The sequence below is a fragment of the Cydia pomonella genome, chromosome 10 (assembly GCF_033807575.1).
Source record: "Cydia pomonella isolate Wapato2018A chromosome 10, ilCydPomo1, whole genome shotgun sequence".
In the NCBI taxonomy this organism is placed as follows: domain Eukaryota; kingdom Metazoa; phylum Arthropoda; class Insecta; order Lepidoptera; family Tortricidae; genus Cydia; species Cydia pomonella.
Window position 1 is genome coordinate 2350490 of NC_084712.1, and position 60948 is coordinate 2411437.

The 60948-nt window shown below is 37.4% G+C and overlaps 2 protein-coding genes across 2 annotated transcripts; one reads left to right on the plus strand and one right to left on the minus strand.

Annotated features, from left to right (window-relative positions):
• Positions 1-7677: 7677 nt before the first annotated feature.
• Positions 7678-10012, minus strand: LOC133521821 (cytochrome P450 6B2-like). Its single transcript, XM_061856902.1, has 2 exons — positions 8404-10012; positions 7678-7921 (listed from the first exon to the last, which is right to left on the minus strand). The coding sequence occupies exons 1-2, from the start codon at positions 9743-9745 to the stop codon at positions 7758-7760; spliced, it is 1506 nt and encodes a 501-aa protein (XP_061712886.1). The 5' UTR covers positions 9746-10012; the 3' UTR covers positions 7678-7757.
• Positions 10013-22718: 12706 nt separating this feature from the next.
• On the plus strand, positions 22719-60609 carry LOC133521731 (uncharacterized). The gene is made up of 21 exons (XM_061856798.1): positions 22719-22855; positions 26224-26425; positions 27493-27656; positions 30191-30328; positions 38306-38505; positions 39190-39325; positions 40270-40365; positions 40814-41035; positions 41335-41435; positions 43189-43357; positions 44431-44602; positions 49369-49647; positions 50824-50984; positions 51684-51821; positions 52120-52319; positions 52897-53032; positions 54018-54113; positions 56243-56461; positions 57411-57511; positions 57852-58020; positions 60340-60609. The coding sequence occupies exons 2-21, from the start codon at positions 26226-26228 to the stop codon at positions 60537-60539; spliced, it is 3297 nt and encodes a 1098-aa protein (XP_061712782.1). The 5' UTR covers positions 22719-22855; positions 26224-26225; the 3' UTR covers positions 60540-60609.
• Positions 60610-60948: the final 339 nt, after the last annotated feature.

Below are 60948 nucleotides of genomic sequence, written 5' to 3' on the forward strand. Positions count from 1 at the left end.
TAATGTCGGCGGTAATGCTAAGTGCAGTCTAATTCCGATCGTCACCTTCATGAACATAATTATAATATAGTCGTAGTACCCATAACCAAGACCTTAAAGAGATTACTGCATTAGACAGATGTGTGTAATATTATGCTATAACATACTGTTAATTTATTTATCCACATATGAACATAACACCCAACCGCAATGGCAGCTAAAAAGAAAAAAATCATTTAAGCATAAATTTTAAATCCGCCAAAGCCCGCCCTAACGAGGGAAACCGCAAAAAATAAACCAGATCCCGCGGTTTAGGGTTCCGTCGCGTAATCCTTGAGTGATGGCTGTTTCAGTGGTTAGGGTTGGATTAAGTAGACAAGAATAAATTAAGCTTGGTCTATGACTAATACAACATACACATTTTGGAAAAAGGTCACTTCTGTGGAATTAAATTTAACGTCTCTGGTGTTCTTATACATACTTATATTCCGTTTTTCTTATTTGAGTCTCAAGTACCAAGTACTGAAATAGTAAATTACGATGTAAGTACGAAAAGTAGGAAATTCGCAACAAAATTATATATATATATATATATTTCCTTTATTTCTCTTACTTCTTAGACTGAGGTTTTTTACAATATGGATATAAAAGTAAAATATAAAAATACATAAAAAAAAATACAAAACACATATAAACACATTGTAAAAAACCTAACCTAGGGTGCCGCCAGCAGCGGGGCAGGGCCCAAGCTGCCGGTGGTCAGGGCTGCAAAGAGAGGAACCGGCGGACTATCCGCGCCGTGTCCAAGATCACCGCCTTCTGCATCTGACCCTTGATCCAACCACGTAACGAGAGTCTCTCAAGGTGCTGGTCGAGACTCTTCGCTATGAGATCGTTCTCTGAAACGACTATTCAAAAATCAAATCAAAAGCATTTATTTCGTTAAATAGTACTACTATTGGGACAATAATCGTCGAATCAACATCCCACATGGCGGTTATCTCGTGAGCAAAGTCTAGGTACTTACTGGACTTGTCCTTCTCGGCTTTCACGAGATTCTCATCATGGGGGATGGTGATGTCGACGAGCACGGCCCGGCGTTGCCATCGATCTATTATCACAATGTCAGGCTTATTGGCTATAATAGTCCTGTCAATGATAAAAGATCGATCCCAATAGAGCGTGGCACGACCATTTTCGAATATATATATTATTATTATTTATTCTACGGAACCCTTGGTAACTTATTCCATATTTTTTGCAGCCATGGGCAACTCTTGCCTGTTTTCGGAGCTTTTAAGAACGTACAAATTGACGTTCACAAATTATACGCAAACACACTTTGTGCTCGTGTTTATGTCCATCAACATTATTTCGGGAAATGATGTTGATAATTCGGCACATCGGTAAAGTATTAAAACATTTGAAGTATGCAAAAATATATTTTAAACCTGTACCCCTAGTGTAACTTTGATCGACATCATAACGTGACGAACGCGTTTGCGTTAAGTCTCATTTTGTATAGGATTTTGAGTTTCCAAAACGTCCCGCTTGGCGCGCTCTTTCAAAATCCAATACAAAATGAGACTAAGCGCAAACGCGTACGTCACGTTTGGAAATCGAATTTATTTACACTAGGGGTACTGGTTTGAGTTATTTCGAACAAAAATACCTACTTATTTGCATACAACATTTTTAGGTCTAAATAAAATCATAAAAACATCAATCTTTTTGAAATGCCCTTTTGATCTGACAAGCTTTTAGTTTGTATTCTTATTCTTATTTATCGTAATATAAATTAATAAAGGACATAGAATTAGGACATAGTTTATTACGAAATAAACTTGACTTAAAAACCCTTTCCTTAGTCTGCTAAATTCGAATACAGACTGTTATAAAATAATTTGATTTGTTCCGAACAATACGTTACTTTTTTTAAATATCTACTATGTTTTGTATGTATAAATACAAAACAATGTAGACTTTTCGTATAAAACAGTAGATGTTATATTGTATTACCAACATGTATAATTTAATCATAATTAGTTTGATCAGATCTGTTTCAACTATCCAACTACAGAGAAAACTAATTATTGAACAAACAAAATAATTGCAAAAGTAACAACATCTAAGTAACTTTTTTCACTAAGAGTTTCACAAAACGATTACTAGTCTTGACGCTTAAGAATAACATCTTAGAATAATAATGCCTAGAGAATAGTCTTAGGGCCATACCACGAAAAACAAAAAAAGTACTTTTTCTCTGCCTCTCTATCGCTCGAATGTACAAGTACGATGCAGACAACGAAATTCCGAATTTCGTTTTTGGCGGTAACCCCCTTTCTTCTTCCTCGCGATGTCCCGGCATTTGCCACGGCTCATGGGAGCCTGGGGTCCGCTTGACAACTAATCCCAAGATTTGGCGTAGGCACTAGTTTTTACGAAAGCGACTGACATCAGACCTTCCAACCCAGAGGATAAACTAGGCCTTGTTGGGATTAGTCCGGTTTCCTCACGATGTTTTCCTTCACCGAAAAGCGACTGGTAAATATCAAATGATATTTCGTACATAAGTTCCGAAAAACTCATTGGTACGAGCCGGGGTTTGAACCCGCGACCTCCGGATTGCAAGTCGCACGCTCTTACCGCTAGGCCACCAGCGCTTTTTTTTTTTTTTTGGCGGTAACCCCCTTTCGTGGTCCACAAACTGGTTCCGTTTCGCATTTGACTATCTTACGCTCCTTAATAGCACTACAGTGTGTAATTTGAGTCGACAAATAGAATTCGCATCGAATGTTTACAAACAAACGCCTGTTTGTTTTGTATTGGAAATCCAATCAATGACATCATATAACTACAGATAGGATCGTACGGCAAGCAACATTTGCGCCTGATGTCAGCAGTTGACCACGAACACGACACTCTGCAAAGAGTACAACGACAAAGAAGAGTTTTTCTCATACATAAGAAGCACAAAAAATGCTTCCATATTTATATTTATACCTACGAGAAATCTGGTATTTCTTACTAATTTTCGCATTCCATCCATCTTTGTTTTATACTTGTTATTAAACATGAGCACTGCGCCAAATTTAAAACACGTTTTAACATTCCTGACAACATACCAAAAACGACCTACGTAATTTGGTCGGGTTATTTATTGCCCACCATTAGCCATACTAAATTTACGGTGGGGAATAAAAAAAATGAAACTGTGACAAGGACAAACAATCCTAGCGCTTTCCCTGCTACTCCTACTGAAAGTTCCATAAAAGCACCTGAGGGCCTACCGCAAACCACGTTCGACGCGTTGCCTCTCTGTCGCACTTGTAAATTCGTGCGTAAGTGTGACAGGGAGGCAACACGTCGAACGTGGTTCGCGGTAGGCCTTGTGATTCGGTTACCTGCCGGCGCTACCATTTCATCTCTGTACTTATTGTACCACTAAGGCAACTTGTACTATTTGTCACAAAGTAAGCGCTTCAATTTTGGAACGCCTATAACCTATCTTGAGTTATAATAAATCATTGAATCCAATGAGTAACGTTATCTCAGTGAAGATAAAGGTGTTATTTCAAATGGTTTTTCATGATAACGGTGTTTATTAAGGCTTCGTTATTAAATGAAATGAACTTGTAGGTTTTATTTCATTTCACCCACAAATATGAAATAATTTATTTGGTACAACGAAACACAAAAGTGTATAAAAAGTTGAAAAAATACTTTTTTGAAGTATTTATTTACAATAACAATATACATAATGAATATATTTTATATAAAAAAAATACTTAAGTTAAAAACTTATAACATGAGTTATTGTTATTAAGGTCAGTTGTCCTACGTTGAAACAAACGGACAAAGTGAAATTTTGCGATATTTATTTATTTATTATTTTTATTTTTTTTATTATTCAGTTAGTTACACAGCATTACAATATTACTACTAAGGCGCTGCGAACTACAAAACATATATATACAAGGTGCCCGTGAGCATTGCGAGAGATTTTAACGGTGCATTCCTGGTAATATTTAGAAACTAAAATGTTTTATAAAAATTTCTGGTTTAGGCCTAGTTTCAGAGATAATTAAAGTTTTTCGAAATCATTCTTTCGACATAAGTCGGTACAAAACATATTTTACAGTACATATGGTGCTACTTTACCGCACTAGTGCGAAAATTAGCATATTACGTTACTGTGTCAAACATTTAAAGGGCCATATGTACTGTAAAACGTTGTACGATATCGGTGCGAATAGGTAATTCGCAACTCGTGTCGATTTAAAACACTCCCTTCGGTCATGTTTTAATTTATCGCCACTCGTTTTGAATTTCCTATTTTTCGCACTTGTATCGTAATGTACTATTTGACTGCGGTATTGCCTCTTTGAGGTCTAGTCTGGACATACCTATTGATTGACATCGAAAAATTAAAAAAATGTATTCGAGAGGCTATAAAATAAAAAAACTTTTTAGTTAATTTTAGGTTATGTATTTGTCAATAAAAATTACGTTTTAGGTACAGGAGTGTTCAAAAAAAGGGGAAAAAAAAAAACAAATAGAAATATTTTTTTGTCGAATTTCACAAAAAGTCATATAAGTAACATTTTTTGTTTCTGTTGCCATCAGGAATGCACCGTTAAAATCTCTCGCAATTCTCACGGGCACCTTGTATACTCGTATATATAAAAAAAGAAGCAATGTGTTTTCAGCTAATGCCGGTTATCAAGCAAGGTTAAGGACCCCCCGCGCCTCTCCTCCCGCGAAGCGCTGCTGGCCTAGCGGTAAGAGTGTGCGACTTGTAATCCGGAGGTCGCGGGTTCAAACCCCGGGAGGGAACCCCTAGTGTCCATGGGCGGCGGTAATCGCTTACCATCAGGTGATCCGTCTGCTCGTTTGCCTCCTCTACCATAAAAAAGACGCCTCTTCTTCTTTCTCGCGTTGTCCCGGCATTTTGCCAAGGCTCATCGGGGTCCGCTTGACAACTAATCCCAAGATCTGGCGTAGGCACTAGTTTTTATGAAAGCGATTGCCATCTGACCTTCCAAACCAGTGGGTAAACTAGGCCCTGTTGATTAGTCCGGTTTCCTCACGATGTTTTCCTTCACCGAAAAGCGACTGGTAAAAATATCAAATGATATTTCGTACATAAGTTCCGAAAAACTCATTGGTACGAGCCGGCGTTTGAACCCGCGACCTCCGGATTGCAAGTCGCACGTTCTTACCGCTAGGCCACCAGCGCTATATTTCACATTATTAGAAGACGCCTCTTAATACCTACATTTACTCAACCTAGGCGGAGAGTATTATCTCATCTCGTTAGTTGCCGACAGACGTGCGGACAAGTCAGAGTTCGAAAGCCGCGCCATAGAGTACAACAGCCTAGCCTAGTGGACTGAAAACTGTGGTAATGTAGTATCAATTCAATTCAATTCAAAAATTTACTTCAGACTAATGCCCATAAATAATGACAAAAAATAATAACAATTTCAAATAAAAATAAAAAATCATGTCAACGACTAAAAATAAAAATAAAGAAAAAATACAATACAATAAAATTACACACTATGTCAAAAGCAAGAAAATTAAAAAGAAATACATAAAATAATAGATTAAAATTATTTACAATACATAAAATTAAAATTACAATTACTATTTCTGAATAAACGAAAACACACTTTACATAATATTGTACACTGTGCCTCTAGAACTCATATGTACGTCATTCCAGTGCCTTCAAAATGTACCTGACGGATTTCCAGGGAGGAGCTGAAGCAGGCTGTTGGATCTGTCACATACCTGGCGCATGAGGGAGGCGGTACGTTTGCGGATTATCGCACTGAACGCGTCGGTTCAACAGCTATCACGGTTCATGAGATACAAACTGGTGACCCGGACAGACAGACAGACGGACGGAAAGCGGAGTCTTAGTAATAGGGTCCCATGTTACTCTATACACAAAAAATATACCAGCGTTTATTGAGCATTGTAAAACATCTTCAGCACATAGCGTTGTGTTCCAGATTACTCGTCGTCTAATCTGTAGTCGACAGAGTGTGGCGGTTATCTGTCGCCGACACGTAATAGAGCCACGCGTACCAACTGTAAACAAGTATGCGAACTTTTGAATATTTTGAAATAGGAAGCAACCTATCGAATAGTTTCATGATAAGCTATTAACGTCTCTCACGGACACCTGCATCAGGAGTTACAAGAGTGTTGCCGGTCGTTTTCTCGCCTAGATGTAAACAGAAATAACGTGTCGTGTGCATTAAATACACACACACACATACACATTTTTTTTCTTGGCGAATTTGGCCAAAATTCTTACAACATTTTTGTCCGTTTTGACCTTAGCTATTAACGTCTCTCATGGACACCTGCATTAATATCGGAGGAGTTACAAGAGTGTTGCCGGTCTTTGAGATAACGGTACGTTCTTTTCTTGTATATTTGATGATCGTGCCGGACCGGAAACACCGCAGCTGATTCTACAGAAAGTTTCTGGATTGGCAGTAATCAAAATATCTAAGAAAGAACATTATCATCGTTTGTTGAGCATTGTATATCTTCAGCACATAGCGTTATGTCCCAGATTACTCGTCGTCTAATCTGGAGTCGACAGAGTGTAGCGGTTATCTGTCTTTGACACCTAATAGATCCATGCGTGTAGCTACTGTAAACTAGGAGCTCGATTCAAATTATCATTGCGGATTTGAACAGCGGCGGTATCATGGTTTCATTTTTATCACTTGTACACTTGTCACTATGCCCATCACTTTCGCGCTTACATACTTGTTAGAACGTGACAGGCATGGTGACAAATGATAAAGAGCCGACCATCTTAGCCCTACTGCTTTTGATATGATCTACAAACCCCCTACCCACCCTACCGCAAACCCGACAGATTTTAAAGGTATATTCTTAAGCGCGTCTAGAGATATAATGTCGTATACATGACGACAATTGTTGTGAAAATTTGTTTCTGTCATAACTCAGAGAAAATATCCTTTTTGGCTGCGACGTTGCCGCTATGTGACTTGGTTTAGACATACATACTGACACACTTTTGTTTTACTACTTCTAGTACAATAGAAAAAAAAAATATATGTTGAATTCATAAAACAAGACATGCATTTTTACAAGCTAATCTTAAATTAAAGTTTTTTTGAAGAAGAATGTGTTTGTAGATGGCAAAGCAACTCAAGGCAGATTTCTAGTAGAAAAATGTTATCTTGTTTTTTTTTAGTATATTTGTAAGTAAAAATTCATACAAACTCTTCCGTTAAACGTCATTTCGCTAATTTGTTGTTTTTAAATCTTCTTATCCATAACATTTGGAAGTATTAAATATTCTTGGACTTATCTGAACTTTTTCAAAATTAGTTATCAAACACTAAAATATGTATCAAACAAAAATGTACCTAAATACATACCTAAGTAATTATAACTATATTGAAGGTATCGAAAATGCTGCCGAATGAGATTGAAGCCGAGTATGCCAAAAATTTTCTGAATTCAGTTTTCGAGGTATTTCACATAACACCCAAAAATATGAAAAGCGATACTTTTAGACATAAGTGCGGGTTGTGATTGTGGGTTATGCATAAGTATTTTTTAATTGTGTCTTCTTAGAAATTACGCCTGTCCATTTAAAAAAGGCAAACACGTTAAACAGGAAATTCAATACAATAAACAATGTAGGCAATGGATACATTTTTATTTTTTATAAAATGAATAGATAATAATTAAATAGTTTTACAAATTCATTCACACAGGTGCTACCGTGGGTAAACATTCACGTAGATGGTCTTGTTAGGAGCGATCACGATCCGATAAGGATTATTGGAAAAAGAGCGAACGGTGTTCTTGCCGGCTTCAAGGCGGAACTTTGAGAGCAATCTGATAATGCACACCCAGGACTGCACGCGAGCAAAGCGCATTCCTGAAATAGGTAGAAATGGTTGAAACAGATACTAATTAATCAAAAAAATATTGTAATAATCTTGCTAAATATGTATTTAGTATCCCATTAGACTATTTTTGAGTGTCAAGAAACATTGCAATGACTTTAAACCTTCTATGTGGTGACACTGGTGACACTTCAGAACATAAATAACCATTGTTTTTGTATGCATTGATGTTTTCTTCGCCACTTTGTATTTTTAGAAAAAAAAACAGGCTAACTTAACCATGTAAAGTTTCTCCATATCTCGATAAAGTAATTTGAAATATACAAAGGAATAATTACGTTCGAAAAATACTAAATACTTATAAAATTATCTGTATCTTGAAATTGATTTATGTACAGGTAAATAAAAATTTATAACTACAAATTAACAATGTGATTGAAAACCATTTGTTTAAAAAATTATTGTTTTCTCCGTGTTTGTTTAAGTAAGTTACATAATCATTTTGTTTACTTACCAATGCAATGTCGCGGTCCAAGGCCAAAGGGCAAATACGCAAAGGAATGCCTGTCAGCTACGTTTTCTGGAGAAAATCTATCGGGATCAAACTTCTCCGGTTCTGGGTAGTACTTCTCATCGTGGTGAATACCCGAAACAGATGCGATCACAACTTGATCTTTGGCTACTTTGACGTTCATTCCCGGTAATTCATAATCGTTTCCAGCCTTCCGTTGTAAAGAGTCCACTATCGGGTATATCCTGAGAGTTTCACTAAAAACTTGATCTAAATATTGTAACTCATTTAAAGTATCCAGTTCTATTCTGTCGCTATGTCTCTCAAGGTATTCATCTATCTCATTTCTTAATCTGTCCTGTATTTTAATGTCCAATGCTAGGCGGTACAACATGAAACCCATGGTTGAAGCTGTGGTCTCATAACCAGCAGCGTAAAATACAAAGGCTTGTGCTTCTATTACACTATTGGTTATCTCAATCGTATAGGCCTCTTCATCACTGTGTTTTTTGGCTACTTCAAGTTGTTTTTTATTCTTCATTTCTAATATCAAATCCATGAAGTCTTTTCTATTCGACGGCTTTCCATTCCTTTGAGTAGTTACAGTTTCAACAAGCTCTTTAAAAAATTTCGATATGTACGCTGGGAATGCGGACATGTTTAATTTTTTAAGGGCACCAGGGAACAGCATGTCAAACTCGAGAGCAAGATGAGGGGTAAATATTTCCTTATCGACTCTTTTTAAAGTTTGAATATCTCCTCGAAAGGTGTCTATATCCAGACCGAAGGCACACGCAGTTATCGTTGACATTGTGTACTTCTGCACCAAACCATGGATATCGTGCTCAGGTGTCGTCGCTATAATCTCACTTACGTATTCAACGAACTTGTCAGCTCGATCATTGAGCAAATACATCATATTCTTAAGCTTTGAATTTGTAAATATGGGTGAAAACCGACTTCTTAGTCCTCGCCATGTCTCCCCGTCGGAGTGAAACAGGTTTTGTCCTAGCCCTGTTTTGCTGAACTCCACGCCTCGATCCGCAAAAATGTCAAAATCTTTTACCAAGATATGCTTCAAAATCTCGAGGTCTCGTACCAGTAGCGTTGGAGTAGTCATCCTGAATATTCCCACCACTTTCTCTTTTGGGAAGCTTTCGTATATGTTTTTAAAAACATCACCCACTGTGACGTAGCGCAAAGTGGATTTGTACATGTTTCCGAAAAACGGTACAGGTTTTGGTCCGGTAACATTTCTGTTCTTCCAATAAGAAAACGTTCTTGTGAAGTAATAATACAGTACACTTACAGCGACTGCCAATGTCACTAGTGTAAAAGACACCATCTTAATAAAAAAATTGTTTAATCTTGCTTCTAGTAATGGCTACTCTGGTCTGTTGAATCTCGTTATGTTCAATTCCTTTATATACGTTGATATTTATAAACGCGCAGTGTAGTGATTAGATAAAAACATGTTATTACATTAATAGCACAATTACTAAGCAAACATTTTCGGGCGTTCGCTTATCGTTCGTAAACCAGCTTATTGACGGACGTTACGCCTTACTTAATTCACCACGGCTAGTTTAAAACTACAAAAATCTAACCAAACGGCTCAGTAATATTCTTGTACGACACAGGTTAGTGTACAAATAAGGATCTCATTGAGGGGAGGCCATGCCATATAATTGTTACAGAGTAAATATGTCGTATAAAAATACAATTATCTTTAAATCTACTTTAAAAAATACAAAAACCTTAACCTAAATTAAAAACGAATAAACACAAAACCTATACTTTTTTGACGTTTGAAATTTATCAAACTCAAATATACCAATCGTATTAAAATATACAGAATAATTTAATTGTATTTAAATACAAAAAAACTTATAAACATTTCCCGATTGTGATATTACCACGCCCGTTCTGTAAACTGAATAATTACCTTCATATTAAATTTAAAAAAAAATCCCTTATGCTCGCACTGTCAAAAAGTTATCAGATCTCTTGTAGAATCAAGCTTCTAACACTACAAGCCCTAACTTCACAAACTTACTTCGTGAAAAGATTTGAGGTCGTATCAAAATCAGTCAGTTCAAAACAATAACAAGTTGCTAAATCTGAATCGAGCCATAGAGAAAATAGTAAGCATTTGTTACCAAAACGCTTATTATTTTCATAGTCGACATCTAGTGCCAAGTAGAGGATTTATCACGCTACTTGCCACTAGATGTCATGGGTTTTTGCTGACGAAAAGAGTATTGCTCAACAATTTAGAACTAATATTACAAGTAGGAGTTGAAAATAGAGGTCCGGTTATTCTGGTTAAAATATTAGCTGAAAATTGTTGAATATTACTTTTCGTTCGTCGCGAAATCTATTGTCAAGAAGCAGTACTGATAAATCCGCAACTCGACGCTAGATATCGACTACGAAAATAATAAGCGTTTTGGTAACAAATGCTTACTATGGTAACAAATGCTTACTAATTTCTCTATGGCTCGATTCAGATTTAGCAACTTGTTATTGTTTTGAACTGACTGGTTTTGATACGACCGTGTATCAAATAATTTCACGAAGTAAGTTTGTGAAGTTAGGGCTTGTAGTGTTAGAAGCTTGATTCTACAAGAGATCTGATAACTTTTTGACAGTGCGAGCATAAGGGTTTTTTTTTTTAATTTAATATGAAGGTAATTATTCAGTTTACAGAACGAGCGTGGTAATATCACAATCGGGAAATGTTTATAAGTTTTTTTGTATTTAAATACAATTAAATTATTCTGTATATTTTAATACGATTGGTATATTTGAGTTTGATAAATTTTAAACGTCAAAAAAGTATAGGTTTTGTGTTTATTCGTTTTTAATTTAGGTTAAGGTTTTTGTATTTTTTTAAAGTAGATTTAAAGATAATTGTATTTTATACGACATATTTACTCAGTAAAAATTATAGGGCATGGTCCCCTCCCATTCCTTATTTGACATACGACACAGACTCACCCACACATATAGATAGCTACACTCAACTACATAATAATATAATACAAAAATAATAACCGGTCCAAATGGTTATCGAGTAAAATGTCAAGTCACTAAGAAATAATAACATTGGCTTTATCATGGCTAAGAGCATGTCGTGATTTACTGAAGGGTTCCATTCGGCAACGGAATATTATTTAGATGAAGTTTTATTGTACTTTTTGATTTCGAAAAACGTTCCATAATGACTGAGACTTATCTGACACATACCTTCTCCATAAATATGGCGCCCGCACCCGCAACTTTGAGTATTCCCCAGTACCGATTACTCACTATTTAAAAAAATGTGATTAGTCACTATAAGTCCTGATTGGCTAAATGATTCTGTCAAGTTATGTTCTAATGTATAGGGAAGACAAACAAATTATATCCAGCTTGACACGAAAACCCTTCCCCCCCCCCTTTTAGCATGAAATATGTTTCGGTTGACTTTTTTTTTTCATTTTTGAGAAAAGTATTTGAGTTTCGAATTTCCTATTTTTCGCACTTGTATCGTAATGTACTATTATGTAACTCTATATGATTAGGCATTAAAACACTCGTGTGGTCCTTTTGAGAAACGCACATTATTCGTTTCTTAAAGTCACACTCGCATTTTAATGCTTTTCATTATGTAGCAGTCACATAAACTACTATTTTAGTAATGTTAACCTCAATGCCGTGTGATAAGATGCAAGTAAACAATAAACGTGGGATACAAATATTGTATTTCACGATGACTTTATAATTTTGCTATCATAGAATTCCGTAAATTACGCAGAAAACCTTCTTGTACATTATATCCTCCTCCTTCCTAGCGTTGTCCCGGCATATTGCCACGGCTCATGGGAGCCTGGGGTCCGCTTGACAACTAATCTCAAGATTTGGCGTAGGCACTAGTTTTTACGAAAGCGACTGCCGTCTGACCTTCCAACCCAGAGGGTAAAACTAGGCCTTGTGGGGATTAGTCCGGTTTCCTCACGATGTTTTCCTTCACCGAAAAGCGACTGGTTAAAATCAAATGATATTTCGTACATAAATTCCGAAAAACTCATTGGTACGAGCCGGGGTTTGAACACGCGACCTCCGGACCTCCTTTTTCTTCTTGTACATTATATATATTTTAATTTTTATCAGTGTAGGGGGATTATCTGATATTATTGTTATTTAGTGTAAAACGCCTTTTTGATGGCAATGACATTATGAGGCGTAGTCTAAATATCCTTATTGATAGATGTCAAAAAGTGACAGGTAACTTTTGCAAAAACTACGTTTTACAAAAAAAATATCGTTACAATTCATTTTTAGTGCCAGTTTTACCATGATATTAACTTTTATGTAGATATTGCAGTTTATTTAGTAACCAAAAAATAGCATACCATCTGATTCACAGCGCAGGCTTTGTCACATTTTGTCACAAGCTCAAAAATGACCCCACTTAACTGAGGGCCTACCGCGAACTACTTTCGACGTGTTGCCTCCCTGTCACGCTTATGTACGAATTTACTAGTGAGACAGAGAGGAAACATGTCGAATGTGGTTTGCGGTAGGCCCTCTCTAACTGCACCTCGACCACGTCAAATATCCTGATGCTGCGAAGGATGTTTGACATATAGAATTTTATTTTTGATTCGGTCAAATTATGTTTTTTGAAAAACAAATTATATCCAAATTAAAACTAATACAGTATACATTTGCGTAAAAGCGCTGGTGGCCTAGCGGTAAGAGCGTGCGACTTGCAATCCGGAGGTCGCGGGTTCAAACCCTGGCTCGTACCAATGAGTTTTTCGGAACTTACGTACGAAATATCATTTGATATTTACCAGTCGCTTTTCGGTGAAGGAAAACATCGTGAGGAAACCGGACTAATCCCAACAAGGCCTAGTTTACCCCTCTGGGTTGGAAGGTCAGATGGCAGTCGCTTTCGTAAAAACTAGTGCCTACGCCAAATCTTGGGATTAGTTGTCAAGCGGACCCCAGGCTCCCATGAGCCGTGGCAAAATGCCGGGACAACGCGAGGAAGAAGAGACAGTATACATTTGCGTATGGTGCTTTAGGCACACTTACGACCCCTTTCCTCCCCCCGACGCCCCCTTTTAGAATAAAAAGTATGTATTTTAGGAATAAAGAGTCAATAAAAGAAATAATCCGTATCAAAATCTAAACAAAAAAGGTAGTATATATTTTTTGATATGGTACACCATTTTCATATTATAACTACATGAACATCGATATTTAGCCGTTGAACAAGCTGGTTCTTCTTATACGATTTAATTCGGTACTATGTTACATTGAACTATAATAAGATTAATAAGGCCATCATCATTCGCTTGCTCTTATCCCATTCATTTGGGGTCGGCGCAGCATGTCTTTTTCTTCCATATCTTTCTGTCACCCGTCATCTCATTATTCACTCGCGTTCGTTTCATGTCATCTCTCACACAATCCATCCACCTTTTCCTAGGTTTTCCTCTCCCGTTCCATCCCTCCACATTCATTCGTAATACCTTTCCCGTCACATGACTTTCATCCCTCCGCATCACATGCCCATACCACGCTAGGCGATTCGCTCTTACTTTATCTATTATGGGTGCAACTTTAAGGCTTCCTCTTATATACTCATTCCTTATCCTATCCATTCTTGTACGATTAATAAGGTAATACATGAATATGGTGAATCTTGCCAAAAAATTGCAAATAACTTTTTTTTTAGAATTTAGTCAGGATTATTTCTTACGTAGACACTTTTTTTCTAACTAAAATAAGAAGAAGAATTGGCCACCACATCTATAGCAGATGATTGTTGCAGCGTCGGGTAAAATCAGGTGTTGCGGGGAGGTTGATTGCAACGTCTGCGATGACTGAAGAGTCCAATACCAGAGCGGCATCTTCTGCCACAGCAATCACAAACATGACGAGAGTCCAAGGGAGGAGGTCTAGCAGCGCGGAGTCTTTTCTGCCTAAGGTTCTCTAACCAGTCCTTGTCATGCTTGTCTACACCCGCTTTGAGATCTCGACGCCACTCTGGCCTCATTTCAGCCTGAGATTCCCAATTGTGAGGATGAATATCGAAGCAGATCAACACACTACTTCTCGCACTAGTGCTATAAAGTAGCCCCATATGTACTGTAAACTATTTTACAGTACATATGGTGCTACTTTACCGCACTAGTGCGAAAATTAGCATATTACGTTACTATGTCGAACATTTAAAGGGCCATATGTACTGTAAAACGTTGTACGATACATGTGCGAATAGGTAATTCGCAACTCGTGTCGATTTAAAACACTCCCTTCGGTCGTACTTTAATAATAATAATAATAATAATAATAAAATACTTTATTGTGCACTACAAAGAAACATACATGTTACAAACAAAAAAAAAAGGACATAAGTAAGTAGGTAACAACAGGCGGACTTATCGCTAAAAAGCGATCTCTTCCAGACAACCTTCAGATAGCGATTCAGTGGCTAGAAATAAAGTTATTGGGCAGTGCAAAACCACATAAGTGTAAAGTTTATAAAATAAGTAAATAGAAACTACAAACAATGAGAAATAAACTACATAAACTACATATATTATATAGGCAACAATAATACACTACATATACCTACACAAAATACATAAATACATAATGAGTAATCAAGCAAGAGAAAAATAATGACCAGGTAAGAAAAAGATATGAGTGTAAGGAGCATGACTAAGAGAGAGATAAATAGTGTTCTTTTAGACGTGTTTTAAAAATGGGTAGGGATTGAGCACGTCTTATGTCAATGGGCAAAGCATTCCACATCCTTACAGACTGGAAAGTAAAGGATTTGAGGTAGAATTTAGTAGACGAACGAGGAGGAGCAAGAAGGAGATTCTGAGAACACCTGACAGACGTAAGAAAACTAAACCGCTTTTTAAGGTATTCAGGAGTATTGGGAATAAATAGAGTGCTATAGAGTAGAGACAGAATATGAGTATTACGTCGGAAACGGATCGGTAACCACCTGAGCTGTGACCGGAATGTGGAGACATGATCAAATTTCCGTAGCCCAAAAATGAAGCGAATGCACACATTTTGAAGCCGTTCGACCTTATTCAATTGCTCTTCGGAGAGATCGAGATAAGAGATGTCGGCATAGTCTAAAATAGGAAGAAGAAGCGATTGAGCCAACGCAGTTTTAGTTGAAAGTGGTAGAAAGTTGCGGAGACGCCTAAGAGATCCCACAGCGGCAAAAATTTTACGACCAACTTCATTAAGTTGCGGACCCCAAGAAAGAGTACGATCCATAATCACGCCCAAATTCTTTACTTGGGACGAGTACGGGATATGAACCCCATCGAATAATATAGGGGGCAGACTCTCAAAGTTCACCTTAGCTATGTTCTTAGGGCTACCAATAATAATAGTTTGGGTCTTCGTAGGATTAACTCTAATTCCATAGCAAGAACTCCAGTATAAAATGCGTTCTAAATCAGAATTGGTGGTAAGGATCAGAGAAGGTAGATCGGCAATTGGGCACTGAGAATAAATTTGGAGATCGTCGGCATACAAATGATAAGAAGAAAGGAGGTTAAGAGAAATGGAATTAATAAAAATAGAAAAGAGCAGGGGAGACAACACGCCACCCTGCGGGACGCCAGCTAGCGTGTTGCACCACGTTGAACGAACGTCATCTATTTTAATACGTTGCCGACGACCTTCCAAGTAACTGCGAAACCACCCACACGCCGCAGGAGATATATTGAGAGTACTTAGCACCCCTAATAGTATATCGAAGTCTACAGTATTAAATGCGTTGGTGAAATCAAGCAATGTCAGTATCGTTAGCTTCCCGTTATCCATTCCTGAACGGATGTCGTCAGTAATTTTAACTAGAGCGGAGACCGTACTGCAACCAGATCTGAAACCAGACTGAAATGGATTAAGGAGAGAGTTTCTATTTAAAAACGAAGTAAGTTGATAGTGCACTAGACGCTCTAAGACTTTGGAAAGAAATGGCAAGATAGAAATAGGCCTAAAGTCAGGGAAAGAAGACGGATTAGATTTTTTAGGAATGGGAATTACATCAGCATCTTTCCAAATGTTAGGGAAAGAAGAAGAAGAAATGGAAGAGTTAAAGATGCTGGTAATTATAGGGACAAGAAGGTCAAGAAGCGGAATGATCATGTTACGGCCCACACAGTCGACACCAACGGCATTCGAGGAGATGTTCCGGATATTCTTCTCGACATCGCTATCAGTGACCGGCGTAAAAGAAAAGGGAGGAAATCCTGGTGTTGGAGAAGAAGAAAGACGAGTAAGAGTTTCAGCCTTAACTGGACCGCTAAAGAGAGCAGGCGAAGAAAAGTGCAAATTTAGGAGGTCGATATCAAAATCATTAGGAACTGAAGTACTGCTAGATTTACCAACTCCATAGGACTTGAGAAATTTCCAGATTTTAGCTGGCTCACCCTTTACCACTGACTCATGAATATGGTGCCGCTGTGCGTCACGGCACACCGTACTACAGCGATTACGTAAACCGTGGTATTTGGCTTTGTTCCTGTCCGTGGGTTTCAATTTAAACTTACACTTAGCTAAATTCTTCTTTGCGATTAAAGCCCTAATTTCATCGGACAGCCAGGGAGCTGGCAGATGTTTAATTTTTACAGGTCGAATTGGAGCATGAGTATCGTAAAGTTGAATGAGGAGGGAATTAAAAATCGCCACTTTGTCATCTACAGAGCTAGCATCAGCGATCACGCCCCAATCAATTTCACAGGCATCTTCACGAAGCTTAACGGTATCAAGCCGACTAAAATTGCGCTGGAGGACAATTTTTGGTTTGGGTTTTGGGGGACGAATTTTGTAGGAAAGGAAAAGTAGGTCGTGATAAGAAAAGGCTAAAGCAGAGTGTTGACTGTACTTCGCAACAAGAGAAGGAGACGAGACAAGAGTAAGGTCAAGAAGTGAAGAAGTACAGTTTGGAAAGTGGTGTGTGGCATTGGACGGTAAAATAGCAAGGTTACAAGCTTCCACGAGAGATTTCAATGACCTTGAACGGAAATCATTTTTTAAAAGACAAGTGTTAAAATCTCCCATGATAACATGATGATCATAAGACGGAATGAGATCTTCGAGTACCTTTTCAAAAGAAGAGAAATAATCAACATGTAGAGAGGGTGAGTAAAAAACTCCAAGAAGGATTTTAGCGTGAGAAATATTTAATTCGATGAAAAGGAATTCAGAGGCGTTTATGCAAGAGGTTGAGGCGGTGATGATAGAATACGGAATATGAGACCGAAGGTAGATGGCAACGCCACCACCACCTTTACCAATGCGATCATTACGAATTAAATGAAATCCCGGCAAAGAATAGGAGGTTGAAGGCAAACAAGGTTTAAACCAGGATTCCGAGACAAGGATAGCATGAATTCCGGAGAGATCGAAGGTAGTTAAAAAGTCGTTATAATGACCGGGAATGCTTTGCGCATTAATATGTATGATATTCAAATTTTTAGGGACATCTGTTAATTGGTTATTAAGAACGTCTCGGAGAGGGGGTGGGAGACTATAAAAACTACTATCGTCATTATCTGATGAGAAAGATGTAAAGTGGTCCGAAGATAAATCGCTTTCGCTTACCGATGTCATAAAATATAATATAAAAAATACCTAAATTATAAGGAAGATAAAATTATAAATATGTACTATACACTAAAATAAATAAATTATAGCTGGCACAAACCAATGAGGTTACGCCAGACCCGCTATCCACCAGCAGTTCACGCACTTAAAATAACAAGAAATACAAAATTAAAAGGAAAACATTACAGATAAGACAGATTAAAACTTAAGTAGCATTAAGACAGTGGAAACATAGCTTAGCAATTAGTAAATTTACACAACGTGAAACGGACCGCGAGAACAGAACGGTAACTTAGAGAAAAAAAAAAAAAAAAATAATATTAGACAGCTGTCAATGTCAAGTCGCTCCGCTAACGCCAGGAACCACAAACTCATAATATACAAATAAACGAATGACCCTCATTAAAAATAACAATACGTGAACAAAACAATAATTACTAAGTGGGTAGAAAAACAATTGATGGCGAGAGATAATCCTACCGAAACAAGAGGTTAAACTGTTAGCACTTAGCAGTTACTTTAATTTATCGCCACTCGATTCGAATTTCCTATTTTTCGCAATTGTATCGTAATGTACTATTGTATATATCGGGGGCCGATTTCCGCATAGTTTGATACAAACTAACATGCGTGATTTGTCAAATTTGTATGCAATTGGAAATATCAATTTAAATATTTCGAATAAAACGTCATTTCGACTGATATTAGAATACATATAACCTCTATTCTAAAAAAAATTAAACTTAATTTTAAGTATGTCTATCTATTATGACCAGAGATCGGACAAATTAGCGTCATTGCTCGCAATAATGTGGACATAACTCCAAAATTGATTAAAAAAATAATCTTTTTTTTTTCAATTCGAACTGTTTTATGTTTATTTCTGTACAATTAATGGATGTATTTATTAATCAAGTAACATAGTATATAACTAAAAAAACGAACAAAATAAATAAACTAATTATTAACATAAAAACTAAAATAAAATAGAACTTAAAATAAACTTATAAATAAAAATGCTCCCCAGGTCACCTTCACGCATTATGGTACCCAGAAGGCTGGCAGCGTTTATTTAATTTCATACCTAAGATTTAATTTTGATTCTTTCTTTTCTAGTCAATAAATAATACAATGATTTCTTATAATGTAGATTTATAAAAGAAAATAATCAGTAATTTTTCTAAATTTTCTGATAATTAAATGATTAATTTTTTAATCACTTTTGAGTCATATCCACATTCTTGCGAGCAATGACGCTAATTTGTCCGATCTCTGATTATGACGAAAGCGGGAAACTACAGAACCTTACACTGAGACGGCCCGACCTGCTCTTGTCCGGTCTTTTAGGGTTCCGTACTCAAAGGGAACAACGGGACCCTATTACTAAGATTCCGCTGTCCGTCCATCCGTCCGTCTGTCATGAACCGTGATAGTTAATAGACAGTTGAAGTTTTCACAGATGTATTTATGTTTCCGCTATAACAACAAATACTGAAAAGTACGGAATCCTCAGTGGGCGAGTCTGACTCATATTTGTCCTGATTTTTTATCCTCATCAAGACCCTCGTACAATATTTTCCTATTTTTAATTTGAAATAAAATACAATTGTTTGAGAAAGCAATGAATCAAAAGAAATACTACTTTATTTGGTTCATCAAAGGTTCTAATTTGATTGAAACGGAGCGCAGACTATTTATTATACTGTACATTGTATTGCACATTGGGCTTTACGAGGTTATACTAAAGGCAAAGGAATTCCATTGACCATGATATGACGACCAGTTTGGCCTAGTGGGTCACTACGAAGCCAATGGTCCCGGGTTCAAATCCTGGTAAGGGCATTTATTCGTGTGATGAGCATGGATATTTGTTCCTGAGTCATGGGTGTTTTCCTATGTATTTAAGTATTTATAAATATTTATATATAATTTATATTTTATTTTTATTTTATGAAGCGGAAGTGGAAGCGGTGGTGGCCGAGTGGATATGACGTCCGACTTTCAATCCGGAGGTCGCGGGTTCAAATCCTGGCTTGTACCAATGAGTTTTTCGGAACTTATGTACGAAATATCATATGATATTTACCACTAGCTTTCCGGTGAAGGAAAAAATCGTGAGGAAACCTGCATGCATCTGCGAAGAAATTCAAAGGTGTATGTGAAGTCCCCAAACCGCATTGGGCTAGCGTGGGGACTATAGCTCGGGCCCTCTCGCGCATGAGAGGAGGCCTGTGCCCAGCAGTGGGACGTAGTATATAGGCTGAATTATTATTATTATTTTATGTTATATTTAATATTTGTATTTTCTTTATGTGTTGTATTATTTGTACTGTTTCTGTATTGAGGTGTGCAATAAAGTGTATTTGTATTGTATTGTATATATGTATTATATATATAGTTGTCTAAGTACCCTCAACACAAGCCGTATTGAGCTTACTGTGGGACTTAATCAATTTATATAATAATGTACTATAAAAAAAAAATATATTAGTATATACATATTTTATTTTATTTTAATTCCGCTACCTAAAGGTTGTCTGGAAGAGATCGCTTTTTAGCGATAAGACCGCCTGTTGTTTACCTCTTCTTTATGTGTTGTATTATTTGTACTGTTTCTGTATTGAGGTGTGCAATAAAGTATATTTGTATTTGTATTGTATTGTATTACTATATTATTTCATAAGTCTGCGCAATGGTTACCTTCGTCGAACTTGGAAAATCATACTGATGTAGTATGCGTCAGGTTTGTGAAATTTATTTGATACCGGATAGGTTACTTTGTAAATGGACGAGCCAAGTCGCTAGGTAACTTATGTAATCTATTGGGTATATGTGCAACAACTTATACAACGTGTCTCTACTCCCTGGATATTGACCGAGATCCCGAGTAGAGCTCCTTCTCAGGAGTGTTCTAATGTGGTGAATTATTTGATTAGATAAACATAAAAAAATATATAAAAGTTAATAAATCATCAATAAATAGGACCATACTGTATTAGTTGTTCACAATGACAATTATATTAAAGTGTCACTAGTGACATGACATACTCTTTAATTACCGTGTATGTAGATACAAAAACAATAAAAAACACAAAAAAAAACAATAGTTTTATCGCGGCGCTGTCTTGCATAATGCTATGTATTTTACGCAAAATGATATATAAATTGTTTAGAGGCATCCTAACGATTTTTTTTTCCTGGCTTTCGCCTCTTGTGTTTTGGCAGGAAGGATTTTGCCAATGACGACGTTTTAATTAGGACACATTATTTTTGACATCTGATAGATGTCAAATAGCAAAAAAACCCTACTGAGCCTCCGAAAGTTTAAACTTGAACCAACTGCAAGAAGGAGGAGGTTCTCAATTCATCACGATATTTTTTCGCTTAAATAATTTAAATAAAAATAAAAAACTTGAGAAATTAAGATATATCTTCAAATATGTATGCACCACAAACTATAGCAATTTGTGTTTTCTTTAATAGTACAAAACTTTTAAGTGGGTATCTCTCTTGAACTTACAATAGTTTTTTTTTCTATAATATCTGTGTATATTAGTGTTGTACACGGGATATTGTATGTAATGAGTACGGACAGGTTTCCGCAACTCGACGACTGGCGCCTGTTTTGCGTGACTTGCGCCTACTGATAGACGATAACGTTGAATAATGATGCTCGGTGAACGCTATTGTAAAAACGATACAATTATAAAAATTACTTCTAATAGCCAGGAAACAATATATTAACGCAGCTGTTCGGGTTATTTTAATTATTTTGTATACCACTTTAAACTCTGTACTATGTCATGCATTTATTAATTACCTACCGATGTTTTGAAGTCCCTGTACGCGTGACAGACAAGAAGATGCCTAACACCTTCCCTGTTTCGATCTGTAATTTACTATGTATACTTTTATTTTCAATGGAACTAAAGGTCTGTTTGTTATCACTTAAGCTTATATATATTAATATGTGACTGTTTGTTTCCTAAATAAATTAAAAAAAAAAAAAGTCAATGTATCGCAGTCAAACACAGTCAAGCATAGACTATTTCAATACTTGACTTTCCATCAAATGCAGCCGTACTAAGAGACGATCTGCAACATGTATAATCCACGAAATTAAAGACATATTTCCAGTGATTCGTTTATTATACAAAAAAAATACGTCCTTTTTAGTACGCTACATATAAAAAGTCGTATTTTGTTATACTAAAATCCTACAAAAAAACTTAATAACATAACATTCGTGGGAAACAGACATTCAAATATATATATACCCTACAAAAATTATAAATTTATTTTCCTGTCAGCTAGTGATTTGAAAATCGCATGGTTTTAATTACGAATAATATAGATTTATCTTGTTTTCTTTATTTTCAACAATATCTTGGAGACCGAACTTTGCTCGGAAGACACATGAAAACCCAAAAATGCATTATTTCCCAGAGATAAGACCTAGCAAGATCGATTTTTCGCCTCTAAAAACCCCCATTTAGCAAATATCATCGAAATCATTAGGACAGTTTCCGAGATCCCCGAATTATATACTTAAATATACAAGAATTGCTCATTTAAAGGTGTAAGATACCAAAAATTAAATGTGACTCGGACAATTAATCTTCTTTATAATCCGTTACTATATTGTTTTGGCACAGACTTGGCCTTAGCACTTCGATGCACAAACCTGTCTGGATGATACAACATCAAGAATGAGACTGCACAGCCAGTTTACTTCCAACCCGACGTGTGTTTCAACGTGCTTTTAATAATTTTACACAACATATGTTTACTACCACTGTGTTGTACGGATAATAAGGTATTTCCTTAATAATTAATGAACTTAGGAGCAGGGATTCCGAACCTTTTTTCGGCAGTATGTTCAGTTTAAACATACATAAATATAGCTTTTCTTTAGCCATATAAAAGTGTTAGTGTTGTGGATGAGTGAAAATATTTGCTTAATGAATCGTGAAAGTATGTGAAACTTGCTTAAATGTGTCTTAAAAAATTCGGTCGACCTACTTATACACCTGCACCTGCACTTTTGCACCTGCACTTATGCACCTGCTCGCGAGGAAACGGAAAAATTTAACTACGTATTCCTGCGGTATTAAAAGGAAAAAAATGTTATACAAAATTTATGTCAATTCCGACAAAAAAAAAATGTTTTTTTTTTTCACTTTTTGTATGTTTTTATACATAATAAGTACATGTTCTTAGAAAATTTATGGATTAATATGAATTGGTACATTTGTTTTCATAAACACCAGTCTATTCAAAGTGTTCCTTGTCGCTTTGATATCTGTCAATAAGGACGTCTAGACTAGGTCCCATAGTGTCGACATCGCCATCAGAAAGGCGTTATGCACTGAAACAATAAAAAACTATTTTTTTAATTGGCATTAACTCTGAACCTAGGCGAATTAAAATAAAACCGGCCAAGAGCATGTCGGGCCACGCTCAGTGTAGGGTTCCGTATAGTTACTCTTCCGTCACAATAAGCTCAACTGGAGCTTAAAGTATAGTAAATTGTTAGCCAAGGGATGAAACGGTACCTTTCACCCGAGTTAAACAAATAGGCAAATTTGCATAATCAGTCCCTAATTAAAGTAAGTCTTTTTACTATGAAGGGGAAACTTTTTGTGATAACTCAAAAACAGCTAAACTGATCATGTCTGCTATAGTTTTCATTTAATGTCTTTCTTAAGCACTACTTCCACGATTTTTTTCTTATTTTTTGGACCTATGGTTCAAAAGTTAGAGGGGAGGGGACATTTTTTTTTTTTCGGAGCGATTATCTCTGAATATATACACTTTATCAAAAAATGATTGTTGAAGACCACTATTAGTTTTGAAAGACCTTTCCAACGATACCCCACACCGTAGGGTTGAAGCAAAAAAAAAATCACCCCCACTTTACGTGTAGGGGAGGTACCCTTAAAAAAATTAAATTATTAGATTTTATTGTACGACTTTGTCGGCTTTATTGATTTATATATCCATGCCGAATTTTAGCTTTCTAGCACTAACGACCACGGAGCAAAGCCTCGGACAGACAGACAGACAGACGGACATGGCGAAACTATAAGGGTTCCTAGTTGACTACGGAACCCGAATAGTTGACTACGGAACCCTAAAAAGGTTAATAAATATCATTTTTGTCTCTAAATACAATCCGGAATATACTGTTAAAATCTTTCCGTTTCCTCGCGGGCACCGTGTATATTTATTTGTAATGTTTTTTGGAATGACTTGTAAATGTTTTCGTTTTGAGCCGGTTTGTTGATAATTAATATTATTCGAAGCTTAAACTTGGAGTTATCGCTTTTCATGTGTAGCTATGTGGAGATTGTTTTATTTCTCCGATGCTCATGTTTATCTCGATACATGTCAGTTCACAAATAATACATAATATATTTAAAAATCAGAATACCATTTGATAATGACTTTTGTATTAGATCATTCTGTTATGATCAAAGTTTGTTTACCAACATTCGTCATTGTGTGAGTTAGAAGGTCGCCCGGTCATCTACCGGTGTTCGGCATCGCAGTGACCACTTAAAACGAAATTGGATGACCGCTCTGAAACCCGCCTTTCCATACAAACGTAGTCCGCATTTCCTCTCTGGTTAATACATGTAATAATTCACTGTTGTGAATAAAACAAAGGCGAAATTGCGTTTCGCAAGTTGGCCGAGCGGTGGGACTCACCGTGGCTGAAGCACTGGGTGCAGCTACATGCAACTTTATGTAGGAATTTGTATTATTGTCATGTCATACGGACCCTAGATTTAAGTATTTGTATGTTACTAACACGATATGGACACTGTTCGAAATAAATTGTTTTTGATTGATTGATTGAATTGATTGTTTCTCTGTAAAGACAAAAGATTTTTTTTAAAAAACGAACTTAAAACATTTAACCTACTACAATATTTGTTTATAGAAAATAATTTACCTGTAAAGACAAAAGAAACAACATTTGAAGCCTCTATTTTAGGGTTTTGTTATTTCTTTTACACAAAATCAATCACTTCTATTTTATAGTAAGTGATAAACAATATTTTCATATTTTATTGTCAATCATGAATGTCATATGTAAACTCTATGGCTAAAACGGCTAGCCGTGTTTTGGCTAACATAAAAAAAATAGTTATTACGATTTTCTTTACATACATATAATACAGAGAGATACAATAAAACTACTTAAAAATTAAACTCATATTAAATAAAACTAAAACAAAAAGACATATAATTGAAAATATTTTCACACAAATTGATTTTTATCAACCACAACTAATTCGTTTGATTTTTTCGGATTTTCATCTATTATAATAAGAAGGAGAGCATTTAAACATTTGTACGATTTTTTTCACTCCTTACTCTTATAATAGTCAAAAAATCTAAAAAAAGTTAAACGAAGGGGCATAAATATGGTCAATATTCATCAAATTGTGTCAAAACACTTTCTATAATGTTACTTATCTAGAGAGTAAAATGGGGACTACGTTTGTATGGAGAAGCGGTCGTCCCCTTTCCTCGTAAATCGCCATTGTCATGGCCAGGGTTATATCAATTATGTCATTTGATTTTATCATTGAATGTATATCCATGTAGATTGGCAGTTACGTTTTAAATTTTCGTGGTTGGTTTTGTGTGAATATTATTTTCATTACAAATATTAGATTTTTTTAATTACATAAATCTAATGATAATAAAACATGAAAATGTACCAATGTATTGTGATTTTAGAACGTCATTTCGATTCAAAATAATCATAATTTTTTTTTTTTTTTAAATACATCGTATAGTCTTAATTGTCTTTAGCACGCCTGTTGCCAATCAGTGATTTTTCTTATTTTATCTTATACGTAATAAAGTCGAATTATCTGCTGAAATTCACAGCTGTTTCAGTGCTATTTATATTATATGAATTCATCTATAATTTCTCTTATAGACCAAGTGCGAATATGTACTTCAAAAAACCGACTCTGATATAATATATAAGTATGTCTAATCACAAAACGAAATTAAAATCATACACAAAAATTAAAAATATTTTTTTTTCATATCGATACCTTATTACACATTAATATTTTTTCCCCGTCATTAGTACGACTCTGAACTAGGGTATGAATTGAATCGACACTCGACAATTTTTTCCTAATCCCCGCTTTATTCCAGCAATGGTCTTCATTTACCTCCTTATTGGTGCCTTCGTCGCGCTTGGCGCCTGGCTCTACCGTAACTACACCACGTTGTCCCACCATGGCATCAAGCATGGCCCCTTTGTCCCGCTGCTGGGAGACATGGCTGGCGTGACGTTCCTGAAGGAGCACATGACTGATGTCGTCATGCGCGTTTATGACAGCTTCCCCAATGAGAGGTGACGTGATTTTTGATGATTCTGCTATTTACGAATATTTATTATTATTAATCGCATGGCATGCACAGTTGAAGGACAATTAGAGTATAGCCTTGAGGTTGTCAAGCGAGGTTATCAGGTCAGGCTTAACGGAGACCAGATCTTGCTGGTTCAGAATAAGAGTGAAGTTTTAGTATTAAATTTGATCTATGAATTATATTCATTAGTATTATATATGGAATAATATTTACAACATCAATAAATTGCTCTGATAATTAGATTAAGATAATTATATGTAATACTGTCTTACTATTCATAAATGCTTGTTGCTAGGCCTACATGAATAAAGTATATTTGAATTGAATTGAATTGAAGGGGGCAGCGCCGGATGATATGTTCAGTGGTCTGCTCTTCCTCACCGCACTCGCAGAGTGGAGAAACCTTCCAGCCCCATTTGTAGGTTAGAGACAGGGATTTGTGACGGTATCTAGACGTTAAGTAATGCCGGATGGAGGTGGTCGATCATCGGCACACCGAAATTCCACAGATTTCCTGGCTTAAGAAAAAGGCCTAGCAAAAGATGTGCGAAGCTAGAGAACGCGAATTTAAAAATAAAACCCAATATCTCATTGTTCAATAAAAACTTAATTAATGGAATTGTTGACTTGACTTATTGTCGGTTTTGTTATTCCGATACCTTTTTACTTTCGATCAGCAATCTTTGTAAACAATTTTTATCTTCACTCCGGCTGTATGATATCAGACAATAGCATATTTTAATGTTCGAGTCTTACGAAAGTTTTCTAATTAAAATATTGTACATATTACACTATGATCATAAATGATTCGGTTCGTTTTTAAAGTTTAAAGAGTAGGATGATGATGATGATCTCTGATTTTTTGACGCGAAAATTTTTTGGCCTTTTTATGGAGGGTTGGGCGTCAAAAAAAAATCTTTTATTTTTCCTAATTCAGTATCGTGTTCTGATTACCTACAGGAAAAAGTAGAAGAATTTTGTTTTGGACTCGGAAAAACAGTGGTTTTTCGTACGTATTGCAATCAAATCATATTTTCTCACGTTTCTCAGGTTGGTGGGTCGCTACGAGTTCCTGACTCCCTACGTCATAGTGAAAGACCCTGAACTGTTGAAGAGGATCACCGTCAAAGACTTCGACCACTTCGTTGACCGAAGGATTATTGTTGACGCCAAGGCTGAACCTATGTTTGGCAGAAATCTTGTTTCTTTGAGAGGTAATATTTAAATTTTTCGACAGATCGAAACTTACAGGCCAATCCATCTAACATCAGAATGACTTCATTTTAGTTTTTGTCTCGCTTGCTTATACATGTATGGACAAGTTCGAGGGAAATGCATGATAACTGACTGACATCATTTTAGGGCCAGTATAGATGGACTACAACCCGACTGCAACTTACACCCGACGTTGCAGTTGGCAAGCAGTCGGCGTGCATTTCCCATACAAATTGCAGTCGGGTTGAAGTCCGTCTGTATCGGTCCTTAGATGTTAAACTACTTTCGAATTGGCCTGAAAGTAGCGCTATGTCCTTAGTGTCTTGTATTTTTGATTTAAATGCAGTTTTATTTTTATAGTCATTGACCTGTGGAGGAATAAGCTTAAGTTATTTTCTTAGTCATACACGAATTTAACTTCTAAATTTTTCTTTCCTATTCCTGATAAATAGAAAGATATTTATATGATATAGGCTTAAATTGTTTATTGGGTGTTTTTCGGGTCCAAGTCACAATATCTAATGGAAGCATGTTAGTATGAAAGGTCAAGACTAGACTCCGGCTAACATATACTGTACTGCGTAAACATATTCCTCAAAATCTTGTTTCATAAAATACCTAACTATAATATTTTCCGATACATATTGCTGAATCTCTATAACGTCTGTAGCAAGCTCTGTTCTCCATACAAATGTAGTTAAGCTCTCATTTTAAAACGACTAGCTAGATTTGCAAGCTCGGTTCTGCATACAAACGTAGTTACGCTAACATTTTAAAACGACTAGCTAGATTTGCAAGCTCGGTTCTCCATACAAACGTAGTTACGCTCTCATTTTAAAACGACTAGCTAGATTTGCAAGGTCGGTTCTCCATACAAACGTAGTTACGCTAACATTTTTAAACGACTAGCTAGATTTGCAAGCTGCATGCAATACTATTTTTACGACTCTCTCCTCTCTCCCTTCGGTCGTGTTTTAATATATCGCCACTCGTTTCGATTTTCCTATTTTTCGCACTTGTATCGTAATGTACTATTATTTAATAGGCATTCGTTAAGCACTTTTTTAACTGAAATAATCATTTATTGCAGAATTAAATTTCCATATTATATAAGTAATTTATTAATATGCTAAATTTAGTATTGACAAGGTACTTAAATTCGCACATCCGGAATATTATAGATGATAAAAGATTTATCTACTTTGGAGTCAACAACACAGTCTGTATTTTACGGATATCACCTAGTATTATTTCGCCATAATATTTATATTCTATATTGGATTATAACATTGCTAATCCTATGGTGTGGACTACAATGTGAGCCGAAACCGCAGGCGTAGGCGAACAATATAAAGAAATACACCACGAGCATTTTTTGACCTACTTATACAACGTTTCCATACAATAATTACACATATTAACATGAGATAAATATAAGTCTCAAGTGTTGTTGCTATGAGGACCACGATCAAGACAAAGTAGTTATTGCAATTGAAAATAATATAAACACCTATTAGACATAAATAAAGGCGACCTTCAACAAGGAGTTTTGGACGAAGGATGTCAAGTTTCGGCGGTTCCGCGGCCGGCTCCGTGACACCTGTTTGGTTTCGTAAGTCATCGCAACCATAATGTGTCTTGTAGTTGATTAACTGATAAAATTGTAGTTTTAAGATATATTGTTTAAAATATGTATCCTAGTATTAAGATCTATGTATGGGCCACCAGTTGTCTGAAATAAAGATTTTTATTCCATTAATAAAAGCAAGGAATTACAATATTATCAACATCACTCTTAATAATAAATTGGTAGTTCATATATTATTATATTCAAGTTTTGTTCACAATGACTCAGTCATAAAATATCCATCTGTCCTTTCCGCAAAACGTTTCTTGTGATTTATGCACAGTCTACAATATGCAATATCCATAAAGTTTTGTCTGATTTACAAAATCTTCATTGGATAAAAACCCAGTTTTACAAAAAACAATGATCTTTGCAAAAACGAGGACTGATTGATACAAAAAAATTCCTCCGTCCCCATTTCACAATCGGACTACCAGACAATCGGCACTTGGGCATCGCTTCATGGTAGGTATTCCACAAATACGCACGAAGCGTTTCGCTTCAACATTCCTTATGCGAACTGCCAAGGAGTGGAATGCCCTGCCCGAGTCTGTGTTTCCGTATGAGTACAATCTGAATCTCTTCAAGGCTAGAGTAAATAGGTATCTCATAGGTAAGCGTGCTCCACCGTAGACCGCGTCATCACTTACCATCAGGTGTGATCGTGGTCAAACGCCTGCCTGTCCTCCATAAAAATAAAAAAAAGTCATCTAATGACATTCAATTGTCGAAGTAGGAACCATTAGAAGCATTGTATCAAAGTGTCACATATGAACTCTTCTGAAATTACTAGAAAGCCGATTATTGGTCTGAGGATGGTTTGAAAAAGTAATGTTAAACCAAACCTGAGCCTTTTGCACTCCCAGAAGGAATCCAGAATATTGTCAACTCTAATATTATTTCCAGGTGACGAATGGAAGGACATGCGCTCCGCCCTCAGCCCAGCATTCACCAGCTCTAAGATCAGACTGATGGTGCCATTCATGGTACAAGTCGGGGACCAGATGATAAGGGCTCTAAAGACCAAGATCGAACAGTCTCAAGGTATAAACATGCAGATGTTTTTATAATATTATTTATTTTCAGAAAACGAGGTCATTGGATAGACAATTGCGCATTAGTAGTTATTACTAAATATTGCTGCAATATAAATAATAAATGTTAGTAATTACCTTTTATTGGCTATAATTACAATAATATCCTTGATGACATTTATCTTCATAAAGAATAAATAAAATAAATAAATAAATAAATATTATAGGAAATTGTGATATATGTATTTAGGGTAGACTCAACTACTGTATGAAAATAACATGTGGGTAATTATGTAAAAATCAGTTCTGGAATAAACGCCGTATGAACAACGCTGTGTTCCGTTTCTTCATCCCTCAGCAACCCCCGTATACTATATTGGCGACGATTTCGAGTCCGCGCGAAGTTCTATAGGATTATTTGCAACGTAAATATGACCATCGGTAAATTGGAAGTGTTTAATGTGGAGTCGGACAACTGGTCGACTTACGTGGAACGCTTGGAGCAGTATTTCGTTGTCAACGAAACAAAGGAAGAACATAAAGTGCCTACTTTGATTACGGTTATGGGTAATCAAGCCTATGAACTCCTCGTGACCCTATGTACACCCGATAAGCCGGCAAGTAAAAAGTTCGCTGAGTTAGTGAAAGTGATGGGCGGCCATTTGCAACCAAATCCGAGTTTGTTAGCGGAACGATACCGGTTTCGTAACAGGAAACAAAGGACTGGTGAATCGGTGGCGGAGTTTGTTGCAGAACTCAAAAAGTTAGCAAAACATTGCGTCTTTGAGACCGGGCTGAAAGAAAATTTGAGAGATCAGCTAGTGTGTGGACTTTGTGATGAAACAATACGGCAGCGGTTGTTTACTGAAGATAATATTTCGTTTGACCGGGCTTTACAACTAGCGGTAGCTATGGAGGCAGCGCAGGCAAACGCAGCAGTGGTGGATGGTAGGGCAAAAAGCATGGAAGGCAGCCCGAGTACGTCGAGTGGTTGTCATGCGGTATCGGCGCAATCATGGCGCGGCAGGCGAGTTGTGACGTCATACCGGTCGGCAAACAACAATGAGACGCGACCGCCGGGCAACAGCGCGTCACAACCTTTGGGACCCAGGCGCCAGGGCCAGGCACAACGAGATTGGCGCCGTACCGAGCAAGCAGCACCACGTACTTCATCGGGGCCGGAATGTAGTGTTTGTGGTCGGCCGCATGACTCATCGAGTTGTAAATTCTCAAATTATGTTTGTCGCGTGTGCAACCAGCCGGGGCACTTGAAGAAGATGTGTCCCAGGTTACAGATGAGCGTTTGTACATACAAAAATGAAGCACAAGACGGAGCAAGCAGCGATTTCAGCGATGAGGTACATTTCAATGTTTTTAATGTAAACGATATTTACCAGTGTAAACCGTTCATGTTGCCGTTAAAATTAGAGGGAAAATTTGTCGAAATGGAAGTTGATACGGGGAGTGCTATTTCTTGTATAAATGGGGATTTGTACTTTAAATTGTTTTCCCATTTACCATTACATAATAGTGATATTGTTATGTGTTATTATACCAATGAAAAAAAGCAACCCATGGGAAAAATCATAGTAAATGTCAGGTTTAAAAATGTATGCAAGCCATTGGAATTGTATGTAGTACATCAAGGCAAAGAACCATTATTAGGGAGGATGTGGCTACGTGAGTTAGGGTTCAAATTGGACGAGTTGTCATGTCATGACGTCGAGGTCACTGCACGGTTTAGGGTAAAGGCACCTATTACCGTGGTAGTTAAGGAACTTTTCAAAAGAGATCCAAAAATTAAGGGTATCAATGCTGTCTAACAGCCAGGAATTTTTTTTTTTCATCAGAGCATTTAATGAACTTTCCGTTTCACACGTTTTTGGATTCATTTTGGGTTATTATATGTATTAAAATATTTTTTGAAGCCAAAATGACAAAATCTTCTATTACCGTGGCAAGGGACAGGCTGTGATTCTATTATCGCGAATTGAGCTTTCATTACCGAGGGTACAATTGGCATGATTTTTCTGCACTCGTTAACAGAAACCAAACTCAAAATTCGAAACCTAATACCGAGGGTTAAAACAATAATAACGACGTGGGTTCTGTATATTATTTTTGTGTCATTAAGTTTAATAATGACACAAAAATAAAAAGTAAAACTATAGGAGTATGTTTAAAAATAAGAGATATATTCGAAGAGATTATAATTACACTTTGGCACAATCAAATACTATTAAATAGTTAACTTACCAAGTACCCACGAGTACCTGTATAACAAGTTATAAGTTGAATGTTTTACATGTAAAACAACAAAAATTATTGTTAGTAAAGTTTTACTAAGGACGTATATAACAAATAGGCCTGCCTGTTATTAAATAAAGTAATTTTTAAATGCTATAAAGATTGATAAGAGTTTGTCTTACTGACATAATTAGCTGCACAAAAAAAACAAGTAAGTAACATTTTCTCATAAGGCACAGCGTAAATTATAGTCGAAATTTTATAAGCTGGACGTGTACCACCTGAGTGAAAGTTTACCACAGTGAAATGGTAAACGTCCACATTATAAAATTTCGACTATATATAAAAACATGAAATTTTTTATTTCTAATATTTTTGATAAGGTAATTAAGTTAAATAAAGTCTCTCACATATTATGTGTTATAATTTACCCGTTTATAACTAACAAATCACAGTACTTTTCTTATTGCTGATTCTTATAGCTAAAAAAAATCATGTCTGAGATTTTGGACTACTGTATAAATAAAATTATATAAAAAAAAAAAACTAATCGGAATTGTCCGGCAGTTGGGTACCCTTCCTTGTCTGTCAGAGTAATAACTGAATCAGAAAACAGAAGAATTTAAATCTGATAATGATAACTGAAGTCTAAATTTTATCAACGAAATCTGTACTTGCGGTACCCTAAATGCGATATTTCAATACAATACTAAATAGTCACTCGGTAATAGATAACTCTTTAAGAGCCTATTACCGATCCATTCGATATTTCTCTGGGTCGGTAATAGATTTCTATACATTCTATTACCGAGGGTAATCTGATCATACCATCGGTAATAGGCTTAATTGGGAGTTTAATTAAACCTAATTCCGACCCATAAAAGGAATAAAACACAGATGTTTTTTCAAATCAAATCAAACACGTATATTACAAGCTTCTTGTAAAGACAAAATCACATAACTGGCAAGTAAATTTTAGGTTTTAACTCAAAATAAAAAAAAGTTGACAGATTAAGGGTTCCCATAGAAACAAGGAAATCGGTGCTGAAGTTTTTGTTAAAAATTAAGGGTTAGTTGAATACTTTCCATACCACGGAAATAGCTCTTTAATAGCGTGAATAGATCAAGATTGGAATAAATAAAAGAAATTATAAAATTGATAATTTGTACCAAAACTAAAGAGTAAATAACAAAACTACCACTTTTTCTATTAACGTGGCATACCACGGAATTACTTACCACAGAAGTAATTGGCGCCTATCACCGCTGTATTTTATTTTCAATTTTAAACGTATTTCCCGGTCAAAAACTAAGTTAAAAGTAATTCAAAATCGTGTAGAAAACAATACACAACCTCTTAAAAGGCATTGCACTAGTTTATTTGCCATAACTATTACGTAAAACACTAAGTAAGATTGGAGTGCACTTACCTGTGGAGTCACGCGTCTGTATGGAACAACCGGTTCTTGCGCCGCCGTCGCACAAACTGACGAATCGCGAGTTTTTTGTTACACTCACACAAATGCACACTAATGGGCACGATAGACCAATGAATGGGCTTGTTTTGTGTATGATTTATTTCTTAGAGAATAGATCTGTTTGCTTGCAAAATGCGTATTTGTAAACACCGCGGTGTTAGACGTCGATTTTGATACCCGCGTTAATAGGCGCCGTTACCCTAACTTGAATGAACTTAATTCCAGATACAGTGAAGTATTTGCGGAGGGGCTCGGTCGGTATACGGGTGGCGAGGTGAGCTTGCGAGTGCGCGAGGGTGCGAGGCCCGTGTTCTTGCGCGTGCGACCGCTGGCGTACGCGCTGCGTGAGCCGGTGGAGCGCGCGCTGGACCAGCTGGAGCGCGACGGCGTCATCACGCCGGTGGACTCGTCGGACTGGGCCACGCCGATCGTACCCGTCGTCAAGACGGACGGAACCATTAGGGTATGTGGAGATTTTAAGTCGACACTAAATAAATGCCTTGAGGTAGATCGTTTTCCATTACCTAGAGTAGAGGATTTGTTAACCAAGCTAAATGGGGGGGAAAAGTTTACCAAAATAGACTTGTCCCAGGCATATGCCCAGTTTGTCCTGGATGAGCGCTCTAGAGCCTATACCGTTATCAACGCACAGAGGGTTGTATAGATATAATAGGTTAATTTACGGGTTGTCATCGAGTCCTGGCATTTTCCAACGAAAACTGGAGCAGATGTTTGCCGATCTGCCCAGAGTAGGAGTTTTCTTAGACGATGTTATTTTAACCGGGAAGAACGACCAAGAGCACATAGAAACATTGCATAAAGTGCTAGATAGGTTGCAGAAGTTTGGCTTAAAAATTAAAAAAGAAAAATGCAAATTTTTCGCCACGTCAGTCACTTATTTAGGGTATGTGGTGGATAAAGAGGGCATCCATACAAATCCGGACAAAATTAAAGCTATCGAGCAGGTACCTACTCCTACTTGCGTAACAGAGTTGCGTGCGTTTTTAGGTATGGTCATGTATTATGCAAAATTCGTAAAAAATATAAGTTCCAAGTTGGCACCTCTTTATGCGTTGCTAAGAAAGGGAGTAAAGTTTGAATGGTCCGAGCAATGTAGTGAAGCATTTTGCGACGTAAAAAAATTATTAGCTAGTAGCACCGTATTAGTGCACTATTCCTCGGGGTTGCCGGTGGTGCTGACCACAGATGCGAGTAGCGTAGGGGTAGCCGGGGTCATTTCCCATTTGATGCCAGACGGAAGTGAAAGACCGATTGCGTACGCTTCGCGGGTACTAAACGCGGCCGAACGCGGGTATTCCCAAATAGATCGAGAGGCTTTAGCTATTATATTTAGTGTGAAGAAATTCCATCAATATTTGTATGGACGCAAGTTCCTTCTTAAAACAGATCATAAGCCCCTCGTTGCTATTTTCGGCCCCAAGTCGGGTATACCCGTGATGGCAGCTTCGAGAATGCAAAGGTGGGCGGTGATCCTATCGGGATATGACTATGATATACAGTACGTGAGTACCAGTCAAAATGGCGCCGATGCATTGTCGAGGTTGCCGCGCAAGGCAGAGGTTGGGGAGAAACAACCGGAGTGCACTTATATTAATTTTGTTAATGATTTTTTACCTATCACTCACAAACAGGTCTGTGAGGAGATAAAAAAAGATATATTATTGAGCAAAATCGTTTTATACTTACAGTCAGGGTGGCCCTCTCACAACTCACACACCGATTTGCAACCCTATTTTATAAGAAAGAATGAGTTATACTTAGACTCGGGTTGCGTTATGTGGGGTTATAGGATTATTATTCCCCCAGTGTTTAGGGAACAAATCCTTCAGGAACTACATGTAGGACACTTAGGGATAGTAAAAATGAAGGCTGTAGCCCGAAGTTACGTATGGTGGCCCGGTATCGATGCCGACATCGAGGCGTGCTGCGCGGGGTGTCACACGTGCGCAGCGGAGGCGCCGGCGCCCCCGCGCGCGCCTGTTAAGCCGTGGGAGTACCCCGGGGAGGTATGGACGCGGGTGCATGTTGATTTTTTGGGTCCATGGCACGGTAAAACTTTTTTGATTTTAATAGATGCGTCTTCTAAGTGGATAGAGGCTTTCTTAATGACCAGCACTACAGGAGCGGCGGTTTTAAAAGTGCTAAGGGAGATATTTGCACGATTTGGCTTTCCTAAACAGGTAGTTTCCGACAACGGGCCTCCATTTACTAGCCGAGAGGTAGACACCTTCATGCGATATTATGGGATTACTCATACTTTTACACCAGCGTATCACCCGGCATCAAATGGGGCCGCCGAGACGGCTGTTAAGTTATGCAAAAGGGCGCTCAAAAAGGCAGTTAGGGATCAAGTAGACGTGGAGGAAGCTCTTCAGGAATATTTGATGGCGTATAGGAATACTCCTCACAGCACCACTGGACAAACACCGGCCATGCTTCTTCAAAGGCGGGCATTGCGTTGCCGTCTGGACATGTTACGGCCCGGGCGCAGGCTCGAGCAGCGTGTGGAAGCGGCACAAGAACGGCAGGTGCAACAAGCGGGGGGTACCGATAGGGTGTTTCGGATAGGAGACCTTGTGTGGTTTAGGGATTACAGCTCGGGGGAGAAATGGCTTAAAGGGAAGGTGGATACCGTGATAGGTTCTAGGACCGTGTTAGTGGTAAAGGAAAACGATTTATCAACTAAGTTTAAGAGGCATGTAGATCAAATTAGAGCGCGACCACCAGTTTTAGCGTTGGCGTGGCCGAGTCCGATGGACCATCCGGGAATCTCCCAACCACCACCGATACCACCCGGACCGTCGTCAGTGCATAGACCTCGTCGAAATATACCACCGGTCGATCACTACGGTGATCCCCTTTTATATTAGCCACTTACCCATTGTATTAAATAATAAGGGTAAATAAGTTTAGTACCTATACATATAGCATAATTTAAGTGTAAGGGTGTGATATATGTATTTAGGGTAGACTCAACTACTGTATGAAAATAACATGTGGGTAATTATGTAAAAATCAGTTCTGGAATAAACGCCGTATGAACAACGCTGTGTTCCGTTTCTTCATCCCTCAGCAACCCCCGTATACTATAGAAATAAATAAATATTATTATTATAAAGGTTTCAGAATATTAAAATATTGCCTTGAAGTAATTGTATTAAACAAAAATGTTTATAATTTTCAATTAGCTTCCTTATGTAACCTTCAAGAAAAGAGCGTACTCCCATCTTAAAGGCCGGCAACGCACTTACAACCCCTCTGGTGTTGCAGGTGTCCATGGGCGGCGGTAATCGCTTACCATCAGGTGATCCGTCTGCTCGTTTGCCTCTTCTACCATAAAAAATAATAAATGACAATAATAATGAACAGCCCGATTTGAACTGTAAGATACATCATTTTGACACTGACATATCGTATCTAGACCTAATATTTGACGTATCTTAAAGTTCGAATCGGACTTCGAGTCTTTATTTAGAATTAGCTCTAAACATAGACAAAAGGAGCAAAGGCAAAAACGGTAGCACAAAAATGTTGTACTTATACATAATAGGTACATTTAACAGCTGAACAAGACGGTGCTGGTGGTGGGAATTAGTCATGTCTAACATAATTTTCGTTTGTTAATTATTTTAAGTGTTTTTCATTGCGAAAGTAACCATTTACAATCATCAAATTCTGGTTTTGGATATTTATTGCGTAATGACATTGGCGGTGAACCAGTTCAATTTTTTTTTGCCTCAATTCTTACGAGCGAGCCAAACTCCGCCTCCCATAGAGATAACCAATTACGATGCATTTAGAATTCTTTATTTTAATAATGAAAAGGCTTAACTTCGCCTCCCCATAAAGATAACCAATTAGGATGCATATAGGATTCCTTATCTTAGTTTGCAAATGCCAAAGACAATTAACGACAACAAACTTCACCTGAGCTAACCTTTTTTTTTCGACACCCACTTTTTTTAGGTGCTATAATATACTATTGGCCATCACTTTTGCGTTATCGCCTTACCGCCTGCAAGACATTTAAAAGATTTTCGCCCTTAAGGTGATTCACCACGAACGTCCCCGATTGTACACGACGATAATCATTTGTTTCCATTTTAATTTAAGTTCGCAGAGAGACATCAGATAATGAGGGAGTTGAATAGAAGTATTTCAACACATTTGCTGCCTACTGTGTCGTTATTTATGTGTCGTATCCCACAACTCTTTTCCATTCATCATTGTATTATTTTTAGTTGACTACATCGATCTTGAGGCTAAAGACTTGACAACGCGCTACGCCAACGATGTGATAGCTACCTGTGCCTTCGGTCTCGATGTCAACTCGCAACATGAAGAGAACGAGTTCTACAAAATGAGCAAGGAACTCACTAATTTGACTTTTGAAACTAAGATGAGGTTCCTGGGATATAGGATTGTGCCTTGGATTATGTCTGTTAGTATTTTTAAATTAATATCTGGGCACAAAAATGAAAACACTAGTTTTTGTGCATTATATCGTCACCCAAGTTACCAATCGTACTGGTTACGCGGAAAATTTGGTCGTCTTTGTCTTTTGTTTGTAAAGTTTTTGTTGCTCTCTGTACGACTGTCGTACTAATGTACGACTGTGAACTAGGCTGACGATATGGAAGTGGAAGTGTACCTCCGGATACCTCATTAACACTTCACTTTCACTCGAGGAGGCGAGATATGTGAAGGTTGGAAACCTTCACAGTCTCGTTGTAGATAACTGGCAGCGATTATTTAAATTCAGAACTATTGCCCTGCTGAAGGAGTAAAGAACTGTAGGCGATTCATTCTGAAAGCGGCAAGCATCAACGGTAGTCGATTGTATTATACTGATTTGAAGAAAAAATATTATTATACAATATCAGAAATATGTATACCTCGAGCGTTTACATTCCCCACCTCAGATAGACCGTATCCCTTTACAGATCTGTATATTTCTTAAAGCTAAATTTAAAGATATGGCAGTATCGTTTCTTTGCTTTAATTTGCCTGTATAGTGTCTAATTGTGAAACATGCAGAAAATTAACCTCTTAAACGTTATTATTCTGGTACGACTGAGACACGAAATAGAGCTCATAAAGTGAAATAAGCAATTTTTTGTAACAGGCGTTTCAGTTGGCAGTATTCCCTGCGAAGGTGACAGAATTCTTCTCAAATGTAGTACTTGGAGCCATGAAACAACGCGAGGAGCAGCACATCCACCGCCCTGACATGATTCATCTTCTGATGGAAGCTAAAAAAGGTAAATATTACTTAAACAAAGTTTTACTTTACTATGGTATGGATTATCAAAGCTTCAGAAACTGTATATTCATTTAATATTGTCGTCATAAAGATGATGTATATAGAAAGTTTTGCACATTGAAATTTTGACAGAGGTGAAATATTTATCCTCGGTCTCCCCTTGACCACGAATGCTGCAAAGGGTTCAAACGACGGGCCATATTTTAAATTCATTACACGCGATATAATCCATCTAAGCAGTTTTAATAAATGTATATAATTTATACGACGACGACGACTGACGGGCTAACTCTTGTACCATGGAAAAGGGGTAAGTGTCTTCTCTGGGATGCCACTTGTGTCAGCACTTTTGCCGCCTCGCACATTGGCCGGACTGTCCGGACGGCAGGAGCGGCGGCTGAATTTGCGGCACTCCGAAAGCGCGATAAGTACTCGGCGCTGCTGTCGAGATATATGTTTGTCCCGTTAGCGGTAGAGACGTCCGGGTGTTGGTGTGCCGAGGCCAAAATTTTCTTGGGCGAATTGGGGCGGCGGTTGAGGGAGAGGGGTCATGACCCTCGTTTCGGGTCATTCCTGATGCAGAGGCTGTCTATCGCGATTCAGCGTGGCAACGCGGCGAGCGTGATGGGCACCTTTGCGTCTGGGAGGGCTCGGGACGGCTTGTTTGATTAATTTTTGTATTTGTGTCTTTCTTTTTGTTTACTTTTACTTCTGTTTAGTTTATAGTCCATTTTAATGTTTTTTTATTTATTATAAAATATATTCAAATCACAGAAAATATCTGTAAATTCACTGTCATACCTTTTGATATTTCAGTGTTAAACTAGGTTCGTTACAATGATAAGGTTAATATCAGAACGTTACTATTAGGTTGGTATGTATTAAGTAATTGAAGAAACGCCTTTTCTTTATTTACAACAACATTTTTTATTTTGTTTTCAGGAAAACTGGCACATGACACAAAGACTACACAAGACGATCACGCTGGATTTGCTACAGTAGAGGAGTCTGACGTTGGCAAAGTTAAAAACAAAACTGGTACGACTTACCAAAACTCCTCCGACTAGCTAACTAAAATCCCTCTAAAATTGATGATACTAGAATATTCTCAAAAAGAATTCAAAGAAAAGAAACCCCATTGATAATACTTGTTGAACTTCATTCATGGGACTTACCTTTTACATTTGTGTCCACCGCGGTATCTAATCGCAACATCTAAAAATGTTTATCCGATGATTTATTCCCTAAATTCTCACTTACGACACTTCTTCCTTAAAAACATTTTTTCTAAATTTCGAATAGTCAATTTGTAGAAGTCATTAAGGTTAGGTTAGATTTGGGACTCTTCTGAGAATCCGATTTATGAAAAAAATACTTCGGCTAAACCTGGTTCTCCTTTCGCTACTACGGTTGCACTGACTAACCTAGCAAATATTTGTATATCTATATTGTATAAATATTTTGAACATCATTTCTTGTTTTCCAGTGTGGTCCGACATGGATCTCGTCGCTCAGGCGGTGATTTTCCTTTTCGCTGGGTACGACACTGTTTCCACGACCATGTCGTTCCTTCTATACGAGCTGGCCGTCAACCCTGAATGCCAGGAGAGGCTACTACAAGAGGTTCGGGAGAATGAGAAGAAAAACAACGGGAAGTTTGACTATAATTCAGTGCAGCATATGACGTATTTGGACATGGTCGTATCAGGTGAGGTTTAAATATAGTGGATACAAGGCAGGTGTTAAAGACATACATGCTTAGTTGAGCTCCAAGCGAAGCAGCAACGAGGTTTAACCTAGGAACTGTAGCTTTCTTTATAGGTGCTACTCTAGACAAAATCACGGTGATAATTGAACAACTGAATATGTATGTTAAAAAGAAGTTATAAGTTAATTTGTAATCTGCAATATTTACTAAAATTAAATAAAGTAGGCAACCAATTATATGGATTTCAGATCTATGCTCTAGATAGTGGTTGGTAGTTTTATACTTAATACTGTTTTCAGAGGTTCTTCGTAAATGGCCAGCAGCTCCAGTAGTGGACCGGCTTTGTGTCAAAGACTACAATCTGGGTAAACCCAACGATAAAACCACCAAAGATGTTATCGTAAGTATTTGAAATGAATTCATCAATTTATATCGAACGAACAACTTCTGATGCTAACGGCTATACGAGTATATTATTTTTATATTATATTTTGTACATACTTACCATTTCCAAGTAAGAATCATATTGTAAATTGGCCTTTGTGTATTATTTGCTCGCCAACAGTTACATATAATGGCCGTCGCATCCTTTAATAAATACCGGACAAGTGCGAGTCAGACTCGTACTGCGAGGGTACCGTACTTTTTAGTATTTGTTGTTATAGCGGCAACAGAAATACATCATCTGTGAACATGTCTAGCTGTTCATGAGATACAGCCTGCTTACAGAGGGACAGACAGACATACGGATGGACTTAGTAGTAGGGTCCCGTTTTACCCTTTGGGTCATCATCATCATCATCATCATTTAAGAGCATGGCTTTTGTCGGTGGAGTAGACGCCAGTTTTCGCGGTCCTCGGCCAAGTTCTTTAGGTCCCTGTAAGACACGACATTTACTTTTCCTTTTAGTTGCTGCGTGTAACTTGCTCGTGGTTTTCCTCTTCCTCTTCTACCTTCGATCTTGCCTTCCAAAATAGTTTTAAAGAAAGTGTCGTGTCTTAAATTATCAAGTGACCTATCATTTTTCCTCGTCTATTCTCTATGGTCCTCAGTAGGTTTCTCCTCTCTCCAACAATTCGCAGCACTTCCTCGTTTGTTTTTTCTCAGTCCAACTTATTCTCTCCATTCTTCTCCACAACCACATCTCAAAAGCCTCCAAGCGTTTCCTATCCTTCTGCCTCATTGTCCCTTTGGGTACGGAACCCTAAAAACCACATGCCAATACTATTATGTACAAGTAATAGAGACGCCTGTTTTCGAAAGCAAAAAAGTCAATGTCTGAAGTCTTAGGGTCTCCCCAAACTAGTCGACGCCGTTTCGGCAAATCGCGTACGGAAAAAGCTTTATGTCAACGCAATAAGAGCGAATAAGTCGTAAATCGGCTCGGCCCACGCGAAACGACGTCTTTCGACGGGAAAACGGCGTTTTGCCGTAAAGCTGTTCGCATTCGTACGACGCTGTTTGCAGCCTACCGCACACGTTCGCATTCGTAAATCTCCTTATACTGCCGTACGGTGCCGGAAAGAGTTGAACGGCTCCGATCACGGCCGAGTACCTACGATATGGACCGGTCAGAGCTGGCGGAAGCCGTTCAGCGTCTTCGACGGCCGAACATAGCTGACGACGGCCGAACAGAGCCGATGACGGTAAAAATGCTGGTAAGCCTTTTTTTCCATGCCCGTCTACGTAAAATATCCATCATCACAGGTTATTATATAATATGTAACAATTACCAAGGAAAATAATCTTACAGGTCTGTTCAATTTCAAACTCAGGTTGTTTGTTACTAACAACCAGTCTCCAAAAATGAGATTTACGATTGCCGATCACCCGCTGTCCTACATCTGTTCGTCGGACTCAACGGCTGTACGTGTGCTGTCTGACGTCTCGACGGCAGGACGGAGCACGGGAGAGCCGACCGTCGCTTTACAACTGTTGCGATAGCAAGTCGCAGGCGATCGGGCGTCTCTACGGCCGCAAGGAGGATGAGACTGCTAAACGCAGGTGTCCGACCGCGGAGACGGTCGATCGGCTAAATGCGAATAGTGTGGTGTAAAACACTCGGCGAAAGCCGACTCCGCGTCGACTGGTTTGGGGAGACCCTTACGCTTTGAGGAAAGCGTTTAAAGGTTGAATATTTCTTTTTTTGCAGCTTCGTAAAGGAGAATCAGTACAAATACCGCTCTGGGCATACCATCGAGACCCCAAATACTTCCCTGACCCTGAAAAGTTCGACCCTGAGCGCTTTTCTGAAGAAAACAAGCACAATATCAACCCTTTTGTCTATATGCCCTTCGGATTGGGGCCTAGGAACTGTATTGGTGAGTAGGAATGGAATCTGGTGTTTTCGAAAATGGACAGTGTAACCGTTGAACTAAAATATATGTCTTATCAGCTCTGCACGATGTTTTCAACCCCGTTAATTATAACTATACGATTACGTCAAAAATAAAGTGTAGCCCCTTGATACCCAGAAGCAATTGCTTTGTTTTTGAATTTGGAACCCTTAGTTATTGTACAAAAGTTCAGAATAGGTTATGGAATACGTACAAACTTTTGTACGCATAGTCTTAGGAGGATATATTAGGAGGGTCCCACTGTCTACAATAAGTTGCCAAAAAACATACTTGATGCTCCAAGCTTGGGCAGCTTTAAATTTCGCTTAAAGCAGTGGCTTATCGAGCAATCCTTTTACAGCTACGACGAATTCATTGCGTATAAAGCGCAATAATTATACTGTTTTTGTTATTTTATTGTAATAACTATCATAAGTACCATGTATTTTTGGTAAATTACTATAGGTACTATTACTAAATTATTTATTAATGACGTATAAATTGGTTTTATAAATAAATTATTATGATTATGATAGGGTTGAGTTAGGCCAAACCAAGCGATTTTTTTAACTTTATTAATTTTCGATGAAAATATAACTTTATAATGGCACTTTCACTCGTTGTCACTTAAAAGTTTGGACATATTTAGCTTAAGCGGACTCTCCTTCTGAACACATAATAAAGAACTAACATTATCTCAGGCATTACATTTATTTTTTAAACGGCTACAAAAATATTGTGTTACACCAAAATTATGTATAAAATTTTACCATTAAAGCTCTGGTTTGTTATGATACTTATGATAGCAACGGTGCCCTCATATGTGAGGGCCGGCAAAACGTCCTACTTTATCGCTTGTCATAAGGACTAGATTTCCTTGCATCTTTATACGAATAAACTGACCTGAAAAAGTGGGATGAATTGCCGGCCGCGGTCACATATAGCGGACACAAAAATAATGGTCCTTCATTCGCCGCCCTCTAGGTAACCGAGCCATTTTGTTTACACAGGCAACGTTCTAGTGAAGCAATAGCTTAACACGTTTTTTCTTTAACCAGGATCAAGATTTGCCCTCTGCGAAGTAAAGGTGATGGCGTATCAACTACTGCTCCATATGGAGGTGACACCCTGCGAGAAGAGTATAATCCCGATCACTCTGAATATGAAAGATGGCTTCCGGATGGCTGTGACTGGAGGCAACTGGCTCAGGTTTAGGCCACGCAAGAATTGAGTGCATCAACATATTAAGAGTTTCGTGAAGTATTTACCTAAAACTTAACTTTATGAACGCATCCCTCACCAGCTGGTCACGTGTACGAGTATATCCTGGAATTCCTTTTGATGATTCATAATCATTGATGTTTACTAAATGGCTAAAACATGTATAACTTCCAGGTAATATTACTGTTAGTTTGTGTAAGATATAGTTCGTGTCATCCACGATGTCGTAGATTTGTCAAATGTAACCTTTAATAGCATGGCATTACGAGTCAAGGCACACATCGCCGTGAATGACACGATCTACAACGTATGAACCTAAGTCTGAAATAAACGTTATAACGTCTGATTTTTTTTTTGTTTAGGTTAATAGAGTGTTTTTCTTTTTATGGAGGATAGGCAGGCGTTTGACCACGATCTCACCTGATGGCAAGTGATGATGCAGTCTAAGGTGGAGCACGCTTACCTATGAGATACCTATTAAATCTAGCCTTGAATATATCCAGATTGTACTCATGCGGAAACACAGTCTCAAAACTACTGCAATGTTCTGCCGCCAGAGACGCACTATTCAACACGAACCGTGAACCATAGAGTAACTTATATATTATATACTATGCATTAAACAGTTTTTTAACAAGTTTACACAGATTATTTGTTAAAAAATAAATATGACATTGATGCGCACAGTTTTGCGTAACATTGCCTATTACATACGTAGCAATTTTGCCAGAGAATTGACCTTCGCACTTCCGTGCTTAAGCCTGTCGGAAGGGTATAACTACCTTCGGGATTTCAGTTTACTTTCAAATAAGTTTTCTTTTCAACATGTTACAGATAATTTTATACACCACGTTTTTACGACCACCTTAACCCCCCCTGACTTTGCTTATAACGTCAAACTAGCTAACTTTGCCCGCTTTTTATCGAAATTTTTTAAGTGAAAACTTCTTTAGCGGCGCTGTGCACTTTTTGTGATTGGGAAATTTTTTTAAACTCGCGACAGGTCACGTGACCGACAGATTCGTCAGATTGAAAATTTGTAAGACGGACACGTAACCTGATCGAAAAACTGTTACAATGTCATTGAAGCTTGAAGAAAGAAGCTGAAAGAAATGAAGATTTTTCTGAGAGATAAACTTTTTAATGTTAAATAATTGTAATAGTTCTGAAGTGTTAATTTTTTATGCAATATAAACTGTCATGTTTGTGTTGTACGATAGCGCAATAAATGAATATTTTATTTTACCACATAAATGATTGCACTTTTATACTGATAATTAAAGCAATTCGTGCAAAATTCTTCCCTAACCATTCCAAAATATCAAAAATGCTTGTGCATTTTTGTGCGTTAATATTCAAGTTTTTACTTCTGCCGGCACTCCCGGAGTACAACCCGTTGTTTTTTTTTTACAGTTACATCGAAATCCCCGGAAAAGCTAAATCCCCGGTTTAAGTGAAAAATTATGTGTGTCATATAGATTTGTCACAAATATACTGAAAATAGTAGTATTACCAATTACATTTTTAGATTTGGCTCTATGAACTTTGTTTAAAAATATATTTTTGGCAAATGACACTCCTGGAGGTAAAGTTGACTAGTTTGGCGTACGTTCTGGTGCATTATTAAGATATTTTGGTCCTTGGAGCAAAGTTTGCCAACCTTTTTGATTTATTTAACTGATCTAATTAAAATTGTTTATAAAAGAGTTGCGATAAAGTACTTAGGCCCAATTGAGAGTAACTTTGGTCCATATAAAGATAACAATGTGTCTTAATTTTAATATAATAATAAAACCTACTCCGAGTTAATCCCAATGGCCAAAGATACCCTCCAGAACTACAGTAACCCGATTTTTGGTGTTTACTTTGAGACCAATTCAAACATACATGATGTCTAATTGATGTATTTTTGTTATTATTCACCCGTGCATCTTGCTCGTACCAATATGCAATACATGTACGAACAAGTATGCACGCCCGAATGATACCTAAATGATATCATTTTCATGTCAAATGTACGTTCGAATTGGCCCCTTTGTTTGATAAATCAAGATATTAGCATCAAACACAAAAATACGTGATACGATTTCAAAGATTCAGGCAACAAGGCCCATATTACAAATACCTTACAGACTGACATACATATACATTTTATAAAATTACAACTAAACACTATTTAGACGACAAAACGGCGTGGCTCCGTTGAATCGGCTGCTCTTGTGTCGGATTCGGCAGTTTGCCCCGGAACCTCCGAAACACGACACCCTTCGGCCAGAAGTCGGCGCATTCGATGGTCCCCTGCAGCGGTCGCGGCACGCGCACAACAAAAGAGTTGAAATGCACGTAGTGGCGCGATCGAAGCTGGAACACCCTCAGCGTGTAGTCGGTCTTCTGGTGTACATACTCCACCACTTCAGCAGCCGTGGCGGTGTAATGCAAGCGCGATACGTACAGCGCCTTACTCGGTGTAGCAATCCGCAAGCAAGAATTAGCCGGTTCGGCGGTACCACACTGAGTCTTACGAGGCGCCGTGCGCGCCTTCTTCTTTCTTGATACCAGTGTGAACTCCTCCTCCTCCACACTAGCAACAGGGAGCTTCTCCTTGCGAGTCGCTCGCTCTTCAGTACCCTTTACAGGTACACTAAACCGGTTCGATGCAACTTTCGGACCGGCGACGACATCCGCGTAAACACGATGACGTGATTTGGGGGATGTGATAGGTACTAACTACGTAAAAAGGTGTAACAAAAATAGAGGGGATCCTTTTTAGGGCATATTCAGTATGATGTTCTGATTAGGAAAAAGTAGAAGAAAAATTTTTAGATGCGAAAAATTTGGACAACCCCTTCGAATTTTTTAAAAGTTTTAGTGTGCCGTTCAGAAATTTTCCCGTATACCGTATATGGGATTGTACGGGACAGCATAATTTGTATAGTAACTTTTTACAGGAAAAATTATTTTTTATTATTTATTTATTGCATCCATGTAATGGTGCAACTGTACAGGTGTTACATAGCAGTTGTGAGTTTCACATCAGCCCTGACAGGGTACAGGTACAGCAATAGTCTAAAAGTAACTAAGTTATGTAAACGAGGTCTTATGACAATGATTAGTTGATTTTATACTATATTCTATATATACTAGTTCAATTTTAAATTTTGTTATCAAATTCATTCATAACTAAGAGATAACATTATTGATAGTGTATATAATATTAATTATAAAAATTATATAAAAAAAAAATAGCATACAAAATTATAACAATAATGAATTGTAAGAGATAAAATGAAATATAGCGATGAGTAGACATTTAAAAAATTTCGTGTTGCTTTTTTTCGCCCAAAAAATCATTATGTTTATAGTAGCATTTGTCAACTAAAAGCAGTATTTACCAGTTTGACTGTACAAAACACACACACATTGCTTTAAGCTTATCATATTTTGTTTGTATTGCTGTTGATGCCCCACATAAAAGAAAAGAAAAAACAAAAAAAAACTTACATAATCGTTCACACGCCTAAACGGCTCGGCATTCCCGCATAGATGACATGCGAACAATTTCGAAGGTTGCCATAGAAAGGTTACCGCCAGTACGGTATTCGATAAAATCCCGTATACGGTATAACTACGTGATTTTTTTAATTTAACCTTGCCTTATACGATCACTTCTAATTTACAAACAAATGGATTAGGACCGCTATTTTTGTTACACCTTGTATTGAAACTACTTCAGTTAAACAGTTAAATTAGTTTTATGTCGCACGACAATAAATAATAAAACATCCGTGAGACTCGAACGTATTAAAATTATTTTATATTCGTGTACACGCCGTGCCGATAGAAACCGTGCAGTCCATGCTTCTGTCAAGGACCATCAAATTGATAGAAAAGTGACCAGCGATTATTCGACTAAATAATAGGTAAGTTTCAATAATTTTAGTACAACCCAGTACAAGTCAGGAAACAAATCAATTTATTTATAAACATAATTATTTGTTTTTATGTAGTCACACTCCCTCTACTAAGTACGTACCTATATATTAATTATAAACTGGAAAAAAAATGTTTGGCAAAAAAATAATTTTGGTACAATCTTTTCTCGCTGACTGTACTTTTCTTCCCACAGACAACTAATACTCATCGAGACTATTCTAAAACCCCAAACACAAGTAAGTTGCGTTGTTTCATCACAGTTCCTATGGCCACCTCCCGTTTTCATCATCAGATCAGCTCGATGGTACCATAATACCCGACTTACATATTATGAATGCAAATTTTCAACTCGATCGGAAATTGGGTCAAATTTGGCTTCCAAGATTTGAACCACACATACATACTAACAGGGCAAGTTAAATGAAAGGTTGTAATAGATGTCATTTACTAAAAAAATTAACCAACATCGATAGAGCTGACCTGATGATTGAGACTGGAGGTGGCCTTAGGATCTCCGGGAAACAACAACAACCTCATGGTGTTTGAATTTATTAGAATTGAATATTTTTTTTATTTCACAATGTCCAAGTAAAGTATTGCTGCCAGATAAAACTTCCTAGAAAAGATAGCACTTTATCTACCAGTTAAACTTATTTGAAGATTTTGAAACGCCAACCATGACTATTTGTCAGATAAGTGGCAAAGTAGCTTATTCAGGACTTTACTTGGACATTCTGAAATAGGCCCTACATCACTTAATTATTCGTTGCAACCATCATGTTAAAGATGTTATTACGATTAAGTGCCCTACTAGGGCGTAGTTTAGACTGTTGAATGAAAAGTACAGCCAGCTATAGAAGCTTACCTAAAAATGACATTTTGACAAAAAACTCATTATTTATTTCGCATTTTCTTCCAGCTATGTTTTTCATCTACCTCCTTATCGGCACTGTGTGCACCCTCGGTGCCTGGCTCTACCGTAACTACACCACGCTTTCCCGTCATGGCATTAAGCATGGCCCCTTTGTCCCGCTGCTGGGAGACATGACCGGCATGATTTTCTTGAAGGAGCACATTTCTGACGTCGTCATGCGGGCGTATGAGAGCAAACCAGAAGAGAGGTCAATGACTTGAATTTTATCAATACAGTAGTAGTTTTTAAGAAAGCACAGATAACACAGACACAGAGTTACTTATTCATTTTTACAGACAGACAGACAGATAGATAGACAGCCGATGGACAGACAAATAGATAGACAGACATATTGAAAAATAGACAGGCAGATGGAGACATAAACAGACAGATAGAGAGACAGAGCGATACACAGACAGACAGATAGTCAGACAGACAGGCAGATAGACATACAGACAGATTAACTATAGTTAAATTCGCATTTATGGTATAAAACTGGTATTTATGTCTACTTATTTAGGGGCGCCTCACAACACCACGCTGTCCCGCCATGGCATCAAGCATGGCCCCTTTGTCCCTCTGCTGGGAGACATGACCGGCATGATTTTCTTGAAGGAGCACATTTCTGACGTCGTCATGCGGGCGTATGAGAGCAAACCAGAAGAGAGGTCAATAACTTGAATTTTATCAATACACAAGGAGTAGTTTTTAAGAAAGCACAGATAATACAGACACAGAGTTATTTACGCATTTATTTATTTAAACTTTATTGCACAATATAACAAATAAAGTACAAATGGCGAACTTAATGCCTAAAGGCATTCTCTACCAGTCAACCATCAGGCTAAACAGAAACAGTAGTACGTGCAGGCATTAAACAAAAAAAAAACAGAATAAGTAAGCATTTTGACAGACAAATATAATGATATACAAGACAGATACAAAACAAACAGACAAACTAATAGACAGACAAAACATATCAGAAATAAACGTTAACCAATCAAAACTTTTATTGACCAATGACAACTTTTTTTATAGCGGGAAATGTTGTATTGGGTAAACCTATTTATAGAGAAGAGATAAATTATAAGTGTCAGTCATAGGCGTGGACCATTTTTTGAAGTCGAAAATGTAGTAACAGCTACGTATATACAGGCTGTAAATTTAGTCACCTGCAATAATTTATGATGTGAATATAAAGGTCATACTGTCCTGTCGGACCAACCCCGAAATCATGGAAAAATATTTGTCTGTTTTATACATTTTGGTTGGTCTGCCGTTGACATTTTCTATGGGAGAGTAAGTTTTTTGTGATTTCGGAGTAGACCCCATATCAAAAGTTGCTCAGTATGACCTATATTCACACCGTTAATTATTTTTCAAGATTGGTGGGTCGCTACGAGTTCCTTACTCCCTACGTCATAGTGAAGGACCTTAAGCTTTTGAAGAAGATCACAGTCACGGATTTTAACCACTTCGTCGACCGAAAAACAGTCAACCCCAAGGCAGATACTTTCTTTGGCAGAATGATTTTTTTCTTGAAAGGTAAGTAAGTACATGTCTTTTATTGTCTACCATACCGTTAAAAATAAAATACTGTTGGAAACTACGGAGCAACAGGTGGTCTTGTTGCTAAGAATCGATCTCTTCCAGACAAGCTTTGGGTAGCAGAAAACTAAAAACCGATATACGATATATTCAACAAACACATTTATATACTTTAACATAATACATGCATACCTACGTATATTATACAATCATAAATAAAGTTAAAGCAGCGATACCGATACGTAACGTGTTCTCAGTTTATCTTGTGTCTATGATGAAGAAGATACGCGCACATGATAAAACCTATTCAAATGATCGCGGACAGTGCGGTTTAAGAGGAATTTCCTCCCGCGGACGCTCCGGTTGTGGAATGAGATCCCTGCCGAGGTTTTCTCGAGAACCTACAGTATGGGTTCCATCAAAAAAGGAGTTTATAAGTTTTTAAAGGATCGGCAACATCCCCGGAGTTGCAGATGTCCATAGGCTACAGTAACCGCTTACCATCAGGCAGGCATCAAGCAGCACAAGGATGCTTGCCACCCACGTGATATTAAAATAATATAAATAAATAAACAACGATCGTGTCTTATTTGCTATTTCTATCTCTGAAAGACAATAGCAAATAGAAACCAAATGTAGCTTCTTAGCTATCCCAGAAGAAATGTTCCAAATATTTATCACTAATAATATTTCCAGGTGACGAATGGAAGGACATGCGCTCCGCCTTCAGCCCAGCTTTCACCAACGCCAAGATGCGACTGATGGTACCATTCATGGTACAAGTCGTGGACCAGATGATGAGGGCTCTAAAGACTAAGATCGAACAGTCTCCAGGTATTTTGGAGGTGGTCTTAGATTCTTAGAATATACTTAAACCGCGTAATTGCACAAGATAAAGGTAACGTTTGGAGACAGACTTCGCCAGCAATACTGCTGCAGTTATGCAGCGCGATATTACTGCCGACTGCATTCCTGCCGCAAAAGTGAAAAATAAGGGCAGCAAGATCAGTTATGACATTTGCGGCAGCCGTTGCTCTAAAACAGTCAATTTAAGGACATATACATTGTAGGAGTTGCTGTTTGACGTATTCTGTTTCAATATTTATTTCATAACACTTTTCTCTTGTTTTAGTTGACTACATCGACCACCCAGCTAATGACTTGACAGCGCGCTACGCCAACGATGTGATAGCCACCTGCGTCTTCGGTCTCGACGTCAACTCACACCACAAAGAGAACGACTTCTTCAAAATGGGCAAGGAACTTACCACCATAAATTTTGGATTTAAGATTAGGTTCCTGGGATTCACGTTTGTACCTTGGATTATGTCTGTAAGTTTCTTGTTAACCTAAATACTTAGGGTTCTAATGTTGGAGATAAGTTTATCCTTTTTTCTCCCCTCACCCACGACGTTTGAATTTTCCCACCATTCTGTGTAGAATCTCCTTTTCAATCTGCCTGCACTCTGGCCATCACTAGGCACCATCTGTCTGAATGCATGCGGCAGACAAGCCTAGCCCAGACCAATGTTTGCGTTCAGTATATAAAAGAAACACCATTAGTCGGAAGCCATTGGCAATTTTACACACTTCAATACAATAATAGTTAAAATGGAGTTGATCTGATGATGAACTCGGAAGGTAACGAACGGAACTCCTCGATGGAAAAACACAAATATATTGAATTTAGGCTCATTAGAAAGGTCTCCAGAAGTACTTAATAGGCTTGAAAATACAAGAAGAGTAATTTTGAAACCTTTACTCACTCTAATGCTTGTACTACAACTTTAGCAAAGGAGGCTTTTGGTTCTTTTCATAACAAATTTCATGTTAATCTGTATGTAACTTCGATTGTAATGCGGCGACTAGGTTCTTGTGGCTCTTAAAGAAGCAAAATTGATTATTGCAGGCTTTACAGCTGACAGTTTTCGCAAAGAAGGCCACAGATTTCTTCACGAACGTGATGCTAGGAGCTATAAAACAACGCGAAAAGCATAACATTTACCGGCCTGATATGATCCACCTATTCCTGAAAGCCAAGAAAGGTATTTGATATATTAACATTAAACTGAAATAGATGTTGTAACGTCCACTATTGAGGAGGCATGAGGGGGGCGTGCTTAATGAAACACAAGAATGTGTTTACGTTCACTACGTACGTCCGCTACCTCACCCTCAAACTGCGGGATAGACATGGGTCGTTCACGAGTGAGTAAATTCAATGAACTATATATTTTGATTGAACTCACTCACTCTGAAGAGATTTAACTCGCTCAGTAACTCATCTATCTCAGTGTTACTTGCTCGCTCTTTTTCACTCATAATTCGAATGAGCCTTTTTCTTTTGAACCTTTTTCTTTAGTATATGACATCTATTTCAGTGTATGTTTATAAAGTAGTATCACTAGGTACTTAAAACACAAATTATATTGGTTTATAAAATACGAGTAATATGACTTGTTTCTCAAGTTGTACATCTAATTCGCCAACCGTCTTTAGTTTGGCGAAAATGTTATAAACCTAGTCTAAAGTATTTATTGAAATAAATAAACAAAAAATTCTCGACAAAAAAAAATGTTATATAGCCGATTAAGCTTTTGACACACTGAATATGTATAGTGTATGCACTTCTCTTTGAAAATATATGGCAGAATTGCAGAAACCAATAATTTAAAATATCAATTTCAATTCTAAAGCACACCAATGTAAAATAATCTGAAGGCGGATTCCATTTCAACAATTTGTTATGGTTTTGAATTGAGTTTGATATGACCTTGAAGAACGCTCACACTGATATACCATATACGATATGAAGTGAAAATCGTGAATGAGATGTGCGCCAATCACCAAGACGATCGTTGAGGTCGTTTCAAAACCAGTTAAAACATTACCAATTTTTTTAAATCAGAATCATATTCCAGGAAATAATGTCACACGTTGTACTATACTTAAATACCTATACTCTGTATCCTGAGGTATTTAAAGAAAAGTGAACAAACAATGTGTTTACTATAAATTTTTCCATTTCAGGAAGATTGGCGCATGACACTAGGACCTCAAAAGACGATCCTGCCGGATTTGCTACAGTAGATGAGTCTGATGTTGGAAAAGTTAAAAATAAAGCAGGTACGAATACTCTTCTAGAATAAGTGTTAAGTAAACGTCATATTTTCATAGATGTTTGACGTTTAAAATAACACGTGCACTGCCTGTGCTGTCCAAATCACTGCCATCTTATATTGGTCTAACTTTAAAAACGAATCCTACAATAAAATTCTCAGCAGAAAATATATATTATATTATATCCCATCAAAAACATTTTCATGTAAAATGTATAAATAAATATTATAGGACATTATTACACAAATTAACTAAGTCCCACATTAAGCTCAATAAGGCTTGTGTTTAGGGTACTTAGACAACGATATATATAATATTTATACATACTTAAATACATAGAAAACATCCATGACTCAGGAACAAATATCCATGCTCATCACACGAATAAATGCCCTTACCAGGATTTGAACCCGGGACCATCAGCTTCATAGGCAGGGTACCCACTAGGCCAGACCGGTCGTCAACCGGTCGGTATATGCAATAAACCATGTATTCTGTTAGCCGATGACGTGTCACTGCGTTTAAATACTACAAGTAGTACGGAATGTACCAACCGCCTACGGAAAACTCCTGAAGATGTCACAAATTGGCTTACAGACCAAAACTTACAGTTAAATCTTAATAAAACAAAAATCATCCAATTTAAACCAATTCAGAAACAACCCTTGGATATTAAACAGGAAATAAATGGTCAGTCTATTGAAGAAGTCAGTGAGTTCAAACTTTTAGGGATAACAGTAGATACTAGTGTTAACTGGAAATGCCATATTCAAAATGGGAAAACTAAACTATCACGGTTTGTCTATGCGCTAAATATTCTAAAAATAAACACAAGTTTTTAAACTGCTTTAACAGCATATTATGCATATGCGTATGCGTGGCTCCGCTATGGTGTGGTCTTGTGGTACTCTAGTACTGACGCCAATGATTTGTTTATAATGCAAAAGAAATGCGTCCGTATTCTGACAAACACACGAATACCAAACAGCTGTCGTCTGCATTTCGTAAAAAATATGTTACTTACGTTACCGTGTATATTTATATACTGGAATCTACACTTTTTGTAAGAAACCATTCGGAATTGTTTAAAATCAAAGGAGAAGTATGCAAAACTAACAGTAGGTTTAAAAATTTGCTAGCCGTACCAAATACCATGTTGGCTATGTGCAGAAAGATTAATATTTACCATCATTATTTTATTAATTTCGTTAGTGAACTTGACATTTTATATTGCATAAACGTCGATAAAATATAACATTATAAATATAGATTTCGTTGCCATAAATATTAAATGCATGTACTACCTACATACCTAGACTTTAGAAATATTGAGTGCCCTTACAGCGTGTCATGTACCAACCATCTTCAAATTGTAACACCTAATGTTTAATGAACATGGCTGCAATACAATAAGAATAAAGAATAGATAATAAAGATATATTATATAAATATTGTATTCTCAAGTAAGCGACTTTTGTAAATTCTTTTTGAGAATAAATTTTTTAAACCATAGCTGGTGAAATACTTTGAAGTGATGGTTTTGAATGATAAATATTTAATAGCATTCATTTGGATTGGATTTGTAATTTTTTACAGTTAGTATTTTCCTCGCTTTGGTATAGTGAAAATTTTTGTGTTTTACTTGGTGGCAAAATTTATTTAACCTTCGTACCTTTAAACCATCGCAACGCTCAATATTCTATTGTCGAACCAGTTGCTTTATTCGCGGTTCAATTTTGGAGTATTTCGCTTGCTCGGGTATCAATATTAGCACGAGGGGCTAAGCGACAACTTTACCTCTTGTAAAACAAATAACATTTTTTGTGGGAATTGATTTCTGTTTTTTCCAAATGGAAATTGTACCTAGTTATCAGCTGGTATTCAATAGTCTACCTTTGAAGTTTATGATTTGCCTTCATTCGCTTTTGGCCGTTGTCTCTTAGAGAAGTAGTCTAAAACCGAGACTTTTGCTTTTGTGCAGCTGAGCAATATTTATGTAGAAAGAGCTCCACTCTTTAATGGATCGTGTCTATAAATCAGATATTGTTCATTTACAACGCTAGTCTAGGCTACGTAAGCAAAGCAAAAATACCCACATTTTGCACTTATTTTGTAACGTAATTTATTCTTCCCAGTCTGGACCGACATTGACCTAGTGGCCCAAGCAGTGTTCTTCCTCTTCGCCGGTCACAACGTGGCCTCGACTTTGTCGTTCCTCCTCTACGAGCTGGCCGTCAACCCTCACTGCCAGGAGAGGCTGCTGCAGGAGATCCAAGAGAATGAGGAAAAGAACAAAGGAAAGATGGACTATAATTCAGTGCTGCACATGGCGTATTTGGATATGGTCATGTCAGGTAAGATTTAATTGTAAGTTTTTATAAAATCTGTGCAAGGCCCGTGTTAGGGTCCTACTGGACGTAGAAATAATAACGCGGACTGTATAAAAATAGGCTGATTTATGCCGCCTTCATTACAAAGAATCCCGGCCAAACAATTATAAAAAACTAATACGGCATTCGTCCGTTACTGGTGGAGTATGTGAAGCCGACACCCGTGTTACAGACATTCACGCTCAGTTGAGCTCCAAACAAAGCGGACACGAACTCTAAATTAGGATCTGTAGCTTTATTTATAGGTGCTACTCTAGACAAAGCTCTGCGGGGAAATGGTTTGTTGAACCTTACTTCACGTCTTGGAATTATGACGTATTTGGATATGGTTATATTACCGTTATAACATTCCGTAAATACTAATGCAAAGCGTAAGTTACTGAGACTGGCAATCAGTTGAGCTTCAAGCAGGTTAGCAACAAGATCTAAAATAAAAACCGTAATTTTCATCTCGCTACCCTGGCATTGGCACTGTGGTTTCGCGTCGATACCACAGAACCTTCCGTCAAAAACTGTTAAATTTGCTTTTATGAAAAATTTAGCAATTCTCTATAAGACGACAGCTTCGGCCGCCAGTTTAACTTTCTTATCAACCTAATGAGCTAGAGTTAGACCAAGATAAGTCGGCAAAGTCTTTGATAGCACACAAAGTGCAAGTGTTATTTCTACGTCAAAATTTTATAGAATTTTGACGTTTACAATAACACTTGCACTGAGTGTGCTATCAAAATCGTTGCAGACTTGTTTTGGCCTGACTCAAATATATAAAGTCTGGTTCAGTCAGCTGTAGAGATAGTGGACCTGCAAACTAATGTCTATGGGGGTCAATTATATCTGCAGTTGAATGTATGGAAGTAGTTTCATATTATACAAATTGACTACCAACAAATGATGGCTTTAATGTGTTTTACAGAGGTTCTTCGCAAGTGGCCTAGTACTATAATTCAGTCCCGTGTTTGTGTCAAAGACTACAACCTGGGGAAACCCAACGACAAAGCTACCAAAGATGTTATCGTAAGTATTAAGTAAAAACTGTAAACTTTAAATGAAAAAAACGGATGCGATTGAGAACAAAATAAGGTATTTAGAATAAAACGCGACTTTTAATTTAGATAATTGCCAGTTTTTTACTTGGGCGAAATCGGGCACCATCAACGGTAACCACCAAGGTTCCTTAAGGCAGACAGTATTGCCAGCAGCCTTTATTTTCATGGAATTGCAACACTGAGAAAATGGTTTGAAAATTATTGGTGGTTTTCCATCAGTAAAGGCTCCATGAAGCATAAGGACCCAGAATAGGAAAAGCCACATTTACGTTCGCTGACGGCCACATTCACATTTGTCTCTTTCGCAGCTGCGCAAAGGAGATGCAGTACAAATACCGATATGGGCGTACCATCGCGACCCCAAAAACTTCCCAGACCCTGAAAAGTTTGACCCTGAGCGCTTCTCCGAAAAAAACAAGCATAACATTGATCCTTTGGCCTACATGCCCTTCGGGTTTGGGCCCAGGAGCTGCATTGGTGAGTTAAAAGGAAATTGAAAAGAGTTTTCATTTTGTCAAACGTTTGAAAGCCAATGTTAGGAGGAAAGGGGGCGACTGGTTCTCCGTTCAAACGAAGTACCCGTTTCCAACAGTGGATATTGACATTATGGAAAATATTTTTATAAAAATATTAAAATAATTTGTTTGATTGTAAGAATTAGGAGCGGAAAACAAAATTCCATACAATTTTTTAAAAGCTCCTAACTCATATTTAGTGCTTCACAAGGAGTTTTACATATAGAGTTGCAGGATATGATAACTAGAATGCATGGATCTTTCGAAACGAAAGGAATGTACATAAATGAAAGCAAAACGAAAGTAATGGTATTTGTAAAGGGAAAAAATATGACAAACTGTGAAATTTTGATTGGTCAAGAAAGAGTGGAACACTGTGATAAGGGAAAAGTGTGGACTGAACGAAGATGTAGTGACAAAAATTGTGAAAGGTATGTTGAGATGCTTTGGACACGTAGAATAATGGATGAAAAGGCTACAAAGAGAGTGTATAAGGGAGAAGTAGAAGAGGGAGCTGGAAGGGGTAGACTTCGGTGGACTTTCTCTGAATAAATCCTGACGAAGGACCAGGTCAAGAGCACCCTAAACTGGCGAGCGTGTATGAGGGATGTTATTAAAGTGAAGGAAGTGAAAGAGGTATGTCAGGATCGTAGCAAGTGGAAATCCGTGGTATCTGCCTACCTCTCCGGGAAATAGGCGTGAATATATATTATGTATGTATGTAATTTTATTTTCGCCAATCAAAACGCATATTGACCAATCACAATCTTAGTTAATAGTGAGAAATTGTGTATTGGGTAATAGGTGTTGTGAAAAGGAATAACTTTCAATGTGTCAGTTAAGTGTCAGTCATATGATCCGTTTTTCGAAGTCAAAAACGTACTGAGAGCTGCGTCTATGTATATTCCGTCGCTGCGTATATACGATCACGACACAAATAAATAAACAAGCTAACTCTGCAAACTTTTCATTGACAGAGTGTAATATTGTCACAAGAAATTAGAAGGAAACAAAAGATATGGTGACCCACGCGAAACTTGCGACGGAAGATATGGCCATCGCGTGGAATTTTGCCTTTTATCTCAATAATTATTTACATATACTTCGGACGTAAATAGGGAGTATTACTGCTATGTTCTGCAGCCAGAGAGCAGCACTATCACATGACATAAACAATAGAGTAACTTATACATACTATGCTATAAACAGTTTTTTGAGAAGTGTTCACTATGACATTGATGCATCAAAGCGGTTTGTTTACAGATGCCTATCGCGAAACGTGAAAATCGAAATTTCGTTATCGCTCGAATATGCAAGAGTGATAGAGAGGCAGATAACGAAATTTAGATTTTCGTGTTTTGTGGTAAGCCCTCAGAATGTGATATTGGCGCCCTCAACGCAGAGTTTTGCGTAATATCCCCTATTGGATACGTTTTCGAGATTTATTTTCTATAAAACCAACTTTAATCTTTTAAAGTTTTCGTTAGAGTCTGCCCTTGCAAATATAGTCTAGTTTTCATGCGAATTTGTTCATGCTCTTAATTAAAACGTGTAAAATTAAATACAAAAACTCAAAACCCCACATTTAATGTCATATTTTGAGTGATTTACATGGCTATACCCCAGTACTGACAATCTATTGCCATATTTTTTTTTTTTATTATCACAAATAGTATGGTACATTTTAAACTTGTGTTAGTTTCGCCAAACTTGCGTTTAACGGCGAAATGAGGCACTCATTTTCAACGTTAGTACCTTAATCTAAATTATATGATTAACTTATAATACTAAGGTTAATACATATTTATATCATATTAACACAGTATAAGTAGTTGTAGTATATTTACCTATCCTATTTATTTATTCAGACATGCGTTGTACCTATTAGCAACTTCTTAATTTTTGATTTAAAGATGTTTTTACTAGCACATTCGTCTTCTACTGATAACTCATTAAATATTCGCGGTGTGATATAACTACGTGTCCTTTTACCATAGTAGTTGCTAGCGGTTGGTTCCACGTATTTACGACGCTTTAACCCTCTTGGCGCTCGGGTATATACTCGCGGAGTTTTAAGTTTGGGATTATTAAATTGCTCAGCTGCTATTAAGTACTTAACTTTATCATGCACTGGCAGGATGTTCAATTTCTTAAATAAGACCGTGTAATCGTTTCTACAGTTTGCTTTAGTTTTTTTATCAATTATATTTTTTTATAGCCGTAGTTGTAAGTTTAATATGTTGTTCTAATCTCATCCCAAACTTTTTTTTTGTTTATCCAGCATCAAGATTTGCCCTATGCGAGTTAAAGTTGTTTGCGTATCAACTGATACTCCACATGGAAGTCATGCCGTGCGAGAAGACCATGATCCCGATCACTCTGTCTGAAGAAGATGGCTTCCGGATTTCTGTGAAAGGAGGCAACTGGCTTAGATTTAGACCACGGAAGAATGGGGTTGGCAACTGTCAAAAGTTATTATAGATAGCGCATAGGTTTTCCATGTTCCTGTCCATGTCCCTTTCTTCCATAGGATTTGGCTTTAGCATTCGGATCATAAAAAAAAAACATATTGACACTTTGTAGTGTAACCTGTAAATCTATGAAATGTAGGTACCCGGCTGGTTACATAATACCTAGGGATGTAGTAAAGGAAAGAAAACACAAGAGTTCACTTGATAGTTGTTTTATTTCTTCTTTCAAAACTCCTACATACCCTAAAATTCAACTTCTAGCTCAGACTGCTAACGGTAGAGCTGTTGGTTCATTAATATCTGTATTCTTACACTAAAGGATAAATCACCAACAAACGAGTTGTTTAATTAAATTTTATTCTGGTAATTATTATATGAAAAGTTACACCTAAGCATTAAATTTGGCGAGCAACACTGTC

Excerpts from the sequence above, each read along its gene's own strand:
- LOC133521731 (XM_061856798.1), top strand. The coding sequence starts at position 26,226 with ATGGTCTTCATTTACCTCCTTATTGGTGCCTTCGTCGCGCTTGGCGCC. Across the intron at positions 26,426-27,492 it reads GACAGCTTCCCCAATGAGAG|GTTGGTGGGTCGCTACGAGT; the intron begins GTGACGTGATTT and ends CACGTTTCTCAG. Across the intron at positions 54,114-56,242 it reads AAAAGTTAAAAATAAAGCAG|TCTGGACCGACATTGACCTA; the intron begins GTACGAATACTC and ends TATTCTTCCCAG.
- LOC133521821 (XM_061856902.1), bottom strand. The coding sequence starts at position 9,745 with ATGGTGTCTTTTACACTAGTGACATTGGCAGTCGCTGTAAGTGTACTG. Across the intron at positions 7,922-8,403 it reads TGGACCGCGACATTGCATTG|GAATGCGCTTTGCTCGCGTG; the intron begins GTAAGTAAACAA and ends TACCTATTTCAG.